The following is a 64,625-nucleotide window of genomic DNA, read 5'->3' on the forward strand; positions in this document are numbered from 1 at the left end:
TTAGAAGTATATATATGCATGTGTGCCTGCTTTGGTGTAAGAAAGAAGAAGACCAACAAGAGGACCATATGTACAAAATAGAGGACAATAACAATCATGCCTCCATAAGTGAAATCAAACATGTCATGGGTTCTCTCCTTTGTGAATTAGAAGCGATGAACCCAGTTGTTGCCCCACTGGTGGTCATATTTTCTTCAACTCCACATTGGTAAGCCAGCTTGGAAAACCTATTTTGACCTTTGGGTATTAGCTTCACCATACCATTGTTGTTAAGGCCATGTGGCATCCATGCTCTGCTTAATTAATGTGGTCATATGTCTACAACACATCTACCAAAAGTGTTGATAAAATTCTATGGGGATACCATCTGGACTAGGAGATTTAGCCTTGGCCATAGAGAAGAATGTGTATAATTTCCTCCCATGAAAAAGGGTCTTTGCAAGAGCATAGCTTCATGAGGCATTATACACCACTGCATCTTACTCAAGAATGCATCAAGTTTAGATTTGTGTTTTGGCACAACTAGAGGGTGTCCCTGAAATATCTACCATGTTCTTAATGAATACTTCTGCAATCAAATCTTTCTGATAAACCCTTTTCCTTTCACTATTCAGTACCAATGAAATATTCTCATGCAACCTCTTTTGCTTAATGGCAATAAAGAAGAAAGCAGTTGGACCTCATCCTAGCTTGTAGCTACAGAGCAAAAATTTTAGAGTGATCTATAGACCTCAAATAGAGTTCAGTAGCACTTAAAAGAGGAAGGAGGGTAACATCATATGGACTATCTTTCATAGCTTCTAGAACACTTCGAGTCTCTGGCCCATATTGCCTCCATCTCATGTCTCTTCACAAACCAAGCTCTAGTTCATCCATATTCCTTAGCAAATGCTATTATTGCTTTAATGCATCCCTCCCATCTCCACACGGGGTACACACAGCCTATAGACTCCTTCCTCCACATTTCTATCATAGCTTGGTCAAAAGAAGGCATGCCCAAAAAAGACGAATTCAATTTGAAATGGATTTGTCTCTTATCTATTCGTCTCACTTCAAGCAGATCAAAACACACCATTAAAAGGAAATGGTAAAGAAAAATAAATCCATCATCATTTCCTCACAAAACTCTAGCCCGAAACTCTAGGCCGAGCCACCAACCATTCTCTAAGAAATATACTCTATCAAGTCTAGCGACCTTCTAGCATAGATTAGTATGTCTATTATGCCAGGTGAAAGTTTTATAATACTTCAATGAATCATAGTCTATCCAATCCACCAGCTTGCAAGATTTCCTCATAGCTTCCCACTCTTGCTTTTCACATCCTGATAAAACTCCTTCGTCGCGTGAATGGTCAGAAGTTTCAACAATATTGTTCCAATCTCACAGACAAACCACTTTCTTACCATGTAAACTATCCTGAAGTCTTTGCCTCAGCATTGCCCTTTGTAAAAAATAGTTGGAAGCATATACAGACACTGCAAAACAATTCCATCCTTGGAACTCAAGCTCCACCATCAAGTACTCACCCACCAAGTCCTTGCAAACCAAAATGATAGTAAACTTTGAAGAGATCAGCATCACAATTCCTCCTTTTCCATTAATAGGACAATTCCATAAGATTCAATCATCTAGCACTACAAACACAACTATCTAGCGTCCGTCCACGGTGGGATTCACGCGAAGGGGACACATGCTCTGCAAATTTAGTCAAATACAATAAATGAAGCAGTCTTGAACACAAAGGGGACACCTGCTCTGCAAAATTTAGTCAAATACAATAAATGACGCAGTCTTGAACACCAAATAAAGATGTCTTGTTGTTGGTAAGGCTGTCAGTTTGTATACACATCAAGGGACCTGCGTTTGACTCTTGCTATTAGATAATTTTTGGTGTACATGCTCGTGAGCGGCACAAGGAGGCTGCCTAAGATTTTTATTCTACCCATCCGTGACACAGATGCCAACACATTTTCATCCATCCAGTGGGTAGATGGGTGTGAAAGCCCCAAACCCGTGGTGGAATTTTTGATTGGCTCCACGACTGTTTGCCCTTAGATGGGTGGACGGTTGTGAAACCTGCCTAATATGCATAATGCTCAACTATGTCCCCATAGATCCCATTGTGTATTTAAGCCTACAACTAGGTAGAATGGATGCCCTTATGGTTGGCTAGGATCCAACTTGCCTTGCTAAGCCTTTTCAATAAAATGATGTCCACAATATGGCAATATTTGTTGCTTTCAAACATGGTATGATAAATTGAGTTGTAACTCAATAATCATAGTTAGTGCGATGATGCTTAAGCTATGTTGATGGCTAAAACACTCAAAATACATTTTCTCAATAGCATTTCTATGGTATTATGGAGTATAAGGTAGTTAACAATGTAATAAAGGCTTTATCAAGCATTATTTTTACTCAAAAAAAGGGTAACAAAGAGCTCACAAAGAGAAGGCAAATTGTGGTGGTCATCTCATTTCAAGAGATACTATGTAATGGATGGATATTAGTGTAGGCATTCTAGGGATAAAGAATAGGCTCAACAAAGCAAGGGGGGGGGGGGGAGAGAGAGAGGGAGGGAGGGAGGGAGGGAGGGTGCAACAGATAAGTAGGTGTAGTAGAGCAAGGAGGCTTGTAGTAAAGGAGGTGTGGTAGAACATGGAGCTTGTAGAAGAGTTGGTGTAATGGAGCAAGGATCTTTGAGTAGTTACTCGAGCATGAGTCTTCTAGTAGAGACTTTGCCATAGACAAAGTAAGAGCTTGTAGAAGAGAAACTGGGGCAATACAGTAGAGCAAGGAGCTTGCAAAATAGTTTGATGTATAGTAGAGCAGATGCAGTAGGTTGCAGTAGAGTGGGTACAGAAGAGTAGATGCAGCATCTCGTAGTAGAGAAGAAGCAACAAGTAGAGAGCATGTGCAGGAGGTGTTGTGCTACAAGTTCAAAAATGAAAAATGGACGGAAGAGATGTTGGACTAGATTAGAGGAGTAATAGAGGAGGATTGGGCAAAAGTAGTAGCCCAAAGAAGATCTCATCCATATAGGTCCACAGGGCATTAAAGGAGAGGGCCAAGTTGATCTAAGGCAAGTGCAACTAGGAGGGGGCTTAGGGAGCATTAGGCATGGGTTAAAAGAGGAAGGGGAGATGGTTTCGATGGAATCCAATGGGAACTCTTCTCATGAATTCCTATTTGCCACCTCAGCATGGCATTAGCTTACAAAAAGAGCAATCCCATTGGTCCACCTCAAATCCCTCCCTAATCTCTAAAGATTAGAAAACATGATTTTGGGCCTTTTGAGACCCCAAATCTCCCCTGATGGTTAACTTCATACAAGAAATTCGAGCAAGTACATCAAATGCCATTCTTCTTACCTCAGAGCTAAATTATTGTGGGACCATAAAGATATCTTAGAATTTGGATTAGACAATTTCGTATTTTCTTTTTTGATGTAGAAAGGTTTATGTTCATCTATAATAGTCCTAATGCTACATCAAGGAAAGACAAAAGTGGATTTTGGCCATCTAGACTCTATCAAACTCTAGACAAATGAAAGCGATACTTTTATTCATCCTATCAATGTAAGTAGGTACTTAAAAATGAATAGTAAGTTGCTCATGGCCTCGCTTTGACACATTTCTCATACGTCTATTACTAATTATGTTGAAAATAAATATGTGGACATAGAGATGCTAGGGTTTTCCATCAATCCATCTACAAAGTCTTGGAAAATGTATCATCATTTAGGTGATACTACTTGGATGCTTTTGTAGAGGCCGCAAAGTCTTAATGTTTTGAATTATACAAGGGAGGTGGCTACGATGTTCAAACTGCATTTTTTACATTAAGAGTTATAGGATTGGCATATCTTTGTCTTTTAGAAAGCATCTTTGTTTCAGTTTTGAAATACAGGTACCTAGTTATATTGCACAACATTTTATATTACGTCTTATATTGTTATGTTCATATGAGAGAGGCCGATGGGTTTATATATAGTAATGTGCATTAGCTATGTGGATTTGTATAATGATCACGAGGACTAAGAGTCTCTTAGAAGCTTATGCCTTAACTAGAACTATGACTGCTAACCAAAGAGAGAGAGAAATCCTCATCTACCAATCCTAACTGTAGCCTTGTAATTGCTTGTCATTGTAATAATGTACTACTACTATTTCCTTTTCTAGGACGTTTGGCAATTATTGCTCAACAAAAAGTTCAATGCTTTGGCCTATATCTACATCCTCCTGTTTTTGTGGGAGTCATTGTGTTCTAAAAGCTTGTCTAGCCATTAGTGTTTTAGCTTCATGCATATTCTTCCGATGTTGCACTTATAGAGTAGAGAGATCAACTTCTTCTCTTACCTTTCAAGACTTTTAAGTCTTTGATCATAAGCAACTCTATGTGTGATAGCTTCTCATTTTTCTCCTTTGTTTAGTTGCTTGGGTGGCTCTACACTTGGGCGCTTGAGGTTCCCATGTGATGTTTGACAAGCAGGTCCTTTTTAGTGTCTTGATAGATTTTTTATGTTTTGCTTCTCGGTGACATGGTTTGAACATTTTCTACTTAACTAACAAAATTCTTATACATTTATGCTTGTCCTATTTATTTGTATGGTTGGAGGTTAATTTTTGTACATTTACGCTTGTCCTTTTTTTCACACTAAGATGCTCTCTTTTTTTTCTTGTTAATGGATGTGGTGTGGGTGAGCTTTTTCTATTTGACCAAAAAAATTCCTATACATTTATGCTTGTCCTTGTTTTCACACTAATATGATCTCTCTTTTTTATGTTTTGCTTGTCGGTGCGACATGTTGTGGGTGAGCATTTTCTATTTAACTAACAAATTCTTATAAAATTATGCTTTTCCTCATTGTCTTTATGGTTCGAGCTTAATTTCTAAACATTTTTGCTTGTCGTTGTTTTCACACTAATATGCTCTCTCTTTTTTCTTGAAATGAGAAAGAGGGGAGGGGAGGGGGGGGGGAGATAGATAGATAGATAGATAGATAGAGAGAGAGAGAGAGAGAGAGAGAGAGAGAGAGAGAGAGAGAGAGAGGGAGGGAGGGAGGGAGGGAGGGAGGGAGGGAGGGAGAGAGAGAGAGAGAGAGAGAGAGAGAGAGAGAATCATCTTCGTCATAGATTCTATATTGAGACTCAAAGATTTTTAGTAGTTCTTATGCTTCCTCAATATTCTAGGGATCTTTATTCCATACATATAAGGCTTCAACCTTGTGTTGCACTCTTTTACTTTCCTTTTATCCAAGCACCCATGAGGTCTTTGAAAGCCACACGTGCAGGGATTCCAAGATGAAATCCTCATTTTCAACTAGTTGGGGGCATGCTACATACCAATATAAGGATCTTGCTTTCATCATCCATTGGATATAATTTGAAATATCCTTCCAAAGAATCAAGCCATTCTTCCTTCTTGGTTTCTCCTGTGCATCTATAGTTTGTCAAAATATCTTGTGTTTACCGCATACTTCTCCAAATGCAACTCAAGGATATCACCCATTCTAATTAAGAGGTAATGCATGGGGCGCCAACTTCCTTTCGTAAGAAAACTTATCAAAATATTGAGTATGAGATGAATTCAGCAATATGCCATGAGTATAAATTATTCAAATTAACATGGTTGTGTTCTACGCTAAAAGAGCTTCAAATATGTCTTTACCCCTTGAAATTTGGGCAACACATGAAAAAGTTACATTAATTTGAAAGGAGATGGGTTTTCATATTTTAGTGTATTTTTTTGTCTTACCCCCCCTCATCCAAAAGACTCCTCCCCCTTGGGCCTCACATTATGAAAAATATGTAAAAATCTTAAAATCTTGCATATTTTTCAAGGTATATACCTTATATATTGTGGGAGGGGAGACATGAAATTTTCATATTTTCCCCTTGCATATTTGAAAAATTTTAAGGAAATCCATGCATATTATATATGAAACTTGTCCCCCCATACCCTGGATTTTGGACGAGGGTAGTAACATATTACATATTGAGTTGGCGCCCCAGGAGGTAATGTTCCTCTCTTCTCCTAAGCCCCACCTATGATCTAGCTAAGGGGATGGTTCCTAGTCCCTGCACCCACAAAGAAATGGGGCTAGATGGGACTACGCTTAGGGTTAGGTCCTTGGACTCTCTTAAAGGGGAGGTGGCCTTTGTTGGGTTCTTTTTGCATGCATTCTGTATCATGCAATACATGTTGCACACCGCAGACTACACTAATCATTTTGTATTAGAGATAATGTTTTGCAAAATTTAGATACCTTGATCTAGGTATTGGGCTCCACATGTGCATGCCACATCATAATCAAGTGCCACATAAACACCTCAATCTAGTTTTGCCACATGTGCATGCCACATCACACCCAAGTGCCACATGGGTACCTTGAGATAGTCCATGTGTGTATGCCACCTAGATACCTCGATCTAGGTATTGGGTCCCACATGTGCATGCCAAATCATAATCAAGTGCCACCTAAATACCCCGATCTAGGTATTGGCCACATGTGCATACCATATCACTCAACTACTACATGGGTACCTCGAGTTAGTCCACGAGTGCATGCCAACAAGATCTCCATATCTGCCTCATCACCAAGGATGCCGCTTGGACACACGTGTATCAAATGCCACATACGGTGCCATATATGTACCTCAAATGAGGTATCTATGTGTCCCAGATGGCTATTACATGGAGTACCTCGATCAAGGTATTTTGTCTTCTTGGAATGCCGCCTAGACACTCGAGCCTAGGAAGCGAGACATCCAAGCCTAGGAAAAAAAACACGTGTCACTATGTGGTACACTGAAATACCTCGATCCAAGTGTGACTACCAGTTGACCATTCTTTGAATTCCGTCGTATTCAGTGTGTCCCTTGTGTCCAATTTTGCCCAAGATTGCACAAAGTGGATACCCTTAGCTTGCAACCACCCCACTAGGGTGTAGCAATAGGGCTACACAGTGATGATGAGAGTAATTTTAATAGCATCTATATTCAACTAGTAGAGTGATGAGTATAATTTCGTCACTCTCTACATGAACATAGTTGTACTTATACATAATGGATGTGTGTAATCCTTAAATCGTTTCTTTGCCTTGATGTCACTCTCATCTTTAACTTTACATAAACTCATGTGTGATCCAAAGGTAGATCTAGGGCCCTCACAGCAAGATCAAAGAGGTCATTTGAGACAAAGCTATCCTCTTCTTATTCTCATATTCCTTCCCTTGAGCATTTGTTTATTTTACAGAGCACGTACCACCATTTATCCACTCAGCCAAGTTGAAATTTTCTCTAAATATTTCTTCGTAGGTGCATCAAAAGGAGAAATTAACACATGTTTGCAAGCTAAATAACGAGATAGGATGTTACCTACTTACAATTGAGCCCACATTCAGCCAACCTAGTCCCCATGCCACTAAGAAATATGTAAGATAGCACGTGCATCAGGCAAGATTTATTAATGGAATTATTTGCATGTTTTTAATTTTAAAAAAACAGGGGTAAAGACCTATATAATATAAGGAATTTAGATTAGCCCTTTGAATGTATGTACTATGTCAGGATCCTACAAAGTAAACTCTAAATAAGTTTCTTCCATGATACTAAAATTAAACACATGATACATTCTTCATGCAAGTTCATACATTGGAGGATATATCTAAGAAAGATTGATGGCTAGGTTGTGCATGTGCATTAGGGGTTTCATTACCTACTTATAACGTGCATAATTCATTGGTGGAGGATATTGATTGATGGCTAGGGTATGTATGGGCATTAGGAGTTTCCTATACTCCTTATGATTATCCCGAGTGCACCAAAAACTCATGAGACACATGGAAAATTACATGAGCATTCACACTAAAGAGTGCCTGTCCATCTTTAATGGGGGGAGCCAATTAGAATGCTCCCTTGGGGTAGATGGGTGCCCCCCCTTTACACATAGCAAAAATTTTGGAACTTCCCATCATAAGAGCTTTCTTGGGCAAGCAGCCCAAGTTTAGGCATCCATTTCTCAACCAATCAAATTTAAGGAGAGGATCACTCCCTATTAAATGCTCCCTTTTTAGAAAGATTCTTGCTTGGGCAGTGCGTAAAGCCCTGCCCATTCAAGACTTTTTTTAGCCGCTCAAAAGTTGGGCACCTTTACTGCTCAAGAATTGAGAGCGGCAGAGACTAAGATGGGGCAATCTAAATCCCTAGGTTTGGATGGCCTTAAAGTTGTTAAAATTTAGGATTAGCTGAGTCCTATTCTATCGCACATGATTATTGATGCTTGGCTCTCTGGCCCTATGCCTTCATTGTGGAAAAGGAATTGCTACGTTTAATTTCAAAAAAACTGAGTCCTATTCTGTCACACTTGATTAATGATGCTTGGCTTTTTGGTCCTATACCTTCATTGTGGAAAAGGAATTGCTGCGTTTTAAGTTCAAAAAACCCCCTATGCCAATATTTGTCAGATTAGTAGCCAATTACATTGATGCTTGTGGTGTATAAGCTGATTTTGTGAAATGCTAGCCTTGCACATATCGCATTTCCTGTATATTGGCTTGCACTTTGCGCATTATGTTGTTGTGCCTCAAAGGCAGATAATGGATAATATTGCAAATGCTTATGTTGGCATTGAATATGCCAACTACACCCGTAAGGATGTTGAATCATGGTAGGTCGATATTGATTTGGGGCACCGTTTGGTGGTGTGTAACTGCCCTAATGATGAAGGTAAGACTAAGGACCTTAGCACATGGATGGGGCTAGCATGGGTTTAGGATGGGAATTTAGAATGGGAGTATTTACTTTTTCTCCCATCCTGGACCATGGCCTCTAGACCCTGGCACCCAAAATGGGTTCCCCTTTTTTAGGGATTCAAAAACATGTGTCCTTGTCCCCACAAGGTCCCCACCTCTTAAACACATGAAATGATGCCATGTGTGCTCTTCCTCCTAAACCCATCCCTAGTTCTTTTTTTGTTAGCACATGGGAATAGGATAGAAATATGCATGGGACCACCTTTTCCCATTCCCATCCTATTTCTTCCCATGTGCTAAGCCCCTGAGTATTAAGAGAGAGATGCTCCAATCGACCGCATCAAAGAACCCGTCAGGAAAACACTTGGCCAATTAGTGCCGAATTTACCCTTTTCAAGTTTCAACACGACAGGTTTTGCTACCTCACGGTCCCGGGCGACTACCGCCAGCTTTCAACACGACAGGTACCGCCACATTCAACGACAAGCAAACCTGTCGTGTTGATAGCTGTCTTACTAACAGTCGTCTTGGACTGAACGTCTCAGTGCATCGAAACTCCACGATGCGCTGCACTTCGCTGATCGTGTTGTCCCCGTTGCGTCGACTTCGTCAAAGCTATCTTGCGAGCTGCTAGAGCAACGTAGCCCGTGGTCGCTGTGGGTCACGATTTTGTGGTCGTAAAGCGTTCATGCTCAAGACCATCTACAGCACTGTTATGGGTCGCATGGTCAGATCTCTGGCCTTGGACGCTGTTTATTGCCAATCTTGTATTGCCATCAAGATAGATCTTGCTCCTCACGGCATAAGAGACGCCCTGCAGCATGCCCAGCCGCAATTTTCTTGTAGCCGCGTAATGCTCCTTTGTAGCTCTTGAGACTGGTGGAAAGCAAGAACAAGGCCACTCTGGCTTCTCTGCGATCACTACAACAGCTCTAGAGCAACGTAGCCCGTGGTCGCTGTGGGTCACGATTTTGTGGTCGTAAAGCGTTCATGCTCAAGACCATCTACAGCACTGTTATGGGTCGCATGGTCAGATCTCTGGCCTTGGACGCTGTTTATTGCCAATCTTGTATTGCCATCAAGATAGATCTTGCTCCTCACGGCATAAGAGACGCCCTGCAGCATGCCCAGCCGCAATTTTCTTGTAGCCGCGTAATGCTCCTTTGTAGCTCTTGAGACTGGTGGAAAGCAAGAACAAGGCCACTCTGGCTTCTCTGCGATCACTACAACCCTCTCTGTTTGAGAGGCGCACTATCTGATGGGATCGTTGTGGGTGCATCTCGTGTGTTCCATGCTTTCGAAGTGCAGTTTCAAATCAGCATGCCTCCAATGACCCCACGTGCTCATCAGAGAGAGTGCTTCTGAGACAGAAGTTGTGGGAATCGCAGAAAGACATCGACTGGGGCCTCTTTCTTTGTTCCTATCAATCTCAAAATCTATCAAGCATACTGCTGCACAGTATCACCGTCATCGCTTCAGCGGGGCGAGGAACACAGCTCTTTCTCATCTCAGGTAATCTGCGACCCGTGGTTATTATTGCTTTACTTTGAGTCAAAGTTCTTGGCTAAACACCACATGAATTTGGATGATGTAGGTGTGCAGAATTAGCCGGATTGTCTTAGCTAGGTTATAGCTCTCCCTTGATTTAGAGTGGTGCATTGAATGCATCAACGCTTTAGGCTCGTCAACTTTGGGGGGCAACCATGATTCATGGGTGGTGCCCATGGTGTGCAAGTCTGTAAACACCCTTGGTGAGTTTTTACCATCGTTTGTTTATTTTAAACATCATGGTCTCCCTCTTCTTAATATGTAAAACAAAGAGGAGTCCCTCCAGCATCCATGTCATTTTTATTTGAAAATTTCATTCTACTTGTTCCTTATTTTTATTGACATGAGGAATCACATTTGTTTCAGTGAACCTGCATTTTTCAAAATCCCAATTCAAATGTGGGAAATTAAACTTGAACCTTGCATTCCAAGATTAGGGAAACAACTAATTTATATTTACCTTGCTTTAGTGGTTTGAACTCAATGTGATCAACATCATGGGAGCATGTAATGGTTGCTATATTATTGATATCACTACTAGACGAGATGTCCTTTTACCATGTAGTGCTTGCACAAATAGAGGGTTATGTTTCTACATTCGCCATTCTCTTTGCTTATTAGCCCTTATCTCTAGAAATTAGTACTTGAGCAAGAGCTTAGAACTTAATTAATGTTTTTTTCAAACAACAATGGATGTTTGAATAAAAGGTATACTTTCATATTGATATAAAATACTACTGTAGGGTTTGCATTCTAATAAAATAGCTGTAAATCTTGTCGAAAGTTTATCTTTTAAAGAGTACAAGTTCTAAATCTTGCAAATATCACAAGCTTGTATTATTATTTAGGTATAGGAACTTTTGACACCAATATAAAAGATTCACTACTTTGCAACAATCACATAAGAAATTCATCCATGATTTTGATACTTTTACTTTTACAAAAATACGTAGCTTGCTCAACCACCCATCTTTAAGTATCCTAATCTATTTTAAGCATGAATTTTTGAAATTGAAGCCTAGGGAAAATTGTAGGAATGAGTTTCACTGAATGGCAAATGAGAGGCTTCTCCAAGTTGAATGGGCTAATATTTAAATGAGATTCAAATTTGATTACTTCAAAAAATGCACCTAGGATATTTTCTTTTGAGCTTTAAATTTAATAAATATGCCCTGAAAATGGTAGGCTTGTAACTCTTAGAGAAATATTTGCCCAAAGACCACTTCTTGATAGGCCCTCTTACTTTTTTCCTACTAAAGCCTTAAACTTGCATTGCTTCTCAAAATATTGGGTACTTCTCCCTACGTAGGACTTCACCCGCTATCAAATTCAGTAAAGTGCCCATGAGAATAATGCTTCTATTTTATGATACTTTAAGTTGCCAATATTTTTCATATGTTTCAAGGAATTATTCCATTGTTAATGCACTCGCTATCACCAAACTTTTGAGGGGCTTGCTACCATGAAACTCACCTAGAACACAAAGCAATTCTAGGTGTATCTTTTTCATATACAAGTACATTACTCCAAGGCAAAACATATAGCTTCCTTATACGATTCTCGTTCTTTTGCTTCTCTACATGCTCTAGTTCTTCCAAAATCTCATAGACTAGAGACTAGAGTGCATTGTCTCATTTATTGAAATGCTTGAGGCTTATTAGAAAAAGATAGTAAACAATCTACATAACCAATTAAAGCGAACAATTGGCTTTTACTAAAATTCCATATAATGTGGATTGCCTGTGGATATTGTTGTGGACTCCTTTGCGGGTGAAGAACTTCTTCACAAGGCCATACAAAGTTTGTTTGCATAAAGGTATCATTAAAGTTTTTCAAAATAGCCTGATGGATAGAATCATAAGATTCTTGAGCTTGGTTCATATGTGTTCAACTCTATTGAATAGTAAGTACTACGTGATCAAGAAGGTGGATCTCTATGTCTTTCCAATACTTCATGCAATAGGTCTGAAGGAATGGTGGGTATATGCAACCTCTAGAGAGATTGAAAGAGATTGTCCAAATACTCAAACGATCATTGTTTTGAGTCTTAGCAACCTCAAAAGCTTACTTTAAAAGAAAACGAGATGTTTTCCTCCTTAAGCTTTATGAGATATGTGAAATACCTATGCAATGAGGTTAGAGCAACCCATACATAGGCTTCAAGGATTTAGACGCTCCAACTTGCTAGTATCATTCATCTCAAACACACTTATAGATATAGGTTTCTTTACTTGTACTCTTTATCTAGGGTAAAATTATCATCATTTCTTTTGGATAAGTTTAAAAAGACAACAAATATTGGACAAATCCTTATTTCCATTGTCAAAAACTCATTTTTTGCTATCAAACCTTACATAATTGGCATGTCTAATGCTATGGGATCATATTTCCCTTTGAATGAGGTTCTACAATGTTCATGTTCAAATGTGCAGGATCGATTATGTTCATTTGTAAAGCTTATCGCATTAAGCCTTCAAGAGCTTGCATGATTTTTGATTCCATCATTCATGTCTCATGCATTCTGTAACCCAACAATAATACACCAAGGGAAAATGCTCATCTAGAACTTAACATAGTATTAAACAACATGAGAATTTCATAAAAATATTCATCCATTATTGAAAAATTTATGCAAAGAGTTGAAATTTTATCTTCATCTTGCTACCTCTAGAATAACCTGCAGACCTTGCTCAACCATCTGGCCTACTGAAACCAGGTTCTTAGTGATTTTTGGAACATGAAGTACATCTGCCAAGTACTTCGTTTTGCCATCCTGCATAGCCAATGGCACTTTACCAACCTGCATAATTGGGTGCATAGTATCATCACCTGTTTCAACATAACCTGGCTTATCCAAATTTCTAACATCATGAAACCACTCACCATGACTGGTCATGTGGTTAGAGGCACCTGAATCAACATACCAAACATCATTGCAAGCTGCAGCATCTCCTGACATAGAGTTAACCATATGCTGCATCACAAAAAGGTGCTCATTTCTGTCGTCACCATGCCCACTTGATGATGCATAGTTGCTTTGCTGCAACTTCCCACTTTTGATGTCATTTTGCTTTTTATAGCATGTATTCTCCTTGTGTCCAGGCTTTCCATAATAATAGCATTCTGTGCTGCTATTTACTTGCTAGTTCCTTTGCCATGAACCACGACCTCTTTGGCTCCCCCTGCCTCTAGAACTACCACGTCCTCCTCCATAGGACTGGTTTTCCTGTTGTTGCTGTTGGTTCTGATTTCCTGCACGGCCACCAAAACGGCCTCTTCCTCTACCCCTGCCTCTACCTGTATTCGAGAAATATTCCTTCAACAAGATCATCATCAAAACATAAATTGCAACACTCAACATGGAGTAGAAATTGTAAGGGAACACATAGGTGAGTCCTTGTATCTTAATAAAACACCAATCCTAAAGTTATATTCATGTGTTTCTCATCCCCAATGCATGAAAAGGAAGGGGAGAGGGATAAAAATAGAGGAAATTTTGAGAAAGGAGATTTTATCCACATGTAGGCAATTGCCTAGGTGAAAGGAGAAAATCTAGGCACTTGCCTAGAAGAAAGGAAATTTTGAGAAAGGAGATTTTCTCAACATCTAGGCACTTGCCTAGATGAAATAAAATGTCACCATATAAAAGAGATTCTAGGGGACACATGTGATTGTGACAACCCACAAAATGTCATAAGAAGGAGTGTCTACAAGAATAGAAGAAGAAAAAAATTAGAGGTTCCCTTTCTGCCAAGATTTGGGTGCAATGGCCTAGGTACAGCATTGTCAGAGTCAATGGGGGTGCTTTCTTTTATGGGTGAATCTTGGTTGGAAACTAACTTAGTTAATCATTAGTTAGCCCACATCTTGGTGGCACATGGTTTTGGTGCGCATTTTTGGGAAGATGGTTTTGGGATAACCGAACTAGCTTTATTACCTTCTTATCCATAGCTAACCTTATCCAATTACTTCCCAACTAATAATTAGCCTAATCCAACTAGATGACTCATTATGTAGCTTACCAATTTGGCTAACTAGTTAGTTCATCTTATCTAGTCAGCACACAAGTTGATAGACTACTACCTCCCATAATTTTGATAGGAAAAAGTCATGGTTTAAAACCATGATTTGATAAGCCATAGTTTTAAACTTGGTTTCAATGAAATGAAACTAGATGAATTTAATTTCCCCTCAGTTCATGTAATTAACATTAGGGGAGAAATAGGGTCTCAAAAGGGCCTTATATAAGGAATGGATTAGTCCCACTAAAAGGGCCATGGTAGGGCCCAAAAATTCCTAACCCCCCCCACCTATGTGGGTTAAGCCCAGAACCCCACCTCTTACACCTAGGCGAGAGCCACCAAATTCAAAATTTAAAATTCAAATTTTGAATTTCCTCCCTCCTTCTCTCTCTCTCTCTCTCTCTCTCTCTCTCTCTCTCTCTCTCTCTCTCTCTCTCTCTCTCTCTCTCTCCCCCCCCCTTCCTCCCTCCTCCCCCTTCCCTCCTCCTCCTCCTCCTCCCTCACCCCTCTCTCTTGCTCCTCCCTCCCCCCTCCCTCCTCCTCCATGCCTGCTCCTCCTCTCCCTCCACACCTACTCACACCTTCTGGTCCTCCCCCCTTCCCTCGTCCTCCATGCTTGTTGGTCCTACCCCTCCATCCCTCCTCTTCACCTGTTGGTCCTCCCTCCTCCTCGTCGTCAAAGGTTCCTCCCTCCTATGTACTGCTCCTTCATGCCTGCTTCTCTACACCTGCTCCTTCTCCATGCCTCATCTACACTACCTTACTTATGGCACCATTTGAGGGCATCTCCAACAAGTACCATGTTCACTAAGAGTTGGAGTCTGAATATGCAAGCACTTACAGTAACTTAGGATTGAGGGGAGCTTCCAAGATCCAAAGTCTTCATTTCCAAGAAAAGAAGAATCTTGAGCTTTGGGAAGAAGGATCATTGTATCCTTTAGACCCTACCACCCAAAAGAGCCCTCCTTTTCCTACAATGCATGAGCTAGTTCGGTTTGTTGGAAATGGACATCCTGGGTTGCTTGGTTATTACAATCGATTGAACAATGCTCAAACAATGGCTATGTAAGCAAGCAAGGTGCACAGAACCCAAGAAGAGTAGATAGCACATTTACAAAATAGCACCATTGTTGCAATGCATAACTCTATGCAGGAGCTTTAAAGGTAGAACAAGGATCTTTATGATAAAGCCAATGCATTGGACTTGGAGCAACACGAACTGCAAAAATCACTCTGTAAGCTAGTTGAAACCAAAAAAGGCTTGGAAAGATCTATATACAACCAAGTTCAATGGGCCGTATATACATCATCGAGATAGTAAGGGACCCAAGACACAAATGCCTATGTGTGCAAGTTGCTGAAGAGGTGATGAAGGACTTCAAAGACATTATAGATACAAAGGAGATACTTGCAACTTGTGATGATGATGGTGTAAGTCGTCATGAAGCTTGCACATCTATTTTTAAAATTTTCAAGTCTACTATTTAGGAAAAAGAAGGCTATGATGCCACTACCCACACCTTGGTCTCTGAGGCCTGCACAACAAGAAACAAACCAATGCACAAGAGAAATTCTTTGTGTAAGGGGGATAATGACTTGGAAGAGTAAAAAGAAATTTATTTTGCAATCCTTTGATATGAATGCTCAACAATGTCTACTTGGATGTTGAGAAACTGCAACAAGTGACGGTCAAATTCTATGGCATGAGAGAAGATGGTAACAGGAAATCCATTAGGCATGCACAAGAGTGCTTAATTCTTTATCATATGTACTATAATTGCATTCCGCTGGTTTTAATTTTCGGCTCTCATATGCTATTGGATGTCCATCTTGCATAAGTACGGCTTCAATTCCATATCCACTAGCGTCGATTACAACTACAAAGAATGGTCTAGAGAAATCGGGTAATTGCAACACAAGAGCTTGTGTGAGAGCTTCTTTTAAAGCTGTAAAATATTTATCTTGATGCTCAGTCCATAAGAAATGCTTAGCTTTCCTAAGAAGGTCTGTCAATAGATGTGCAATGTATGCGAAATTCTTGACAAACTTTCTGCAAAAGCTACACAATCCCAAGAATGATCTTAACTCATGTATATCTTGGGGTTTAGGCCATGTGACTATGCACTCAATCTTCTTTGGATCTACTCGAATCCCATCGGCGGATACAATGTGACCCAAATACTCTATCTGATCTTGAAAGAAACTGCATTTTTTAGGATTTATGTATAATTGATTTTCTTTCAAGAGTGAAAAGACTAGCTTCAAATGTTTCTTATGCTCCTCAACATCTTTGCTAAACACTAGAATATCATCAAAAAATACTACCACACAATCTTGGTGTTTAAGAAAGATTCGATTCATCATTCTACTAAAAGTAGCTAGAGCATTAGTTAGCGCAAAAGGCATAACTAGAAACTCATAATGTCCTATTTGAGTTCTAAAGGCAGTCTTGTATATATCCTCTTCTACCATATGAACTTGATGATAGCCAGATTTGAGATCTATCTTACTGAAGACCTTGGCCCCTTTCAATTTGTCCAAAAGATCATCAATCCTAGGGATTGGATATTTGTTCTTCACTGTGATTTTGTTTAGTGCACGATAGTCTATGCACATTCAATAGGTTCCATTTTTCTTTTTGACTAATAAGACAGGTGCTCCATAAGGAGAATTGCTGGCTCTTATCACTCCTCTCTCTATCAATTCCTCCACTTGCTTTTGAATTTCCTTTTGCTCTAGCTGGTTGACTCTATAAGAGCTTTGCAAGGTGGAGTATTGCCCGGTAAGATTTCTATCCTATGATCTTCAGGTCAAAAATATGGTAGTCCAGGCGGTAAATCCTCTAAGAAACAATCAGAAAATTGAGAAAGAAACTTTTGGTGCATAGGCTTAGTGTTTGGCTGAGTAGCCGTTATCGTATTCACCAAAATTAGATATGTCTTCTCACATTTTCTAATTGCTCTTTTGGCTTGTGTGTGGTTGAGTAAAGGACTGATCTTAGGTTTCATTGAGCTTTTCAGACATATTTCTTATCTATCCTTCTCAATCCACATCTGATGTGAATCGTAATCTATCTTAGGATTGTATTGATGCCTCCATGGCATTCCTAAGATGATATCCACTCCCTGTATGGGTGCCACTAGAAAGTCTCATGTATCCTTGTAGGGTTTGATTGAGATTTCAAGATTCTTGACTTCTCTAGTGCAATTGTATTTTGTTTTGGTAAAAGCAGCTTTAACCTTATAGTTAGATGGGAAAGACTCTAGGTTTAGCTTTGCTAAGGTTCTTTCCGAAATGAAATCATGTGTACTACCATCGTGATGCAAAATAACAACCTCTTTGCCATTAATGAAACCTTTCATCTTTAGAAGAGCATGACAATTATACTTACCTCCCTCTTGCTTAACTGCTTTGTCATCAATCATGTGCACTTTCGCCGTCGGGGTCTTCTTTCTTTCAGGACACTCAGTGGCTATGTATCCCAGCTTGTTGCATTTGAAACACCTTATTTCTTTCTTTGGAAAATTCCCACCGTTTGGCTTCAAAGAAGAATCTGTCTTCTATGGTACAAAACCATTTTTAGATTTAAAGGACTTTTTATCAAATCTCTTTTTCTTATGGAAGGGTATGTGCCTTTCTGAATCTTTTCCTTCTTTTGGGATTCCATTCTTCCTTTCATAATTCATTGCAAGAGAAATTGCAAAGCTCAGTGAGCGAGGATGAAACATGTTAATCTCAGCTCTCAACTTAGACTTTAGACCTACCACATACTTCATGTGTTGATCTTGCTCATTAATTTTCTCTAAGGACTGTAGTTGGATCAACGTCTGTCAAAACCTATCAGTATATGTGGAGATCGTTTCCTTATCAGACTGCCTCAAAGTATCCCACTGTTGTCTGGTTTTTGCTTTGAAATGTGAGGGAAGAAAATCTCTCTTGATGAGCTTTTGAAAAGACTTCCAAGATTTTGGTCGGCTTTTACTGTGCTTAGTGATGTTCCACCAAAGTGCAGCACTCTCTACTAAATGATTTGTAGCAGATTTAATCTTATCTTTTTCAGAGAATTTCTCCCCCGAAAAATAATAATCTAGCTGACTAATCCAAGACAAGATAGTGCGTGCTTCTTTCTTTCCATCAAAATTTTGAAATGAGAAAGCTTTTCTACTTATCTTACTCTTCTTTCTCGAATTTTGTGCTCTCAGTGTGGCTTTGACTGTCCTGATAATAGTATCATCATTAGAATCATCGTCGGATGACTCATCATCAGATGAATGTCTCTTCCTTTTCTTACCATTGATTTTCTTTTCCATTCTCTCCCTATGCTCATGCTCATCGACCAATTGTGCCTGAAGTGCGTCTAACTGCTCTTGGAGCGTGGGTGGTTGTGGTTGGTGCACCATGATAATGCAATAAGTACAAATAAAGTGGAGCGGAGAAAAAATAAAGATACTAAGTTTAAGAATTAAACGGATGAAAAAAAGTATGATTCGAGTGTATGGTAAGAAATGGATGGCGGAAGATACTAAGTGTATGAAATATAAAGCAAAAGAAATCACTTATCTCGCTCTCTGATCGGAAGTGGGAAGGACTAGAGCGGGAGATATGTGACAATGATGTTGCTCGTAGTCGTTTATGCGCTCGACTGATCTCCAATTAATTGCTCGATGATTCGTGGTTCCAATTGCCTTCTTGATTCGAGCTTCTTAGATTTGGCAATGATCTTCATCTTGTCGAGCTCCGATTGCCTATAGGAGCCTTGTAGCTTGCTGAATTTTCCTCTTCTTTTTTTTTTTTTGAATAACAAACTTTAGACTTATATATATATATATATATATAAAATAAACCTTTGCATCTTGGGCCCTTGCTTTGTAAAAAGAAAGAAAAAAAAAGAAATCCTTTGACTAAAAGACTGCGTATCAATCTTCAAAGTTCGTGGATCAAGGAGGCGTGTGCAGGATGATGGCGATGGTGGATATGCCCAATCATGGTTAGTCTTTTCACAGATACTGTTCCCCGTGATAGAGTCTAGCTGCCGGTGGAGATAGAGACCTGCAAGGGCGGCGCGAGATGACAGCCTACACAGTGAACTCAATGTACTAGTCTTTTTAAACGTAAACAGCACTGACGCAAAGTCTAACGACTTGGATGAATGAATTAAATGGCTCTGCAAGGTCTGTCTCCCCAATGGAAGCTATTGAAGACTAGGCTTAGCAAAAGGCTCGTCCACCAAGGGAGTTTTAATACATGCTTATGATAGGCGTTCGGAGCCTACGAAGATGGGCGCGCAGCCCGTTGAAGACCACGAAACTTTCGGGTTTAGAAGTGGCTGTTGATCTTCACTGTAGAAATCAAGGCATAAACTAAATATTATAGGCCTTCGTTATTCATGAAGCCAAGGTAAGGCGAAAAATAGTCTGTTTTGTGAGAGCGACTTGTCAGGTAGAGCCGTAGAGGAGTTGTCGAGCATTATCTGAACCAAGAGAAATAGAGTTAGATCAAATCTCAATATCAGATGACTCCTTAGGCTTGAGCGTCGATCAGATTAGTGCATGAAATGAGATGCACAATCAGGGGTGCAGCTTCAAGTATTCCTCGGCAAGGCTTCTCTTTCCAAAGTGTCCTTTTTGAGTAGTAAACTTAGCCCTGTCGCAAACTTTGAGGCGAGCTCTTTCAAGACTCATCTGATTCTACCACTCTCCTGTCACAAATTTTCTTTTCTTTTCTCCACAAAAGCGTGACCAAAGCTCTAATACCACTGAAACCAGAAGGTAATTCTTTTCAGCACACAAATTCACCACTTAATCAATTGGAGAAGAACACAATCACACTATGAGAGCAACAGTAGCAGACTGGGTACGCTTCCTCATCTAGAGTATTTATGATATTCCATAAAAGCACCAAGGAGCCAAAATTATCCCTCTCATCCAAAAATGAGGGATTTGCTTTACATAGCCATCTTAGGGCCCAAAATGAATTATGTCCACAACAAAATATATTGCTCAAACTTGCAATAATAAAACAAATACAAAATTGGCCCATGGCCATGTATAATGCATTGTGCGACACCTCGATCGGTACTCTCGCACTAACTCCAATTCTCGCTATGAGTTCCATCACCTGTACTCAAGCCTCTAATTATATTAGTTATTAACAATCGATTGAAAGAATCACCAAATCAACCGATCCCAACATAACCGCGCTCAAAGCACAATAATCAAGCACAACACCAATAACACTAGCGACATCAGTATTAACATGGAATCACCCACAATACCAACCATCTAGCATGGCAAAACACAAGCTAGTCAGGCGTCCCCAACTAACCACACAAAGTATCCACTAGGACCCCCGCCACGTCCGGTGCGCTCCTATGGAATACTTTGCCATAGTCACACTCGAATAAAAATAATAATGTTCAAAGCAAGATATATTAGAAATATAATTTTCGTAACATCCCTCTTGCTTGGATTGCAACTGACCTTAGTTGTGTGTTTGATTATAGAGTATTTAGTATAGACATTTCCACATATGCATAGAAATCCATGCACAAATCCTTGTTATAGACCCTCTCTTGCTCATACACAAACAAATTCTCTGTTGAAACTATTCTCCTCACACACACAGACACACATGCATTCCTGCACACATGCACACACAAACACCCAAAGTTAGGAGACATGCACACATACACACACAAACATTCTCTCTCTCTCTCTCTCTCTCTCTCTCTCTCTCTCTCTCTCTCTCTCTCTCTCTCTCTCTCTCTCTCGCCTCTCTCTTGGCTCTAACTCCTCCATGTGTTAGTCTCTGTGTGCCAATGGTCCCAGGTGCTCGCGCGATGATAGGTGGCAACTTTGATGTTGCACCTCTACCTCCACCTAGGCTCTGTTGTGCCTCCGTGTGTCCACATGGCCTCTTGTTGTCTATGCCCATGCCACATGGTTGATCTCTCTCCTCAAGTCTATGTGGGCCTACGATGATCGCCACATGTCAATCCCCTCCTTAGCCCCCCCGTGCATTTACTCCGCTCCCTCCCTCCCTCCCTCCCTCCCTCCCTCTCTCTCTCTCTCTCTCTCTCTCTCTCTCCCCCCCCCCCCCCCCCCCCCCCCCGAGGTGAGACTACATCAGCAGTGTCAAGGTGCATGTGTCAGACTACTATAAGGATGCCCTGTTGTGCACGTCAGACCATGTCAATTTGCTGCAATGTTGCAGGGAGTGTTCTTCTGGTGCCAAACGTGGTGTGCCTTGACACGTGGTGCCTTGGCATCGTTTTCTATAGTACTAACATGTGGTGCCCTCTGCCCATGATGCGCAACCGATGGGACTCGTATCACATGTGCCCTCTGCCACGACTCGTAGTCCATTCTGCTCTTCCCCTCTATACACTACATATGGAGCGCCATGTGGCACCTTGAGCTTCTCCTCTTCTTCTCCCTCCCCAAACCTCCTCGCAAGCTCCGGCGAACCTCCCTCCTCTCTTCCCAAGTCTCCAAATCATTGCCATGCGGCAGGTTTGGTTAACTTCTCCTTAAGATATATACATGTGGCATTCTCATGAAGCATGCATGAATTTAAGTGTGTGTTGTGATGATGAATGGTTGTGCTCCACTTGTTGGAGCTTGCACTCCACTTTCGGCTGGTTAGTGCAATGCTCTCCACTTCGCTCCACCTCCTCCCTTTGAAGATGGTGTCCACTTTTCTCCACTTGGTTGAGTGACAACGGTTGCTCGCAGGCATGGTCTATATGAGTAGGGTCTATTTGTTGCAATGGGGGGCGAGACTCAGGATTCTGCCGGGTGAAGTGGATGGCACATCGGCTTGCTAGTTCTACGGAGATGCACGAGGGAGTGACAAAATTTCCAACCTCCAATGCATGCGGGTAGGAGATTAGGTTTGTGGCTTCCTTTACATACATGTTAATGGGAGCATACTTGTGCTAGAGGACTAACCGACGTGCTTGTGGTTGCAAGTTAGGGGTCCCAAAGAGAGGGACAGGTTGACCATCGAAACCGAAGGAAACAGAAAACTCGCAAGAAGGTGCTACGAACATGGTGGAGATTAATGTCATGGTAGGTGTTGGTAGAGGCAATGTGCAGCAAAGTCTTATCGATCCCGTGCAAGAGTTTTTAGATCAGTGTTGTCTTGTTGGTCTATGATCACTAGAGAGAGGGGATATTTTGTATCATCTTCATTTGCAAATGGTTGTTAGAATCATGGTGAACAACGTGTAGGCTGTTAATAAGCTTATTTAAAAGCATATCGGTTGGGATAGAAACCAACCCCCTGGAGGTCTTGTTATGTGTAGAGCCCTTAAGCAATGCAACATGCATACATTTCATGGGATGGTTGCTTATTGCCTCAAGGACACGGGGCTGCCGCACTTCAAGTTCGTGTCAAAAGATGTGAGCCCGAAAGATATGTAGACGAGTGAGTTATATGTCAAATATGCAGCGGATGAAACGAAAAACAGGGTCTGCTTGAATAGTCAAAATGTCTTTGATAGGTGTTTAATGTTCTGGAAGTATAAGCTTGGCTATAGTTTTGGTGTCCTTTTAGCAGGTGCTTGCTGAAAATGTTATAGAGCAGAAACTACTACACAGTCGCTTCGTGGGTGATCCCTGGTACCTTACCAGGGTTGAGAGGCATGGACGTGAAGCGTGCACAGGCACCGTGGAAATCAATTGGTTTCCTTCCTCTCTGATTGCGAATGATGTTTCATCGGTTTTCTTCTCAGTGGATGTTCCGCCTAGTTTGCCTCGTGCTGATTGTCATGTGAAAGGTTTGCTTAAAGTTGCACTAAGGTATTTTGAGTTTTCTTAGCCAACGTCTCCTATTATGCCAATGTCTCCTATTCCGCGTCTCCTGTGACTCTGATGCGGTGAATGTCGATGGTGAAGAGAGTAGAAACAAGGGACTCGAGAATGTGGGTGGTAAGGCCCATGAAAGTGTAAGCAAATGTCCCGATAGACAACCTGGAAAAGAACCAACTTTCGATGCTTGTTCCATTGACTTGACCAGTAGTACAACTCCTCGGATGCCTCCCAATTTCATACCTCTTGTTACAGGAAGGAACACAAGAATCTATATTGCTTGAAAACTTTTTATGTAATGGCTTGCAGTTAACAGAATGTAATTTCAAGTACTTTTTTTAAATCTGTTGGGGTGACCTTAAGTTTTTTGGAACTATGTAATTTGGTCGCAGCTTTGTCGGGGCAACCTTTTTCTTGGGAACTATGTAATTTTGTCACAGCTTTTGCGATTATAACAAGTGAGTACAAGTACTCGTGAGCACTGCCTTCAAATTGGTTCTCTCAAAGGAAAACAATTGTCAAGATGATTGGATGATTAATTTGCAACACTTGTGATGGAAGCCTGTGCATAGGAAAGTCCGAATGATTTGCAAATTGTGTGTGTGTGTGTGTGTGTGTGTGTGTGTGTGTGTGTGTGAGAGAGAGAGAGAGAGAGAGAGAGAGATTAAACCAAAATGGAAGGGGGCCACTTGGCAAGACACTGTATGGGATAATTTTTTACAAAAGTGTAACTATAGGCAGCCATACACTTTTTTACAAAAGTGTAACTATAGCGCTCCCTAGAAGGCAATGCTAATAATTTGGGGCGCGGGGGGGGGTGGGGGGGTGTGTTGGGAGTCATACTGAAATTGAAAGTGCCAATAGGGCCCCCATATACTGGGTGAATGGTTGGGGCACATGTTTTAGATCTAACAGTCTTTGAAAAAAAAACAAGGTGAAGTAACTTCAGTGGGCCTCCCAGGGATGGTGCGCACGAATTGGAAGCTAGGCGAGAGAAGAAGAGAGTGGAAGAAGAGGACACGTGGAATATGGAATTTCTAAAAAAGTCTACAAACTAATTTCTCTTCTTCAAGCTTCCACTTGTTAAGTGGCTGGCCAAAAAGAAGAAGAAAAGGAAAGAAGGGGCACACGTGCCTGGCGCTGCCCCTTGAACGACCAAGTGGCTACCTATAAGTGCATGACACTGCCTATTGTTCAGATTTCAACGGGCTCCCAAAAAAGTATGTTCGTCTATGCTAGAGCCCAGCCCCTAACACGGCAGTGCTAATAAAGGCATCTCTGCTTATTTTATTTTCAGATCCACGAGTTGCTGGCATCCACAGTGAATGTAATGAAATTACTGTAGTGAGTGTAATGAAATTACTGTTTTTGTTAGCTGTGAATTTTCTTTATGAAATTACAAATCGTATGCCGTTCGAAAAATGTTAGTAATTTTTAAAAGATTCAAAGAATTCATGCGTTCCGAAGAATACATACAGATACAGGTGAATTTCGTCCATAACAATCGACAAAGATTGTCTTCTGTACAGTTTGAGGTGCCAGAAAGTTTGTGCAGGAAGTAGGGATGTCTGAGGTATAGCGAAGAACGATTTTATGGAAGGAAAATCTTTTAGAGCCTCATGCTTGTGTGCCAGAAACTTTGTCCAGGAGGGAGTAGAAGCCACTGGCCAGTTCGGTGCCAGAAAGATCGTGCAGGACTTGTTTGCTGATCTTTTTGATTCCCGGCCGCACCCTTCACTTAACGCGTTGCAGGTTGCAATAAAACAATGTTGGAAAGATGGAAACTTTGGGTTGGACCTTGGAGCTTGGAATTGTTTGGTCGGGCGAGCAATGGGGTAATGATTGTTGCAGGCCGTACATCTAGGGTTACGGCTCGTCGATCCAAATAAATACATCAGAAAGATGGAAAACTCAATCCCAAACTCTGCACGATCGGGGCATCACGATTCTCTAGTGACTGGTGAGGATTGTACAAATCCTAGACCTTAACAATGTCAACGAGCACCAGTCTCTGTGTATACATATTTGAAAGACTGAGAGTTTGGTTGCCACCTGTGTATAGATAATGTCTCAAAAGTCAGATTGTGCTGCATCATAAGGGTGGATTCCTCTCCAAGATTGGTGTGCCCGATCAGGTGGCAGACCCCATTTGTTACAATATATTCAAGCTCAAGACTTTGCAAGAGACTCCCCTCTTGGACTCCAGACTTCATGCTTTACAACCCACAGTTTTGGAATTAATTTACAACCTGTATCCCTCCCAACCTTTCTGATTTACTCCAGCCCAAGACAATTATGGGCTACTGCACGATTTGGATGAAGTGAAATCAACCCTGACAAGCTTCTCCTGGTAGACCTTCCCTCTGAAACCTGGCTCATTTTCTGTGATAGCTTCTTGTCTCCTTTGTTCTTGTTGGTTTTCCAGTTCTTTCCATATGCACATCTTAATGCCTCAATAAGCATCTGCGTGTTCAGTGTCACATTGGAAACTGCTAGAAGTTCGAGATCTTTATCAAGCTCTGTTTTAGTTGCATTTTTCACTTTGATATGCCTATCCTGGTGCAAGATGTTACTTGCAATACATTGGAGGAAAGCCTCAATGCGATGAATTTCTGCACGAAGTGCATTGGATGCTTCGACGTAAGGTCGCACTGTTTCATTGTATGACTCCACAGCTGCTACTTTTGCCTTGTGTTCGAGTAGTGATGATTGCAGTTTCTCGGCATTTAGCAACTTAACTTGTTCTACCATGCTTTCGTGTTGCTCCTTTGCTTTAGCGACTTCCTTTTGATACTCTTGCTCAACCGTGGCACATGTGTCCTTCCACTCCAATTTCCTTTTCTTCACCAGCTCGTCATTTGACTTCCCAATTTCGGCTATTTGTCTTTTAATTGCACGCCTCCTCTCAGCCAGTTTTGCATTTTCTTCTCTTACATGGATTTGTTCTGCTTCAAAATCGTCCATGGCTTTTTGAGCAGATGCTATGTTCTCTTTGTCGATTTCTTTGCATGCTTTTTTCCAACGCTGCCGTGCTTTTTCCTCGTTCTTTGAGTTCAATGCATTACATGCTTTAATCTTCTCTTCGTGCTCAGAAATCAATTTTTTTACTTCCGATTTGTGATCAGCAATCGCTTGATCTCTTCTCCTTTTGATGTGTTCCAGTATTTGCGCTAATGCTGCTTTTTTCCTTGCATTTTCTACTCTCACTTCTTCACAATGCTTTATAAAACTCATCTGCGCCTCTTGGATTGCCTGTGCATTTTGGACTTTTATAGATTCTAGTGTTTGATTGTATGACATGCGGGTCGTTGATAACAGGGCTGCATTAGATTCTCGAATAGCAGCAACCTCAGATTCATACTCCTCTCTTAACGCTTTATTAGTTGCCGCAACCTTCTCATCACTCTCCTTTTGCTTCCTTGCTACATCTTCTAGCCCCTCTATGTGCCTTTTCTTTATTCTCTCTATCTCAGCCAAGTGTTGCTTATTAGCCTTTTCCACGATCGACATATTTCGCTCGTCCACCTCTTTCACATCTCTGATAAATTGCAGTTTAGCTTTGTTCCGAGTCTGTTCATTTTGTTGCCTGATCATAGCTACATCATTTATCCATTTAAGAATCTCCTTTGCTGTTTGCTTGTTTTTATGTCTCACCTTCTCAACTTCTTCTTCCCATTGTGCCTTTGCTATCTGCGACTTGATGTTATTTCTTTCCCTTATTTCTGCAATCAGTTGCTCGTAACCTTGTCTTGCTTGCAGTGTAATTCGTGCATTTTCACTTTGAATTGCCTGGACCTCTAATTGATGCATAACCTCTTGCTCTTTTACCTTCTCTCTGTGGGCCTGCAAGCGTGGTGCAAGCCGTGCTGGTTCATATTGGTTCTCCACTCTTTTGATTAATTCTTTGATATCTTCATGATTGTGCAACTCAGCATTCCTTCGTTGACCTGTTTCTATCATAATTTTTGCCCAGAGCATGTCTGGCTGTTCTTCCCCTTGACCTTCCCTATTCTTGAGATCCTCCTTGAACTCATATTCCATCGACTGACCCCCCGTGACAGCTGACAGACGCATCAAAAAGCGACATTTAGGCTTGCTAGCATGTAGGGCCACTGTATGTATTGGAATAGAATATCCCCGTATTTGGGCTTGCTTTTTCAAAGACTCTAAAATCTGCCATTCAAAGCCAAAAAAGAGATGTGACTCGTGAATATATTATTATCCTTCTTACGGACAAGGATTCCTCAATTGAATAATAGAAATATATTAGACTTGCCATTCATTAACGGAAGAAATAGATGTATTATATATGTAATGAAGTTCCAGATATCTCTTCACAAAGGTTTTTCGAAGCTATCGTGGCTTGTATGGTACTTGTGCTAGTACAATGACTGCATCAATCCAACATGAATATGATAATGAAGTTCCAGATATCTCTTCACAAAGGTTTTTCGAAGCTATCGTGGCTTGTATGGTACTTGTGCTAGTACAATGACTGCATCAATCCAACATGAATATGATAAGCAGCTCCATTTATTACAGCTAGGGAAGGGCAAAAGTAGAAAGAGAAAGGGGTCCACAAGGTGGAGAAGGCATGTCTTCATGTATAAACCTAGGCTAAATAGCTACTTAATTTGACCGTAATTTTTTGGTAAGGGGGAGCCCCAATGACCTTTTATAAAGAAATAGGATACAAAATTTACTCCATGTGGCATAGCTGACATGACACAATCATATGGCAGCCAAAGTAATAGGGTGGCAGGTAGGACACATGGACAGTATGACCAACCCATTACGTTAATGAATTGATGTAATTAGGGCTACCCACCCAAGCCACACTCCTTTTAACCTTGGGTTTACTTGGCCTAAGGGAAGGTTCTCTTAACTAAGGGATATACTTAGGCTAATGAACTGGGTTTTGATCTGGGCTGGAAACAGTTGGCCTAAGTTTTCACCTTTGTGGCCGATTCTTGATATGGAAGTCAACAACACTTAAGTGATGGCACCTATGTCCATCTTCCAGAGGTGGCACCTTGCAGTGACCCTTTTGACATGGCATCACCTTAGTGTGCTGACATCACAGTCATTTCAAATTGCCACCCCGTGGTAGCTTCTCCAGCATGCTTACTTGGGATGCATGGCTTTGAGTGTGAATCTGGCCACCTCACAGGTAGCACTTGTCACCCACCAGTTCATACTTGACAGTGAATAAGGTTTCAATCGATCTTGTAGTTAACACCCAAAATCAACCATTCGAGACTCAACAACTGCTAAACACATGTACCAGCTTTGGGTCCAATCACCAAGAAGCACCAACTTGTAGTTGGCCTTTCACAAGGTCTGCATTTGTAGATCTAACCTTAAACACAGCCCAAACATAATCAGCAAAACCAAATAAAGATCAGCAGGTGACTTCACCTCCTAGCCACCCCTGAGCACGTGGGCTAGAGATCAGATCCCACAAGGCTATGCCCATAAAACATACCACCGAAACCGTCCACAAGGAACCTTCAGCATAATATCTCGTGATCCGCCATGTAGAAGGTAGAACCCAAGCTCATGATCCACACTAGACCATCTAGTGGGGTCATCACACTGAACACCAGTTCATACTTGACAGTGAATAAGGTTTCAATTGATCTTGTAGTTAACACCCAAAATCAACCATTCGAGACTCAACAACTGCTGAACGCATGTACCAGCTTTGGGTCCAATCACCAAGAAGCACCAACTTGTAGTTGGCCTTTCACAAGGTCTGCATTTGTAGATCTAACCTTAAACACAGTCCAAACATAATCAGCAAAACCAAATAAAGATCAGCAGGCGACTCCCTTCCCAGCCACCCCCGAGCATGTGGGCTAGATATCAGATTCCCACAACGCTATGCCCATAAAACATACCACCGAAACCGTCCACAAGGAACCTTCAGCATAGTATCTCGTGATCTGCCATGTAGAAGGTAGAACCTAAGCTCATGATCCACACCAGACCACCTAGTGGGGTCATCACACTGAACGCCAGCACAATAGCCTAGGCCACTCTTATATAGAAGAGCATCTTGCTTTCCACTGGATAAATATAGCCAACTGGCCCTATCCTGATGTTCAGAATCCTCTCGCCTAGCATCAGTCCACTTCCATTTATTCCAAGGCCACCTAACCCTGCCTGCCGGATTAAGTCCACTAATCCGAGGATTAGCATCCATAACATTCTTCTCCTCTTTTAAGTGTTTAGTCTTAAAGAAAAGTGGGAAAGTTCTTCTACAAATAGCTGTTGACTCCTCAAAATTGCGGAGATGCTTGACATGCTCGTCGAGATAATGGTATACCATAATATTGTCCAAGAATACCACTACAAATTCTCCTAGATAATCACGAAAGGTATCATTTATCATCTGCTAGAGGTTGTAGGGGCATTCCTGAGCCCAAAAGGGAGTATTTAGAACTCATAATGGCCATACTTAGTCTGAAATCCCATCTTATACGTGTCGTCCTCAGCTATGCGTATCTAGTGGTAGCCAGTACGAAGGCCATCTTCGCAAAATAGGCAGCTCCCTATAACTTATCAATCAAGTCATCTGCCCTAGGAGGGGGTATCAGTTCTTGATTGTAACTTTATTCAACTTTTTATAGTTTACACACATTCTCCAACCTCCATCCTTCTTGTGCTTTAATAGCATCGGAGCACCCCCGGGAGGTTTAGTTCTCCTAAAGTACTCCCAAGCTTAGATATTCTGACGACTTTAAAGATATCTCATCTCCTTGCATTTGACTCATCTTGTAAGGTGCCATGCTTACAGGCTAAACTCCTAGAACTAACTCTATCGAACGATCCACCATCCAACTCGAATAGAATTAATTTCAACAAGATTTATTAAACTCAGATGCAAAAGTACATAGCACACAATCGTACACCTTATAATTAAAACTTGCCATCATGTTTATTACTTCCAAAGAGTTTACAAGAGGGCAAAGTGGGACATCAAAATCACTTGCATTACATAGGGCACTCCCCCTTTGACAAAAGTTAACCTGTGACTTTGCCGATCCGTTTGGAAATTGAGCTTATGCAACCATTCTTTCCCTAGAATTACATTCACTCTATCTAAATTCATGAGCATGAAGGCTAGATCTTCATAGTAATTCTAGATAGTGAGGGGAATCTATGTCTCACGTCAATCTCATATTTGATTTCCCATTGCCATGTCCACCTCATGGACATAGTCACTCAGCTGCGTTGGAATCCCAAACTTCTGCATAGTTTAGCGTTCAAGAAATTATGAGTCAACAAGGATGTCCTACACATGATTGACCCATATATGCATAGAAGGCTTGAACACATTCATGTTAAAAGTTACAACCATGGACCTAGACTATAGCATGAACGGAAGCGATAGTGTTCCTTTGACTTCAGTCACAGTAGCATTCTTTGCCTTGCCCTTCAATTTCGAACACTGCACCCGCATATGCCTTTTTTGTATGCAAAGGAAGCAACGACCTTCCTTTACGTACTGAAGGGCTTGTTCAGCCTTCTTCATGCGCTTTGCAGTTGCCTCAGCCAGAGGTTGTGAGGGACTCACGGCATGAGTCTACGTAGCCCTAGTAGGTCGGAAGTGCCTCTTCCTCCCAGAAGTCTTTTGCTTGGAATTTGTGTTAGGTTGTGGTTTCTGCAAAGAACTCCCCTTTGCCCTAGTATCATTATAGATCTTGGCGTATCTAATTGCATATGAGGTTTTTGCGTCGGTTGTACGTCACCTAGAGTTTGTGTTCTTTTGCCAATCCATTTATGAAAAACCCACACTAGGTAGGTATTGAATGGTATTTTATCCATGCTCAAGAGTTTAAACTTAGTGAGGAGATCAAACCCATTCTCAAGTTGAGGGAACTCCTCTCTATGTTAGACAAACCTAGTCTTTGTGGCTAGTCTTCCCACGCAACAAAAATAGTAGATGGTCATCGTATGTGCAATGGAGGAATCTAAGAGAGGAGAAGGGAATGATGTAATTCAAAACTTTTGACTTTATGTGTCGGAGAGAGAGAGAGAGAGAGAGAGAGAGAGAGAGAGAGAGTAATGCCTCAGAATATATTGCAGAAATTTGAATCAAACAAGCTTCACCAGAGTTCCCGAAACCTACGGCAATCCGTTGCCTTGGATGCTCTGTGGTGAGCAAAAGCTTTACTCCTACTTCCGTCCTTTCACTCTTTTGGTCGCATGCTCCTCATTGAGCTTCAGTGACCTCTTGTGGTGATGGTTCCTTGGACAGTACTCTCCTGCAAATGAGTGCTCTCCTACAGATGGCTGTAGGTATGCACCAATAACTGCTCCCAAAGGTAAGGACTGCTTGGCAAGGTAGTAGTACCCAATCAAAATTATCTCAGGCAGAGAGTCATTCAATAGTGCCATCATAGGGCATGTGCGGGACATCCAGGAGTCGAGCGGACGTGTGATCTCGTGAAATGAAATTTCTTTCGACCGAAAATGAAAAAACATATTCATGAATATGTGACACGTTGTTTTTTGTGTCAAGTAAGGCAGAATGGGTGAAGCCACCCGGACTTTTATAGCCCTTGGAAATACCACTAGGTAGGTGGGAGAGAATTTCCATGGAATTTATTGTAGGTCTTCCTACGACACAAGTTGGATATAATTCTATCCTTGTGGTGGTTGATCTTCTTACCAAGATGGCTCGCTTTATTCTGACTAGAGAGTCTGGTAGTGTCCCGCAAGTGGCGGATTTGTTTATCAAACATATATTTTGTTTGCATGGATTACCCAAACCCATAGTGTCAGACATGGATGCTAAATTTACCAGTCATTTTTGGAATACTGTGTTTGAAACACTAAGGACTAAGTTGGGAATAAGTAGTGGGGATCATCCAGAAACGGATGGTCAAACGGAAATAGTCAACTAGACTTTCGAGGATATGCTTACAGCATATGTTTCATTGAGGCAACATACATGGGACCAGTGTGGTTGCCACTGTTAGAATTTGACTTCAATGATAGAAAATGTTATTTTACAGGGATCAGTCCATTTGAACTGACCTATGGTTATAGAGCAGTAAATCCAACAACAGTTGGAATACCTCAGAAAGTGCCTAGTGCCACGAACTTTGTGGTTCAGATGTGGGAGATTCTAGCACTTGCGCGAGCTAACATCCACCAGGCGATGGATAGAGCTAAGGCATATGTGGATTAAAACAGGTCCATTAGGAAATTTAAGGAAGGAGAAAAAGTTTTTCTCAAAATTCATTCACACTCCAAGTCTTTGACTACAAGAGAGTGCGCTAAGTTATCACCCCGATATTGTGGGCCGTGGTTGGCCATGGTTAATTCTAAAAATAATAGGCAAGGTGGCCTACAAATTAGAATTACCACAGGGTTGTAAGGTGCACCCAGTGTTTCATGTTTCTCGTTTAAATAAGTTTTTGCATGCAGGTGACTCACTAATCAAGGATGTTGTTTTGTTTCAAGAGATAGAGGATAATGCAAGGCGCAAACCAACAATAATCTTGGACCGAGGAACAATGCAAGTACGCAATCGGAAGATACCCACAGTGTTGGTTGCATGGCATGGTCTACCTCTATCTGAGGCTACTTGGGAATCTGTGTATCAGATGCGGAGAGCATTCCCAGATTTTATCATCGAGGACGTTGATGCTTGAAGAGGGAAGGAATGTTAGACTCAAGCTGAGATAAGGGGTCAATGGACATTTTCCTTTAGAGGACCAATTGTCGTATTAGCGTTTCATGCAAATGGTCAAAGGAATCAATGTCAAGGTCCTTGATGAGGGTGACATGGCACGGACTAGATGGGTCTAAGGCTATGGGTCTGAAATGCATTAAATGTGTAAATGTGCCTAGAGGCAAATGAATTAAATGTGATCCCAAGAGGGGGGTAAATGATGCATTTAAGAGGTACCCTAGAATGATGACATGTGGCAGACTAGATCCATCTAGGGAGTTGTGGGCTTTGTGGATTAGCATACAAGTTTGTAAGCGTCTGAATTCTTCTCGTGAGCATGCTAACACAGAGATAGGCTGGGAGGATTATGGTAGTGCCGTTACCCGTGATTTGATAGAGATATGGATTCTGGTTTTATCGTTTCACATAGGTGGTGGTTTAGAGAATGTGTAGCAGTCTGCAGCAGCAAGAAAGGACATTGGAGGATCACGAGTTCAGACTGGAAGCAGTCCTTAGCTTTGGGAGCAGTTCTTGGTGCATAGCTACAGCCAATAGGAGAACGTATGTCTGTGGGAGGGCGCTGTCCAAGGAACCAGCACTACACAAGGTCACGGAAGCTCATTGAGGAAAGAGTGCAAGAACAGACGTGCAGCATACAAGTAGGGATATTAAGGCTGCCACATGGCTGATAAGGGCCTGCTGTTCCCTTCCCTTTGAAACTTGGCAGTTGTGGCTGCTAGCTAACGCCCTTCCCTTCCCTTTGAAGCTTGGTAGTCGTGGCCGCTATGTGGACAATTATCACTTGGATACTCATGGACTATGTCTACTTTCATAAGTAATAGAAAACATGTAGGGTAGTTATAAGCAACCCCTCCAGTCGTGGATCTCTTGGACCTCCTCTGTGCATGTGAAGAAACCTACAGATTTAGTCCAGTTGATCCGTGCCCCAGAGGCTTCGCAATAAATGGCCAAAGTCCCCCTAACCATCTCAAGGCTACCCTCCACAAAAAACGCAGTGTCATCCGCAAACTGAGTCCAACAGCTCATCCTCTTGTCAGACCGGGAATCGCGGACCGGGAATCGCATGCCTAAAAGACCTGGCCTGAGAGCGTAGAAAGTAACCCATGGTCTCTACCACAAAGAAGAAAAGTAAGGGGGCAAGAGGGACCCTTTTCGGACCGATTGGGATAGAGGGAATGCCTCTCTTGTGTGGCCTGACTAGAACTCCCTGCATAAAGTGTTCATATGATTGAGGAGAATGGCACCAATGCCATTGTCCATACTCCAAATAATCAAATGATCTTGTACAAAATGGCACCAGTGCCACTCATCACATGTATTTTGGAGGATGGCACCAATGCAACTCTCCATTCTTCATGTGTCATTCTCCAAATAATAATATGATGTTGTGGAGAATTGGCACCAGTGCAATTCTCTAAAACTTCATCTAATATTCTAGAGAATGGCATTGATGCCAATCTTCATGTGAGTTTGTGGAGAATGGCACTGGTGCCATTCTCCAGATGTCAAGGTTGTCACAGATCATGGTTGGAGAATGGCACTGGTGCCATTGTTCACAACACCATATGATTATGTGGAGAATGGCACCAGTGCCATTCGTCACATGGATTATGGAGAATGTCAACAATGCCATTCTCCATTCCCCATGCGATGAATGGTATTGGTGCCATTCTCCAAAACTTCAAGTGATTTGTGGAGAATGGCACTCATCACATGTATTGTGGAGGATAGCACCAATGCAACTCTCCATTCTCCATGTATCATTCTCCAAATAATGATATGACGTGGAGAATGGCACCAATGCCATTCTCCAAAACTTCATCTGATATCGTAGAGAATGGCATGTGAGTTTGTGGAGAATGGCACTGGTGCCATTTATCACATGGATTCCATAAAATGGTACTGGTGCCATTGTCCAAATGTCAAGGTTGTCACGGATCAAGTTGGAGAATGGCACTTGTGCCATTGTCCACAACACCATATGATTATGTGGAGGAATCAGTGCCATTCATCACATGGATTGTGCAAAACCAGGTAGGGCTAGTCTGTAGGCTAGGTCAACCAGTCCACAGGTTAGGTCAGGAAATGTTGGGCCTCCAGCTCTATATGAAGGACTCAAGACCTTGTTCATGGTATCTATTCCTTCCCGTTGTTCCTCACAATAGGTTGTCCAGAAGTGTAGCAAGGAGGTCAACATCCACAGGTAGTTGTCCAGAGCATACGCAGAGTTTGCAGTAGCAAGAAAGCCACCGGAGGAAATAAAAACTCTACGGGATCCACTCTAGAAGCTTCTTCTTCAACTTCCATTTAGGTCCATTGCTTTTTTTTTACACACCTAAACATCAAAAGTCCAACTCCCAAAATTACAGCTAACCAGGCATATCCCAAACTGCAAACCAAAACTGCTTTTCCCTATGTTAGGGAAACTCCTGCAATCTCAGAAACCTCAAATCCTAAGGCAAAATGAATGAACATATACCACAATTGATTTTAAAAAGCATAGAAAGCTTCCTGGTCATTCATGCTGCATGGAGAGATCAATGTGTCCCTGCAAGCCACCCCAATACATATTTATGACCTGTCTTGTGACCACGAACATGCACCCTTTCCTCGAGCTCACGCACCAACAAACAAAGCACTTCGACCAAGCGTAGTGCCTCTCCAAAACCCAGTTACATTCCTGGTCCAGCCAACTGTGCACAAGGAAACACACGTAAACCTTGTACAATCCTCTAGTTACTTGCACTATCACCATCAAAGCAAACGAGCTCACAGTTAGCTCTCAGGAGCTCCCTGAGCTAATTCATACATGTGAGCAGGCCTACAAGACTAGCCTCTTCTCCAATTTAAAACTGTGTCGTCGAATTGTCTTCTGTTGACCAAGCAGGTCTTCGTGGGCATAGTCTTAAGCCGTGTTCAACGACTGCTCGTCCACACCGTCATCCCCCTTTTCCAATCACCCGCTCTGATACCAAAATGAAAGGATAAAACCAGAATCCAGATCTCTATCAAATCACGGGTAACAACACTACCATAATCCTCCCAGCCTATCTCAGTATTAGCATGCTCACGAGAAGAATTCAGACGCTTTACAAACTTGCATGCTAATCCACAAAGCCCACAACTCCCTAGATGGATCTAGTCTGCCACATGTCATCATTCTAGGGTACCTCTTAAATGCATCATTTACCCCCCTCTTGGGATCACATTTATTCATTTGCCTCTAGGCACATTTACACATTTAATGCATTTAAGACCCACAGCCTTAGACCCATGTAGTCCGAGCCATGTCACCCTCATCAAGGACCTTGACATTGATTCCTTTGACCATTTGCATGAAACGCTAATACGACAATTGGTTAAAGGAAAATGTCCACTGACCCCTCCAAGGTCGTGTTATCTCAGCTTGAGCATAACACTATGGATGTTGACCTCCTTGCTATACTCCTGGACAGCCTATTGTGAGGTACAACACCTAGATACCACGAACAAGGGTTGGACCCTTTATATAGAGCTGGAGGCCTAACAAATTGTACGAACCAGTCTGTAGACTAGCCAACGAGTCTACAGACTGGCTCGACCTGCTTTTGTCAACCCCATTTGCTCTTGGGTGCGAGGCAGCCCTGATGTCCCTACCTATCTGCTGCATGGTTATAGCCTGCCCTGACCACTAGAACATTACTGCTTGCTACGCATGTCTGCAACTCTGTCTGCAGCCTGCTAACCTTACTGTTGCAGCCCCACCTACCTGTCCAAGCATGGTTTCTTCTGCTCCAGGCTGGTGCTAACATCATCACAGTTCTATGACAGCTCTCTCTGCTGTCATTGCTGCCCACCTCCAACAGTGGACCTCGTGACAACCATGTCGATGATCCCTTGGAAGGGATCTGCCCATGTGGCATCAAACCTTGATGCACACTAAACAGTCTCTCAACCCCCCAACTCCCTTATAAACTCCCTTCTTTCCTCCGTTCTTTCACCTATTCTATAAAAATTAGAATTTGTAAGATCAAATCTAGTCTTATGAAGGTATATCTATCTTGGTACCATGTCTCTTTGCTCTCCTCATGATGTGGGGACTTTCAGATGGGACAATGAACCCTAATTTCCAACACTCTATTCATTTGTTTGAAATCAGTCCAAGTCTTTGGCTTCTCTTTCAATTCCCTCCAAGCTAATGCCTTCCTTTGAACATCCCTTGCCCCATTTGGATTTTCAAAACGTCAAAGACGGGATGGAAAGAAAAGTGCCACCGGTTCAACCATGTGTCTATGCACTCGGAGTGCACCACCACCTCACCTGCGAATGCCTCAGGGGTGAAGGGATTGCTTTTAGAAGCTTTTCCAAAAGATAGGGCGCTGATTTCCCTCTTCTTTTGGACTGCATTTAGGATTGCTTTTCCCAGGACATGGATTTTAGGAACTCTTCTCCTCTATTTAAAAGCATCTACACTGCTAGCTGGCCTTAATTGTTGCAAATGGAATTACAGATTGAACAAGCCAGTTCCACATTAAATTGTGAATGAGTTGCAGCCAGAAGAGACCAGCAATCTGTAGAAAATTGCCTTGGAGATGCAGCAGAATTTCGATTCTGTTGGGACAGCAACTTGCTGTTGCAGATTCCCACAAAGATTCAGCAGATCTTCTGGAATTCTTACCAGCAGATTTTTGCTTCCACCTTCCTCAGTAACATCAGGGAATCGGATCTCTTTGGGACAGTTTCTGCCTCTACGGAGACCTTCTTTCCCTCTTTCTTTCTCAACGCCTGCCTTTGTGCAGATTCCAGCTGGTCTTTCTCAGTAACAGCAGGGAATCGGATCTCTTTGGGACAGTTTCTGCCTCTACGGAGACCTTCTTTCCCTCTTTCTTTCTCAACGCCTGCCTTTGTGCAGATTCCAGCTGGTCTTTCTCGTCTTCCTTGCTCAATTTGCTGAATTCTCCCTTCCTACCCACACAGCTCTCTCCTACTATGACTGTAGAAACTTGCATGCATGAGGAGGCTACAAGTACATGCCTCCTCTTGAAGAGCTTCAAGGAGAGGAGGGCAATGAGCTGGATTTTGGAGCAGAAAACCTCATAACAAAGGAGCATCACACAGAGAACTTGGGACATCCCAAACATAGACGGTTGTGTTGCTACAAGCCAGACCAGCCTTCAGCCTTTTATAAGCAAGAAAAAAGCACCCTCCAAGAGCTGCAAACTGCAGAAGCTCTCCTTCAGGTGTGCCCAGGCACTTCTCACCTCTCTCTCTGCCTAATTCACATCTCATCAACAGCGTCTAACCTGCAAATCAATCGCACTGACCAACCAGCCCAGAAAGGAAGATATCTTGACTTGAAATGGGATTCTATAACATTATCCTCATACGTGATTGGACATGGGGAGCTACAAGAATGGATCCTGTAGTTGGAGAATGCATTGTTACTCATCTTGCCCTTAGAAAGAATGAAAATGTCACATAACATGCCTGAAACGTGATCTTTCTCAAATATTAGTCTTCCTTATGCCTCATAGATGATTGGGGATTGGGAACCGCAAGAATGGAAGTCGTCATTGGAGGATACAGAATCATATTGGCCTTGTAAAGAATGAAAGCATCACCGAAACATGATATTAAGAATAACCCATCATTTAATATTCATAGTTCATGTGCGTGTGGTCTGTGCTACACTTAGTATTCAATTTTTTCTCATATCAGCTGCAAATGAACGCATGAAGTAGGCAAACAGCATTTTATTGAGTTTGTACATGCGTAGACCCTTACAAGAATTGGCTTGTCAGACTTCCCCTCAGTGAAAAGGTAGATGCAATCGGCTGAGCTGCGACTAGTTGCTAGGTTGATAGCTTTCGAAAGATTAGTTGTTCCTGCAGGGCGCCACCTTGTCACCCAACTCAAAGCAGCTTCAAGTGTTTGTGGAGTCTTCACCCTCATTGGCTGCAGAGAGGGATGTTATATAAAGTTAATATCAGATGCATTCTGAATTCATTCAAGATACTTTCATCCCTCGGAATCTTCATACAAATTCAAAGTGCAAATAGACAATTCATCCTACTACTATACCAAACACATTAATTCTGCTAGCAGGGGTGCCTCACGACAGCTATTTCAAAATTATGCAGTTTAATGCTTCTATTGTGAGGAAGCAAGAGTGGTTGTTTCAATCAAATTGCCTCACAGCAATGTGCATTTGTTTACTGTCTAGGATAAAACACCATCTGCACAGCCAGAAAACACGAAGACTAGACAATGGAGCATCTACAAATTAGACAACATAAAAGATCTCTATATAAATATTTGCAAATAAATCTCTTTTGGAATAAAGAAGAAGAATAACTCCCCTTTCTTGGGAATATTTCTTAAATAAAGCTCTCTCTACAAACTCTACAGTCATGCTTGCCATTTCAACAGTCATAATGATGAAATAAGGCTGAACTAGGAATTGTTTACTTCAGGAGAAAGCACCTTCATGGTTATAGCTACCCAATAATAGCTATCATGCTTGCCGTTTCAGGATCTTAACAGTCATAATGATGAAATAACGCTGAAGCAATGAATATAACAGCAACCATGTCCTCCCTCTTGTCAAGGCAATTTCTTCAACATGATAACTAGGAATTGTTTGCTTCAGGATAAAGCACTTTCATGGTTGTAACTACCCAATAATAGCTAACAAAGTGAGACATGATTGGGACTCGTCAAAAACCTTTTGATCCCTCCTCTTGTTGGCAATTGTAAAGTTCCTGTTTTTACCCTCCACGAATCTATTGTTGGTTCAAAGTTCATCATTTTCTTCTAATGGTTCTTTTTGTTAGTTTGCATATTACAGCAAGTGCTCCGCCCTCATGGTGGTATGTGACTTAGGGGCTGGGTTGATATACATGAATATATTTCCCTTTGCTGCAAATTCAGAAAAATCATGCTCCTTGATAGAAGGCCTATTGGAATTTCGACCCACCATCAATCTGAGGTGACTGTGTCGGTTGTCCACACAATCTAGGGTCAAACCATTGCATTCATGAAACAAATGCCAAGAGGGCATCAAAAGGTGGCAAGTTCCAAAAGAAGAGGGTGAAGATGGACCCATGGTGAAACCAGTGTTTATTAACCTATGCTGCCCTCAATTGTGAGCAGAGCCCGTGGGTTGCAGTGGACATAAATGGTCTAAACCTCAAGAATGTTTTCTTGGATGGGGATGCAGTAGTTAACATCATGACCCGCCCCCGATTTGCTGCTCCATCTGCCACTTCTGCCCGTGGGATTTCTACCTGTGGGAGCTACTAGTCCACAGCTTCGCTACCTCAGATCGATTTAATACCACGGAGCCTCGTCCTCGTGAAGAATTCACATCTTATTGGCTTCTATCAGTATGAGGTTAGATAACAGATAACTTCATCTCTTTGACCCCACTGCTTCAGCCACGGAAATCAAAGCCAAGTTCGAGAATCTTTACGTCACATCTACTGGACCTGACCAACGAGATTTATCTATTGTTTTGCATGATCTATCTAAAATAATAGATAATGGTTAGTAATATTTGGGTGCTCTGCCCTAGGTTGTTTCCAAAAAATGAATGGAATAAACTATGTGTGTTAAGTCAATAAGGTTCTCTGCCTTGGATAGTCCTCCTAAAATGACGTATTCATTTGTTTATTTTCTTGTGTGTGACTCCATCTCCCTCATAAGTCCCTGGAGCCAAGAGGGGAATGTACTGTAGGAGCCATGCATCCATGCATGACGAGCCTCTGAGCCATGCTAGGTGAGCCTCTGAGTTTATATACCATGCTCACTAGCCTCTGAGCCATGCTCACTTGCCTCTGAGATAGCATGGGAGCCATGTCTAGTTCTAGACCGTCATTGCATAGTTTGATGACCGTCATTGTCATGTTTTGTTCTTGGTTCCATTCCACTAGTCACTCACCTTTTCTTCATGGGGGGGTGTTGGAAAATGGCGTCAAGTTGAGTCGGTTTGGTGTGTTCTAGTGAGTTTTAGTGTGAGTTCTAGTCTAGTGTGTCCTATGGATGCCACGTGTCACATTGAGAGTTATCCCATATGCATTGGTGTTCATATGTGTGTGTGTGCTCTATATAAGAGCTGTACTTAGCTCAAACAAAAGCAAGAGAAAAATCCTTGAATGACGGCTGGAATAGGCAAAGGCATTAGCAATTCAGGAGTCTTTCCCTTATAACTCTTGATCTTCTGACAAGTGATGCATTCGGCAAGGAACTCAGCCATATCTTTTCTTATAGCAGGCCAATGAAATTCTCTTGCTATCACTTGTAGGAAGATGACCATTGAAACTACTACTGTAGTGATTTTAAGAATTCAAGAATCGATCCTAATATAATTGCTCTCAAATTATAATAATTAAACATAACATCAATAACACTAGAGACATCAGTATTTAACATGGAATCACCCACGATATCGACCATCTAGCATGGCAAATCACAAGCTAGTTAGGCATCCCAACTAAACCACCCAAAGCATCCACTAGGACCCTCGCCGCGTCTGGTGCACTCCTATGGAATAATTTATCATAGTCACACTTAACTAAAAATAAAATAATATCAAAAGCAAGAAATATCAGAAATACAATGTCCGTAACATCCCTCTTGCTTGGATTGCACAACTGACCTCAGTTACATGTTTGATTATAGGAACTGATGAGGTTTGGAGAAGCTTGAAAGAACCGTTCAGGCATCCATTGAGCATCATCTCTCGGATGATCCTTAAACTTGAGCAAATATTTGACATAAATATTTTTCTTTTCTTTTCAGATTGTGATCAATGATGCATTTAGGTTCAGGTATCATCATTGATATGGTAAAAAGTATCATTAAAGGATCTTAAACTCTCATTAACCAAGAGATAGTAAATTTCTTATCTTGTACCAATAGAAATTACTATACCACATTCATTCAATGCTCATGGTATTTTAGATATAAGCCCAAGCATTACACTTGTCATATTTCTCAACATCTCTACCATCCCATACCAATATGGTATTAAGAAACAATAACAAGTGTAACACTTAACTCAGTAAGTCTTTTTCTGACTATGTGAGTAACAATAAGTAACATATATTAATCTATGGCCAGTAAAAATATATATATACGCCATTGTCTAATCACACTTCAAAGATTTTTTATCTAACTTGGTAGCTTGTAATGATCCAATATGTATTTTCTTTAGCTCTGCGCTAGAAAATACATACGAGATATCACCTAGCATAACCAAATTTTTCATTATTCATAAATGCAATATCACAAAGTAATTATGAGAGAGAAAAAACTTTGAAGTGTGATTAGACAATGGCATACATATATTATTTTGCTGGCCACATATTAATATATGTTACTTACATAGTCAGCAAAAGACTTAATATATTCTTTTGCTGGCCATAGATTAATATATTTTACTTATTGTTACTCACATAGTCAGAAAAAGACTTACAGAGTTAAGTGTTACACTTGTTATTGTTTCTCAATATCATATCGGTATGGGATTGTAGAGATGTTGAGAAATATGACAAGTGTAATGCTTGGGCTTATACCTCAAATACCATGAGCATCAAATGAATGTCGTATAGTAATTTCTATTGGTACAGGACAAGAAATTTACTATCTCTTGGTTAATGAGAGAGTTTAAGATCTTTTAATGATACTTTTCGACCATATCAATGATGATAACTGAACATGAATGCATCATTGATCACAATCTGAAAAGAAAAGAAACAGCTCATATACACCATTAACACGGCTTGAAGTAGGCTCTTGAGCCTACGAACAAAAATTCTTGGAGGTGCAGACTGAATTACAGGCTCTCAAGACAGAGCAGCAGGCATGCCAGGATCAAATTAAAGCACTGAAAGAAAGTGTGGATGCCTATAGAATGCATGGCACAAAACAAAAGGTTGAAGGAATTCGAAGCACATTAACTACTGGTTAGCTTCACTCAACTCCAAAAGTGACCACAGCATGTGATGTCCAGTGAGTGAAACTTAACAGTTATAGCAAGAATGAGGAACCGGAGGATCCTGACTCAGCCAGTGCTCTCTCCAAGGAACCAATACTCCCAGAGCGACCGAGCGTGTGCTCACACTAGCCAAGAGGACTCTATCTACTTGCAAGCCTCTTGCAAGTTCAACTGGTCCACAATGGCCCAAGTTAATTCTAGAGTTGCAAGAGATTTCCAAAGAATGTAAAGGACATGATGCAGTCCCTGCTGGCAGCTGGACCTAGTATGTACAGAGCAATTTCAAAAAGTAGTGACTGGACTCTACACCTGACTATTTGCTGGAAGATTACCCATGTTCACAAACACTATTGTGCCATCCTCGTGGGTCATCATACTATATGATTTAGCATTCCTCCAACATCGGCTACAAGGCGTTCAGTCCAGTTATACCCAAGTGATTGAGGACAAGAGGGAAGGAGAGGTTTATAGACCACCCAAGCATGGCCTTATTGATAACCCTTGTTGTGACCGCACCTTGATCACAAGCTGAAGATCATCAAGGCACAGCTTCAGCAGTGTGAGCAGAATCTTTTAAGAGCCCCAGGGTAAGTCCAAACTTGGGCTAGAAGCGGAAATTGCAAATCCCAATGGGCCAAGCCTCTCTCGATTGGTCAAACGATTGCTATCTACCTCAGGCCACACGACTGGAAGTTTACCCAGTCCCAGCCATATAGGAAGTGCCTTGGGCCAAGTGCAGAAACTGCCGACATGCAATGAGGACATCAGCACATGCATCCTCTAAGTGAAATGTTCACGTCCCCTTGCCACTTGATCGACCAGCCACTGAGGAACCAGGGGCACATGAATCGACATGGGCACATGATTCCTGGTATATTGCATCAGCATAGCCATTTGCAGTGTCAGCAGGCACATGCTTGGTACGAATCTGAATGATAAGAGCGAATCAGGATTTTGGTTATTAGTCTAAAAACTTGTCTTGAATCCGCGAAATGTAGTTTCCTGGTCTCAAATTATATAAGGAGGAGGATTCTAACCCATGCATCAACAATGGATGAGTAGTGATTGCAAAAAGCAAGGCACTGAGAGGACAACCTTGATGAACAAAGCGGGCCCAAGGTCCAAGAAGAAGAGAGGGCAGAAGATAAGAGACAACAAGCTGTACCTTCTTCATAAAGTCAGTAAACCAAATCCCAACCACCGGGCTATTAATTCCCATTTGACAGTGTCAAATGCCTTTTCAATATCGACCTACCATGATTAAACATCCTGATGGGTGTATTTGGCATATTCAATGCCAACGTAAGCATTTGCAATATTATCCATTATCTGCCTTTGAGGCACAACAACATAATGTGCAAAGTGCAAGCCGATATACAGGAAATGCGATATGTGCAAGACTAGCATTTCACGAAATCAGCTTATACACCACAAGCATCAATGTAATTGGCTACTAATCTGACAAATATTGGCATAGGGGGTTTTTTGAACTTAAACGCAGCAATTCCTTTTCCACAATGAAGGCATAGGACCAGAGAGCCAAGCATCATTAATCATGTGTGACAGAATAGGACTCAGTTTTTTTGAAACTAAACGCAGCAATTCCTTTTCCACAATGAAGGCATAGGGCCAGAGAGCCAAGCATCAATAATCATGTGCGACAGAATAGGACTCAGCTAATCCCAAATTTAAACAACTTTAAGGCCATCCAAACCTAGGGATTTAGATTGCCCCATCTTAGTCTCTGCCGCTCTCAATTCTTGAGCAGTAAAAGGCAGATCCAGCTTATGTTCTTCCTCTTGGGAAAGAATTGGTCGAACATTTTGAAGGAAAACATTCCGAGCATCAACCTCAGGTAAAGTAGTAGGAGGGGCTGCAAACATATCAGGATGCTATTTCTGCACCACATCATCAAGCTATTGTCTATTCATTGTCCATGAGCCATTTTTACGCAGCACCTCATGCAAAGAATGCATGTGAGGGGAAGTATGAAGGATTTTGAAGAAAGCCTTTGAAGAGCAGGTTGTATCCTGCATAGCTTTGACGAGAACGAAGTTGCCATTTCCTTAACTTTTGTTGATCAATTGCCAATTGTCCTTAGATGACCAATCTGCTTTTCAGAACAACAAAGAGCAGCCTCAAAAGCAGATTGGTCATCCAAGGACAATTGGCACTGCTGCGTAGCAAAAGTAAAGTGCTGAATTAGAGCCTTTGCATTTATCACTTTGCGACGCAAGTCGCCTTTGCCACACGCGCACACACACACACACACACACACACACACACACACGCATGCACGCCCACTTTTTTTTTGGGGGGTGGAATACAGATAATTTTATTAACAGAAGTTGTCTCCAAGAAGGAGAGCCATTACATCTTTAGAAACGTGCATATATGCCAGGGACTGAGAGTAATCCAATTGGCCTGCATGCGGATAGTCATAAAAGGACTACTTGAGCAATGCTCGAAAAAAGAGAACTTGTTTAGAGAAGGATTCCAAAAACCCAATAGTTTTTGTCCTTCCAAAGAGTCCATAGGGCCCAATAGCGAATCCAAGAAAAGAAAAAATCATATCCCTGTTGCTCAGGGTGCAATCCAAACAGCTAAAATAGCCTGCCAAAGACAGCCGCCACTAAAAAGCGAGCCCACAAGATCCTTTCCAGAAGTATAAGAAAACCTCACGCCTGACAATGCCAGAATATATGCCAAAGATTCCCGAGTAGCTAAGCATCGATGACACGTAGCCAACCCAAAATGCCTTCGAGCTAGAAGTATGCCAGAAGGAAAAACACCCACAACTATCCTCCAAAGAAAAACCTCTTGGCGAAGAGGGAGTTTGCAATTCTAGAGTCGATGCAGTCTACCCCTCCACCATCTTGCATTGCATCTCATAGACCACACATGATTTGCATTGGCTGTAATCCAGGGAGAGGCAAGAGAACCCTGTATATACTAGCAACTGTGAGAGAAGTCAAAGAAAGAGGACACCGAGTAGTGAAGTCTGAAACAAGCACCCGGTTGCATAGGCGATCCTAAAGCTGAAGGGGAGGTACTGGCTGAAAATCTTGAAGCCTTTTAGCAAGCAAACGCCAATAGGAGCGATAATGCATCGCTAGAGCAAAACGACAAGCCACCACTGGAAAGGGCATCACCGAACCTGTGTCATTTAATACATCTACCACAAGACAAATACCTCTGGACCATATAAAATTAGAGTGTTTAGGCTCTTGCAAAGCCAGAGGAGCAGGAAAAGCCTTTGACCAGTGAATAGTTTCAGCACCCAAAGAGTTACCAATTGGAGAAACCTGACCAATCCATTTCAAATGTGAGAGTATGCCTTTCCAATCAAAAAGCATCCGAGTGACAAAGGGACATCCCCGAATTTGGCCCTGAATGTGCCCAAGGAGGAAACCCCATTGTGTTGCTCTCATAAGCCATAGACTGTAATATTAATATGCAATAGCAAATGACAAACCATAATAGCCCAGGGCTATTAGTCCACATGAATTGGAACATCATTTTTCCCTATGAATTGGAACATCATTTTTCCCTTGTGGGCCAAGATATGCAGGTGACTATTCAGGCCCCCATGCATTTTTGGAGTGCATAAGTGTTCCGTAGAAAGAAGCCTGAGAGCCTTACGATGATGATGCGACTTCCAGAAGAGTTCCATAATCATAGACATGAAAGAGTTGATGTCATTTTTAGTAAACATCATCAAAGGCAGATAGAACTGAATATATGCTAGCAAAACGGATTGCACAATTCGTAGATGAACATGCAAGGCCAACTAGCCAGTTTCCAGTGTTCCAATTTCTTGTTGAGTTTCTGAAGCACCCAATCTAGTTGTTGTCTGCAAGTCAATTTCCACCCTAGAGGATAACCAAGATGTCTAACTATCTGCATGGGCTGTATTGTCATGCAAGGGAAGGAGCTTAGATTTCCCAAAGTTGACATGCAAGCCAGCTACCAATCCAAACAAAGAAAGAGCATTCATAAGGTAGGATAGATCCCTTTTTGTATTTTTCGGAACAAAGAAAGAATCATCCGCATAGGCCTATACCACGAACGTTCTCGCATTAGGAATTTTCAGACTAGGCAAATCACCCACATCCACCAGATGATCCATATAGAGAAGTATGGGATGAGTAGCAATGGCATACAACAATGCTTAGAGGACAACCTTGCCTCACATAAGAAAAGAGGATCCATTCATTAGTAAGATCTCCCCAAATGATTCCTACAGCCTTGCTGTCTTGATACAATCAGTATGTCTTGATACAATCAGTATATGAGATGTTGCATCTTATATCCAATTCCCAGAGTCTAATGAAAACTGAGATTATATTAGCTATGCCCACAAATTCATAAATTATTAAAACCATAGAAACCAAGAACAAGGAAACAAGGAGGAAAGAAGATAGACGACACCGCATGGGGTCCAATTTGCCCCCTCTAGATGGTGTCTCTTGCTTCCCATCTAGAGTATTTATAATTGCATATTCCAAAATGCAAAGAGCCAAAAATAGTACATCTAAAAGCATCCCTTGTCCATAACTAGAGGGATTGCTCAACATAGCTTCACTAGCTCAAAATATCAGAAGGCTTAATATGCCCTCATCCATAATTAATAAAATAACTAGCCCACGGCTATATATTCATTATTTTACAATCTAGGCCTATGGTCACATAGCATGCATCGTGCGACACCTCAGTCGGTATCCTCGCACTAACTCCAATCCTTGCCATTAGTTCCATCACCTGTACTCACGCTGCCAATTACATTAGTTATTAATAATCAATTTTGAACGAATCACCAAATCAATCGATCCCAATATATTTGCGCTCAAAGTATAATAATAAAACATAACACCAATAACACTAGCGAAATTAGTATTAACATGGAATCACCCACAATCCGACCATCTAGCATGACAAATCACATGCTAGTTACGCATTCCTACTAAACCATGCAAAGCATTCACCCACTAGGAACCCCGTCGAATCTGGTGCATTCCTATGGAATACTTTGCCATAGTTACACTTGACTAAAAATAAAATAATATCCAAGGCAAGAAATATCAGAAATACAATTTTCGTAACATCCCTTGCTTGGATTGAAACTGACCTCAGTTGCATGTTTGATATAGGAATTGATGAGGTTTGGAGAAGCTTGAAAGAACCACTCGGGCATCCACTGAGCATCATCTCTCGGATGATCCTTAAACTTAAGCAAATATTTGACATAAATATTTTTTTTGCCATGCTGCTAACTCATCCATGATCTTTGTTAGTCTTTGGTCCAAGGCTTTTTTGCTACGCGATCTAACTGGGTATCCAATTATTTTATATATATCCTAAAATATTGACAACCTTTGATGTCTCTCCACAAAGTCTAACCTAGAGATCACTTGTTCCCGAGAGGGACCCTCAACAGTCTCGTATTGTAGGTATATTGGCTTGACCTGGGGGAGTTTCTTGGGGGCCAGATTTACTATTACTGTCTTATGTCCTTCCATACTGGGTTGTGATTTAATAGCAAGGGATGCGCCTCATGCTTTTAGTTGCAGTCTATGAAAGAGAACGTGTATCCATTCCTTGGGGCCTAGAGTTAGTGCATCCAGGTTATTGGCAAGGAAGGTCTCTGTTTCTAATGCCACTGAGCTTTTCTACTGCTGCCAGACTAACTGGTACAAGTTGAGAGGTGGCACCCTAGCCTAATATAGAATAATGTAGTGTAAAGTCAGACTGTTTCTGAAGTAGTGTTTCTGATGCCACTTAGCTTTTTCTACTGCTGTCATACTAACTGGTGCAAGTCGAGACGTGGCACCCTAGCCTAACATAGAAGATGTAGTGTAAAGTCAGACTTTACCTCCCCATGCCATCAGCTGGATTGAGGACAGTGAACACCTGTTACGGGGCATAGCCAACTTCCAAAAGCTCAAATGAAGCAAATTTGGAGAGAAGAAATCACAACATCCTATCTTTACTTATAGTATCAATTTAAACTCCTTATGAATTGGGCCAGAGAATGTCGTGCTAACCCCAGCCCTAGTAGGCAAAAGGTATTTGAACTTCCGGTGATGGAAAGAGAGGGAACCAACCTTCTCAAAAGGAATGTGACAACTTTTTGAGGCACAAAGCTTCAAAGATCAAGCCTTGTAGTCCAAGACAAATGAATTTTTTACAAATACAACAACAAAAAAGGAGAGTGAAGGATGCATCTAGAAAATAAAATAAATCCAAGGTCACATTTATAGATAATTTTTACTGTTTCACATGGGTCTTTCTCACAAAAGAAAAATAAAAAAGCCTAAGTGTGTAAATGCTTTCTTGAGTTTAACGCCTTGGTAGAGATCAAATAGGTTGCAATCTTAACACTCAAAAGTGATGGGGGAAGAGAGTCTATATTAGACGCTTTCATGGAAAATCTGAAGAGCATGGGATTATGCATCAAATGATAGTGCCTTACAGTCCACAACAAAATGTTGTTGTTGAGATAAAAATAAGATACTTATGGAAATGGGCTCAAGCACAAGCATTTGGCAAATTCTTTTTGGGGGGAGGCTATGATGCCCAACAAAGGCATTGGTAAATATCACTCCACGTCAAGCCCAAGGTCAATCATGTCAAAGTTTTTGGACCAGTGGATATACTTTGATCCTAGAAAAACAAATGTCAAGACCTCGACAACAAGAGGATTAAATGCACGTTTGTTGGATATATTAGAGAGAGGAAGGGCTTAGAATTTGGAATCCCACTACTAGACCCATCATCATTAATAAAGATGTTTACTGGGGATGAGGGCATGCAACCCATTCTCATGCCACTTCAGGATGATGCTCCTTTGGATTGAGCCTCATGAGCATTCACATGCTGAGGTATTTACTCCTCTTTGAGATGTTTCAGATATGGAGGTACCTGTTGATGATAGACAACCATCCATTGCTAGACAACCACTAGTTTGCTTCACAGCCTACTGTGTATGCATGTTGTGCAAGTGGTTCAACAATTAAGAAGTTACCAAGGTGCACCACTTGGACTCTTCAGGAGGACTAGGGCACCTAGTAGGCTCATCATTACTAAGGTGAACTGCGCTTGATGAGCACCATCATGGATGTTGAATTGAACCTCAGCATAAGGTCATCCATTTATGGCTGAAGGCAGATTAATCTGAAATTAAATTCATGGAGAAGAATGCCAATTGGGATATGGTTGATCAACCCATAAGGAAGATATTGTTGGCACTAAATGGGTCTATAGGGTTCAATATCATTCGAATGGGAGCGTAGAGAAGTTTAAAGCCAGTTTGCTGCGAAGAGGAGCAAGGGATCAATTATGAGAAGACCTTTGCCCTAGTAAATATATTTTGTCATTTCCTTAGCTGATTTTTATGGATGGTCAATTTTTTAAATGGATGTCAAAAGTGTCTTCCTTGAATGGTCATCTCAAAGAAGAGGTTTTATGTGCAAGGTTTTGAGGTGTCGTGACAAGAGCACAAGGTTTTGAAGTAAGCACCACAGTCATGGTATCATAAGATACATCAGTTTTCCTCATCTGAGGGGTTTGTGAACACTCCCACAATGTTTGGCAATAAGGGACAGATTTGATCAAAATTTGATGGTACTCTTTATAGACACTTGGTAAGATCTACTTGTGTTCTATGAGGCCATACATTGCCTGTGCTACAGAGTTGTCGAGTCAATTTGTGCACTTTCCTACAGGCACACATTGGTATGCAGTCAAAAGGGTTCTCAAATATGTACATGGTACACACTCCTTTGGATTTGACTTTGAGCTTCATGGGTTAGATTGGTTTTGTGCCATAGATGACATACATTCTGCATTTGGCTATTGTCTCTCACTGGGGTGTGCTTGCTCTTCATGGAGAACCTATAGCATTGATATAGCTTTTGTGAATACCAATATTTATTGTCAATGTGCATTTTCTTTTACCAATATTGCTTTTGTGAGTACCAATATTCATTGTCAATGTGCATTTTTCTAAATTCAAAAGAGACTAAGATTACATCCATGTGTATGCTTAGAAAACAAATGAAGCAATACTTTCGAGATTAAATCAAGGCTTCCTCCTAAATGAAAATGTTATGTTATAACAAGAGCATTACATCACGTTTAGGAAACTTGACGATAAAGTAGCTACTACAACTCTTTGCATCTGTGAGCTCAATGAAGAAACGAGGTAAATAATAAAATGAATAAGATAGCAAACTTCAAAAGAGAAGTTATCACCTCTAATGAGCCAGGATATCTTGACCTTGAAGCTTGTTTATATATATAGGAATTTTCAATGTCTCCATAGCTCCACGCATCGAATGAATACATAATGATATCAAAATGGGTTGCTGCAACTTCAACCTAAAATATCACCCAAAAGAAATTATTATTACCAATTGTATTGAGACATGCCATCTCATATGACTAGTCTATCATCTCATATTCTAGTTGGTTTGCAAATGATAGTAAGAATTATACCAATGCTCAAATATCTATTTTCGTGTTCAATTATGCAAATTATCACTTTCAAAGTCTTGCTTGTCTAAATCTCTTAGAAAAATTAATAGTGCAATACATCCCAACAAATGAAAGAAAGGAAGGAGTGCTACAACATGAGAAGAGGTGGAAGTACCTACATATAACCACACAAGATCATACAATGCCAAGTCTTGCCACAGCTCTACAATCCTACACTCGGAGGAAAGTCTTTGCTCACATTATAGTAGCGTGAGGATACCCTTAACATTTGCCCCGCTGGCTCCTCAAGAGTGTGAATGACCTTTGACCAAAAATGTGATAAAATGTGTCTACCAAGGTTGGCTCCAATGACCTTGAGTGAGATGCCGGAGACAATCTCCAAAGAGGGGCCATCCTCTATGGATATTGAGAACTCATGGACTAGGGTCTGCGTGGGATAAGTCATCGAAGAGACCAAAATGATCACAACCAAAAATCTATGAGAACCTAAGTCGAGAAATCCAATGAAATACTTCAGCCTTGTTAAGTAAAGCATGCTGCCTTACTGAGGCCCCTCACAATACTCAACCCTAGGTAGGTCAAAGGATTGAAGAAAGTGGCAATGCCTCCTCTGATACAACTAAGCTAAGTGTATGCCCCATATGCAGCAATGCATAAATAATGCTTAACACCATCAGCTTGGGTAGATCAATGGTCATAGAGCAGGGATCTGGCTATCCTCTCTCCTATGAAGCTAAGTTCCCATTGCTAAGCCATCTTGCCATAGAAGCCAAAGAAAGAAGCTAATCTACTGTCTTTAACAATTTGTAGAAGATGGTGCCAATGAGTATTGAAGGCCATCTTGAGTGAGGACCTGCTCAATCCAGCTTCCAAAAATGTAGGCTAGTAGACTAATGCTGAAAAGAGTTTTGTGGTAGCTTGTAACCAATGCTCATGGTGTAAATTCACCATCTATGAGCTACTCAGTGACCAAAGGGCTCTATGTCATAGAAAGGAAAACATCCTGCGTAGGCTTAACAAGCCTTCAACAGCCCATATCAGCTTCTTGTCACCTTGTATTCCCCTTCCTTTCTACACCTCTTTGTTATCGCCCGTGGTCTTTTGCAGCCTCCCCCACCCTCTTTGGTCTTTACATCTAGCTTCTTTTTCAGAGACACTATGTGGCAATGGATAGTGGCGCAGTTTGCCATGCATATTCTGCCTTCTTCATATTGATCTTAAATACAACAAAGGGATTACGAATGCCTTGGAAGCCTTGTAGGCCTTTTGTGAGAGATGGGATGTGAGTTAAGCTGGGCAAAACCGAGTTACAGTGGTCATGCATGATCTTCAACAATAATAATGCTCAGCTTCATGTGAGGCTTTCTTTTTTTTTTGGAAAAAAAAAAGTGATTTATATTATTTCAAAAAACCTTTGTACATCTTCAAAGCTCATCCAAAAATGGAGTGTTGTTCACATATGAGCTTCCTCTCTTACCACAAGAGTGATAATATCCAAAACAAGTAAGGTCCTCAATAAATATTGAGAGATGCTTCTCAAACATGGAAAGAGAAGCTAGTAGATTCCTCATTGGAGTCAGTGGTATGCCCTGTAACATCAGGGACAGCAGGAGCAGTAGTATCCTCAGAAACATTTCCAGAGGAGCAGCAGGAACACCCTGGGTAGGGTCAAAAGACATCTCATTAATATCCTGTAGCTGAGCAGATAAAACAACATCAGCAAGCCTCTAAGTCTGAATGGAGGGGACAGTTGCAATACAAGGTATTTGAGTGGAGAAGCCAGCAGAGGGAATCTGAGTGTAGGGACCAGCAGTAGCATAAGGAAGCTGAGCTGAGGGGCCAGCAGAAGCAGAGGGAAACTGAGTGAAGAGGCCATCAGAAGGAGGCTGAGTATAGGGGCCAGAAGTAGTAGCAGAAGGAAACTGAGTGGAAGGGCCAGCTGTAGTAGTTCTCCTCTGTATGAAGTTAGGGAACTTTGAATGTTCATCAGAGATAAAATAGTAGCGTTTGTGTCTTGTGATATCAACATTTAACCTTGAGTGTTCAAGATTGTAGGCAGTTATGTGGAAATCAAGGCATCTTTTTCCATGTCCCACCGTGAAGCAAACAAGACATTAGTACAAATATCTTTATGATTAAACTACAAATTATTTCTAGAGATCCAAATGAACCATAGGGCATGAGCTCTTATTTGGAACCAAGGCTCATGCCTTATTTTGCAAGCATCTCCTAGTAGAATAGCTTTCCAATTCACAGGTTCTCCACACTCAATCTGAATAAATTTCCAAACTCTTCTAGCATGAGGGCAAGCAACAAATAAATGAAAAATATCCTCCATGGAGTCCAGACATCTCTGTCATTTGCCATCTCCCTTTCCTATTCTGAATCCTCTAGCATTAGTCCAAACTACTTTATGGAGGGTAAGCCAAGCAAGACAAGACATCTTCTCTGAAACTTTTTAAACACATTCTGTTAAACCTGGCATACCACACAACTCTACCATCCTTTGATTTCCATTTGACATTAAGGGTTCTAAAGAGATCATCCATGTCAGCAGTAGGAGTTGGTATTGGTAGTATGGAAGAACATCCTACCCAACTGAATTCTTTATACATACACAGGACACAATCTCCTTTCCAACTAATTTCTCCCTTCCATAATTCCAACCTCCCCATGACCAGTCCCTGATTTTGATTGGTGAGGAAAAATTCCCTTCAAATTTCCTGTCATGTCTTCCATCTGAAAAGTTCTCTATTCCATAACTGACCCCAAGATTGAATCCCCTTCTTAAAAAGACCAGCTGCCACTGTAAACTGTTCATCTGTCAGTATACAACTTCTGAAAATTGTTGAGACCCGTATTGAGTCAATGGCCATGAAAGCCCCTTTACCAGAGAATTGTAGAAAAGCTTTTATCTCTAAATGCACCCCAAATAGATTTCCACAAAGAGGCGGGTTCGGAGACGTCTCTTCTCCCTTCCATGCACCGCTCGGCTGCTTGGATACCAGCTGTCCTTCCAAGGGCTCCTGAAAAAACTCGGTCTTCACTAGTGCGCTGGGGAGGCTGAGGCTTTAAGTATATCTCCTGCGGCCACGGGCCCATCTGCACTGGCAGTGCTAAGAGCAAAACGCGATTCTGGGGGGAAGCTAAAGAAGCCCCCCCATGGCTTCTAAGCTGCATGTGCGTAAGAGGGGCACACAATACCTCCTCTTTCTCCTCGACCTCCTCAGGTATTGGCTAGGGCAGAGCGTTCATCCGGAAGGCTTGGCGACAGCAGGAAAGCGGAGCTTGTCAGCGAACTTGATTTCATGTGTCAGGCAAAAAGGCACGATCCAAAAAAGCTCATGGGAGTTCAGTCAGGAAATCGGGCGATGCATGCAAATGGAAAGGGATGTCTAGGGGATTGATGGGAGTTGAGGAGTGCGGGTGACCAGACTGGACGTCACCCTCGAAAGCACCCCCTCTATCTCCATCATCATCATCCTCCGTCTCCATCTTTTCCTCAATGGACTGAAAATTTCGCTTCATGTGAGGCTTTCACTCTTGTAGGCGAGCCACTTGGAATAGTCAGATGCTATATATACTTGGGATGTATCTTTACAGTCCCAAGTATGAAATCAGGAGTATAGAAAAGGTTTATGAAGAGTAGGTACTTTTCAATGGCAATCGAAATTGCTCGTCTGTGTTGTGAAGCTGTGTTTTAAAATCTTTTTCTGGTGCTTGGAGAGGTTCTTATGGTACCCAGGATTATTAAACTTCAGAATATGGCAATTAGCATGCAGCTTCAACAATAAATTCAGGGTTTCACACATAATTGGCGGGTCCCTTATGATCAAAGGACCATCCATACTACCTTAAGGTAGTGGACTGCATTCCATGATTCATAGTTCTGCTCAATGATCCAAATACTGACATCATGAAGTCTGTACATATGTATCTTCATGATTAAATAGATTTTGGCATGTCTAGGCCACTGCAAGCTGACAATGGCTTCTCTATCTTCCCAACTCAATGTTTTCCTCTAGAACATCATGTGCAGTTTTTAAAGTGTTATCATTCCTTGCTTCTGACACAAGTTCATGTTTTTGTTTCAGAGGAAATGCATGCTATTGAGTTACATTGGAAAACAACTGACAGAAACAATATCTCTGACTCTGACACACATGACACGGCAGCCAGTACTGAGAATGCCATGCTGATGATTAAGATATTGAACATATTCATTAACTGTACTCGGGTTCTTGGCATGTACATAAAATATTTGCATGACATTGTGATTGCTTCATCTGAAGCAGAGGTGCTGTGAATCAAATATTATATTGTGTGTGCATGTGGACATTTTTATCTGTCTGGTTAGCTTTAAAAATGAGGACTGAAAAATTGTCTATCTTCATGAAAAAAACAATTTGATAAAGACAGGTTGGATTTTCTGCTTTGCCTTTTAGATTGAAGGAACGGATACAATCATAGAATTTGTTCCTATCTCTTACTCTCAATAGATGCTCTTCACTGCTTTCTAGAGAAGGACTTTCTATTCATGCTTGAAAAAAACCAACCACACAAATAAGCAAGCTATGTGGTGCTGATGTGGAACCCGACTCACTGGCAACCAGCTTGTTCATGGGAGAACCCAGCTCAAATCTCTGGCTAGGGAATCTCTGGTAATAGGGCTAACAACCAGCACGGTTCTTAATATCTGCATCTCTAACATTAAGACACATTAGACACTTTAGACACATACTCTCTTATAAGACACGTTTAGGCACTCTTGCCATAAAATACTAAAAAGCCTTAAGCTTTTTACTTTGGAAATTAGACTTTGAGCTGATGTCGCCATGTAGTCCTCTCGGCTCTTTTCAAGTTGTTATCGAGATTTTTGAATATCAATTGCCAGTTTAAAGTTTGAATTTGAAAGTTGTGACTTGTAACCTCTTAACTTTTGCAGTCTGAGGTGTTACCTGGCCTCCTGGACTGAACAGTTGTCTTAAACATTTTTGTACTGCTTCCATTCGTTCCCCTGCCATTGCAGCGCTGCAGTCAATCAGAAGTACTGGGCGCTGTCCAGCAAGCCATCCAACAGGAAGTGGGGGATGTGGTTCTTTCCAGTGTGGAAGAGAGACAGGGGGAGGTGGCCCATAAATGGGCTCTTCTTTCAATACAGGCGGTTGAAATGGTGGAATGGGCTCCTCAGGCATTGGCTCAAAGGGAGGTTCGGGTATGATCTGTATATTGAAGGCATTCCCATTGGACTGTATTTCAGCTAGGAAGTCGTCAGGGTCCCTACTTTGGATTTTAGTATCAAGATCGATAAAGTCAGCTTCAGAAAATGGAGGAGGGGGAAGAGGTAACAATGGAGGTGGCTTGGCAAAGCAGGGTTCCCTCCTATGTTGTTCTGGTACAAAGTGATGCTTGTGCCCATGCTTGCTGCATAAACCTTCACAAATTCCTTTTTCATCCTTCCGAAGGTCATAATAAGACTTCTCACAAGGCCTTGGATCCAACAGCGGTGGTCTAAATGAAGGAATTGTTTCCAGAATAGGTGGAGGAATGACTTCTGGCAATATGTACTCTGGCTCTTGTGGGAGTTCTGCCAGAGAAGGATCTACCGAAATAGGGAGTGGTTCTTGATAGGGAAGAACAAAAACAGGCATTGGTTCCTCTTTATAGGCATCATAATCGACAGTAGATTCATCCTCTGTGAAAGGAGGCATTATATGTGGTTTCAGAGGAGGGACCCTCAAAGATTCGGGCAGAACTAGGGGAGGGTGCTCTTCTGGGGTGGGTGATTTAAACACGGGTTCTGGCAAATCGTCTGGTATACTTTTCTCCTGCTCGTGTGGGATGGGTACAAGCCCCTCAATTGGATAAAGCTGTGGCATTAAAGGCATTGGCGGTATCTCCAACTCTGGATCCTCCTCAAGCCTGGGTGACTTCCAGGCTGGCAACTCCTGCATATGATCGAAATTAGTTGACTGAAGACCTCCTCAGACGTGCCCTTCATGCGTGTAGAATGGATCTCATATATACGGTGGAAGCGGCCTTACCTGATAACATGCTGGAAGAATCTGGCTTCGAAGTTTGGTCATAAGTTTGCGGAGTTCTTTTATCAAAACATGCAAGCGCACATTGAAATGTCCATGAATTTGTTGGCCACCAGAAAGGAGAAAATGACTGAATTCATTTTCACAGTACTTAGCATGGACATCCTTTTTAACCTGCAGATAAACATATACCTGCTGTAAACTATTCTCTGTGATAACGAGATTCCGTGTCTGTTAAAAGCAAGTTTTCCCACTTTTTTGGTAGCTTACCGAGTCCATCTCCGCATGCGCATGATCAAAATAACTCCAGCTTTGAAGTAATATATCCATAAGGGTCTCAGCTTTTAAAAATTTATAGCGCTGCTGTCGCCTCTGAGCATAAACCTGATTATAATAACATCAGACAAGAGCCAACGATTCATGTTCCATGCAGGGTAATTCTTTTTTCTCTCCAAGCATAAATCTGATTATAATGACATCAGACAAGAGTCAACGAGTCATGTTCCATGCTAGAAAGTTTGACAGATTATAAAAGAAGATTTCTACTATTTTATACCTCATAAATCTTCACATGCTTGATTGTTTCCTACCCACCCACATTTTGTGAGTGTAGGCTACCCAAGAGAGGGAAAGCATATGGATTTATCAACGGATATATAGCTCCCCTATTCATATAAGACACCCAAGTGTTCTTGCTAGAACAGATTACCTTTTTTATTTCCAACTCTGGATCTACTTTTTCACAAGTTAGACTTCTTAAAGAATCTAATGAGACTCGGCAGTCTCTGAAAGAATGTCCTTCCCAGATTGCCTTTACCAACTCTGGGGAAAGCTCGGCTTTTCTTTCTCGAGCTACCTTATTCGATCTGACCTCCTTAAATTTAACTGATAACCAGCTCCAGCCCCTACTCGTCTCGCTGAGAAGACGCATGTTCCCAGAAACCTTAGCGGAACCATGGCCACAGATTTTGGCGCAAGCTTTGTCGTATGATCTAGGGCTAGAAACTATTAGGGACCCCTTCCGCCGTCTCGCCGAATCTCTGGCCGACCGTAGGCCACTCTGCTTTGCCGTCCAATTCGAATCTCCTGCGAGCGTCGCAAGGTCTAATTTGGAGAGAGGAAATTGCGCGCCCAGCCAGGCCAAAGGCGCCCTGTTGTGCGTCGTGCCATTCCTATCAAGGGGAGCGGGCAAGGAGGGGGGCATGGTGCTCAAGGTGCCGTGGTGTTTCAAAAAATGGGTGGTTGAAGCTAATGCAGGTGAGGTGAATGCTCGGGAGGCAAGCGGAGGGGGAGGGGGAGGGGGAGGGGAGAGAGCTTAGGGGGCATGGCGTTGTGAGTGTGAAGATGGGGAAGGTGAGAAGTAGAGGCAGGCAGGGTGGCTATGGCGTTGAAGGGGTTAAGCGTGGTGAAGATGATCAACAACCTTTCACAACACCCGGACATTCTAGGCTCTCCTCACACCCAACCCCTTGTGTCCCTTCACAAAAATCCATCATCATTCATCTTTTTTGGTACTATAGTGGATCAAGTTTTTGGCTCCATAGAAGGTCAAATTAGCCCGCGTCATCACTTGGGAATTCGCCACCATATCTCCGTGGACTTTAGGTTGTGAGACACGCCCATCGTTGGGCCACCGTTTGGAGGCTAGTTTTTTAACGATGGACAGGCAACTCATTACACACTCACCCTGACCCAACCTTCCAGTCCTATACCTATTTTTACTTGCTTGGTAGCCCAGTTATTTTTTGCAAAAGGCAGCCTAGGGTTTTTTAATCTCTCCTTGAGACACTTGTCACAATCGTAAACGTTGATTTTACGCAAATCTAACGGTGTAAATTTATTTAACTTTATGGTATGATGCAAGTGCAAAAGCAGTAGCTAAGCTTTTCACTAAAAGTATCAAAATCTTTTCACCATATGGGAGAAAAGCATAGAAGTGCGTTTCTCATAAATAGTATTTTCTCTGTTTTGAACTAACGGTGAAGAGGTCTGCTGCTTGTAGTGTCTTCAACCAACCTTGACGAGTTTGTGAGATATTTTAGGCCAATCTATGAGCGTTAGTTTTTGTAGTTGTTTTGCTATAGTTTTGAGGTTTCTGTGGTGTCGTTTGTTAATTTTCGGAGCCATCTCGTGCTCAAGGTCTTGCGGTCCTCTATATGTAAGGAATTTTTGACCCTCGTATATAGTAGATGCGAGCTAGCACTTGACACTGAGGGTGGAAGTCAAAGAAGCGGCCGAGCTTCTGTCTCCCTCTACACTTCCACCCCTTCTCCCTATATCTTGATAATCTCCTTTTCCTTCCCCCGCCCTACCTCCACCACAATCGTTGAACAATTCCCTTGTCGTGCGGCGATACTTTTGCTACCATCTACATTTGCGTTTACAAAATGCGGCCTAGCTACTCCATGGAAGATCTGCTAGGCTAACTACACAACATTATCAGATATGTAGAAAAGTCCCGCAACTTCTTGTTCGCAATTCTGAGGGGACTCACCAATGGTGACTAGGTAAGTCCTCTTTGGTTTTCCGTTGGCACTAGCATGTGAGAGGAGGGCGTATTGAAACTGGTAGAATCTATGAATTGGGCGCAGCAGCGACGACAGTAGAAACAAGTAGAAGCAACTTTTTGCGTACAAGTGGGTAAGGCTTTACGACGTAGATGGCGCATGAAGGATGACGATATTTTGAAGGGAGAACCGTAGTCGAAAGCTATTGGTCTTAGTGTCCTAGAGGGATATAACAACCTATGACATGTAGAGAGTGATCCCTCACGTCACAAAAGAAGCCAAGTGTAAAGCATGTTGAAATGCCTCAAACTTGGGCTGCAGTAAAGCTTTCGTAAAAAGATATGCCAAGTTGTCCTCGGTGGGAACATAGGACAATTGGATGTTTCCACAATAACTCCAAGAAAGAGCTCCACAAGAACATATACGAATCCTTTCTTGCCCCCTTGGGTCCTTGAAGCTGAGTTGAGTGCCTATGATAACAAGACTTGGGAGCTCCATGACATGAACCTATTGGCACCCTTTGCACCAGATGCTTGGTTATTTTTTGCATATCTAATAGGCACATAAAAGAATGTAAAGGCTGAAGCAAAGAGAGCAGCCCAAAACTTTCAGATTAGCTTTATACACAACCATCCGCTTGCCTCCTTCTTCCCGATGTCTGCCTTCGCCATAGGAAGATGCACCTCATCAGTAGGTGTTTGGACGATGTAAGAGCAAAATTTCAGAAACAGAGAAGAGGACGCCCAAGTACCTTAATGATGTCTTCAATGTGGGATGACCTTATGTGAAATGCAGATGTGTGGAGGAAAAGATAGAATGTAGAGCACAACCACTATGGTTCGACCATGCAGTTTGGTTTATTGCACATAATTTAACCTCCTTTTTTCCCAATCGACCACTGAAGGCAGCTTTCAATTCCTTCCTTTTGTTCATGAAAACAAATGACATGGTCCTATTCCGCAAAGCATCCCTCAGTTTTTACTATATGAGAGAACCGTTCCTGACAGCAGTCAAAAACTTGGAAAAGAACCCCCAAGCACCACTACTACTGCAGTTTTCCCAGGCATTGTCTCATATGGAGAATTGATGCTCAGATCCCCAGAAGCCCAGCTATTGAGGGCATATGGCCCCAACAGAAAGGCAAGATTTGTAGGACACATAGACATGAATAGAGGACACATCTGTAACACCCCATACCCACAACGTGCCCAAACTGGTGGCAGACTCATTGATTGGCAACCATCCACGGAATGCTCACTCCATTTGGACATCCTCTCAAGTACGAGCTAGTAAAGCCTTGAGAGGAAGCAAAACTGTTCTCATATACGAGCTCGAGAGGCCATAGTTTTCCAGTTTGACACTTATTGTATGATGAGAAGGAATAAGTACTAACCAATATGTTCTTGTTCACAGAGATACATTTCCCTAATGCTTCATGGAAGATTGACATTGGAATGCAGTAGGGAGATCCATAATACTTTCATTCATGTCTTATTTGATAATCCCATGTTGGAGTTTTTTTCCATAAAAACGATGTTCAAGGAATTTTTTAATGATTGGAACTATTTATTAGGCTGCGAATTAATTCATAATCTGGCTTTTGGATGGTCCTTTAGGAAATCTCTTTTAGCCATCTTATGTAGAACTGAAAAAACATTTAGGGACTCCACAGATAATATCTGCAAATGCAGAAGTATAGAATTTGCAAAGTTTGTGCATGAAGGATGGGGCCACATGGTAACTTTGGATATGAACCTTGTAAAAGACGAAGTATTAAGAACAGAATTATAGAAAGGTCTAGGACATATAATAATAGAGAATTACAGCATTGACGGAGCCATACAATCCCTACATCATGCATGGCAAAGAGTAGAGAAACTAGGGTGGGATGTACGTACTCCCTTTCACATAATGGAACCATTCTTCTTAGAATTCTGTTGGGATAAGCTACAATGCATTGCAAGAAAAAGAATAAGTAGATTTCTGGAAACACCATACCGTATGGAGTTGGTAGAATGGCAATTAGAAATTGATCGATTAATGAATTGTCTGCTGATTACATCCACAGTCATCAAATACACCTGCCTTTATGTGCAGAGCTTTAATTTATGACAAACCAATGGAGCGATTGGAAAGTAAAGACATCGACCGACTGGTTGGAGAGATCAACCACTTTGACTTACACTTCTCACTACATTCACTATCACTTCCATATCTAATGGCTACATTCAAGGCACACAAAGAGGCCTTTAGATGGATTACAAATGCACATTCATGTGTATTTTCAGAAATAGCTTAAACAATGACAATGATCCTTCAAGCATGCCTAAATCCTATTATGAGAGTGGCCAAGGTTCTCCAGGATGAGATATGCACTAAGCATGTTTTGGATTGTAAACTCATCATTTGAAGTGAAGTTAAACCTCCCAAAGAAAATCCATTCTATATTCACTGCAGATATCGGGAAATGTTATGAGAACATCCCCTTGGATGGGGAATGGGGACTAAAAGCAGTTATGACAGATATCATTGGCTGGGCATTTGATACAATCGACTCCAAATTCATTTACCTATATTGCAACAAAAAGGGATGCACTTGGAAAGATAAAAAGAATGGGCATGGCACCCACCTCACAAGGGAGGAATGCATTAAGTTAAATAATTGGCTCTTGGAAAACATGCACATCCAACTGGGACAAGAAGTTTTCAAACAAATAATTGGGATACCAATGGGATTTGCTTGCTCTCCATTATGGTGCAATCTATATTTGTTTTGGTTTGAATATAAAGCAATACTCAGGATCTGGAAACTAGACCAATGGGATATACACCTAAACCTCTGGAATGTTTACCGATACATGGATGATATATTAATGGTAAACGTGGAGACACCTATGTTGTTCTTTGACCTGATACAGAGAGGGAAGCATGATCCATGGTGGATTTAGCCCCTATAATTCCTAGAGATTAAGGAGACAACCAACAGTAAAACTCCAGGACCAGAGGGCCATATTATTGGAATGAGAGTGAACTTTCTAAACATGTCCATTACAGTGACACACCAAACGAATGGAGTGGCAATCACCTCCAAGTATAACAAGACCGACCATCTACCATACCCAGTATGCAAGTATATATCGGTTGATGGCAATAGACCTAGAGCATTTGCAGAGAAAGTGATACTTTCACAGGTAATGGCGATATTATACACCGAGAAAGAAGACTTCAATGCCTTTATACAGCTGAAACACCTGATTCACACCTTTACTAAGAAGGAATTTGACATTAGAAGAAGTCATAAGACGGTGGGTAGATTCTTGGACCAACCCTTCCAAGGGTGTGACCTCAATTTGACAAAGATTAGGACCTGGATCAGAGCCCCACCTGTCATTTGTGAATTTTCTACAATATCTTAGTACACATGGGCAGTAGTCCGACCTAGTCATGAGTGAGGGGCGGACTACTGCCCCCACTAATGAGTGTGTGTCGGACCTGCGGGTTTGCGGATGGAGGGAACACACACACACACACACACACACACACGTTCCCTCCCCATGGGAGGGTGGTGGTGAGTGGTATCTAAGTGCTTCTCATATAAGCATCATTGATCCTCATATGACATAGAGGACCACACTAACAATTAGGTAGCTTCAGGGAACCCCCGTAATGCAAGGTAACCCATAACCCCCAAAGGAAAATAGGGATCATTGGATAGAGGGACCAATGGTGGATGCATGGGGGTCCTATAGGCCTAATATAAACCCATTAATGTCCAAGTCTCTCGCTCTTTGGAACTAGGGTAGACGATCAACATTGTGAATGATAAAACACTCCCAATGGACCCTTGGGTGACTAAGAACCCATATAGGGTCTACCCTATTTAGTAAATGTGTAGCATATAGTCCTATAAAATGCATAAGGGGTCATTACTTTACTTGACCTAGGAGAGGATTCAACTCATGCAGGTTAGTATCCAACGAGGGACACCCATGGGACTAGTGGATAAAAATGGTAACCGGAGTACAAGGAGGGGACTTATAGATATTCGGATAGTCCCATTGTAGCTTTAGCATGGGCAGATAAGGGGCACTTAGCAGCATCATTAAAGGAGAGCACAGAGTGAGAGGACAGCACTTGGGCACCAACAACTGGGAGATAATGGAGGATTTGGCACGTGGAACTCAAGATACCATTCGATGCAAAACTCCAACCTCTACACATTAATCGAATACACCTGGGGGGCCTCGGGGGCAGATGGATTAATCAAGAACTGATAGTGAGAGAGGGAAGCAAGAGCTTGTGGTGAAGCATTCAAGTGGAGGCAGATCACCAAACGGTGCGTCTGACAACCTCGGGAAGCAGAGCCTAATGGGACTTGAAGTCCGAGGATACTGCGAAGCTGCAAACAAAGGCCAACCACACTTGATAGATATGGAGGAAATTCAGCTGAGGAGCCCGTAGTCCAAACCTTCATGCCTTTTGGTATTTTCGCCATGGGTAGTGTAGAGCAGGTAGAGGCGAACACGGTTCACCTACATCCCTCGTAGCCTTCTGATGGGAAGCCGTTATAATAGCTCGGAATGGGCTATGAGACGAGAGGTCCTCCCTCAGTCCACCGCCAAGATTGGCCAAGCCTCAGCGCTCCCATGTTAGTAACACGTTGTTGCCATTAGCATTGATGCCAAGGTCTGGTGTAGAACTCAATGAACGAAGCAGAGGGGGAGAGAGAGAGAGAGAGAGAGAGAGAGAGATTTTGTACACAC

General features: G+C 41.7%; 1 protein-coding gene across 1 annotated transcript; it reads right to left on the reverse strand.

Moving 5' to 3' along the window:
- Positions 1–25,410: 25,410 nt before the first annotated feature.
- LOC147898798 (uncharacterized) lies at positions 25,411–58,559 on the reverse strand. Its single transcript, XM_087379233.1, has 7 exons — positions 58,065–58,559; positions 57,626–57,739; positions 57,359–57,529; positions 56,273–57,262; positions 51,072–51,197; positions 38,606–38,776; positions 25,411–27,309 (listed from the first exon to the last, which is right to left on the reverse strand). Exons 1-7 carry the CDS (start codon positions 58,557–58,559, stop codon positions 25,411–25,413), a joined length of 3,966 nt encoding a protein of 1,321 aa, XP_087235359.1.
- Between the last annotated feature and the right edge of the window lie 6,066 nt (positions 58,560–64,625).

The sequence above is a fragment of the Dipteris shenzhenensis genome, chromosome 9 (genome assembly GCF_047967505.1).
Source record: "Dipteris shenzhenensis isolate YYH24624 ecotype China chromosome 9, Dip_SZ_1.0, whole genome shotgun sequence".
Classification (NCBI taxonomy): Eukaryota; Viridiplantae; Streptophyta; class Polypodiopsida; order Gleicheniales; family Dipteridaceae; genus Dipteris; species Dipteris shenzhenensis.

Bases quoted from the DNA above. Each gene is read 5' to 3' on its own strand.
- LOC147898798 (XM_087379233.1), bottom strand. From the start codon at position 58,559: ATGCCCCCCTCCTTGCCCGCTCCCCTTGATAGGAATGGCACGACGCAC. The intron at 51,198-56,272 runs GTAACACCTCAG...GTGATATTTTAG, and splicing joins TGTTCAGTCCAGGAGGCCAG to GTTGAAGTTGCAGCAACCCA. The intron at 38,777-51,071 runs GTGATAACTTCT...CCCTCTCTGCAG, and splicing joins GATATCCTGGCTCATTAGAG to CCAATGAGGGTGAAGACTCC.